Source organism: Lolium rigidum, chromosome 4 (genome assembly GCF_022539505.1).
Source record: "Lolium rigidum isolate FL_2022 chromosome 4, APGP_CSIRO_Lrig_0.1, whole genome shotgun sequence".
Lineage (NCBI taxonomy): Eukaryota > Viridiplantae > Streptophyta > Magnoliopsida > Poales > Poaceae > Lolium > Lolium rigidum.
This window is the reverse complement of record NC_061511.1, coordinates 228,517,735-228,587,977: the sequence shown is the minus strand read 5'-3', so window position 1 is coordinate 228,587,977 and position 70,243 is coordinate 228,517,735. Positions and strand designations below refer to the sequence as shown.

General features: G+C 46.2%; 6 protein-coding genes across 6 annotated transcripts; 3 read left to right on the top strand and 3 right to left on the bottom strand.

Annotated features, from left to right (window-relative positions):
• The first annotated feature begins 17,167 nt into the window (after positions 1-17,167).
• On the top strand, positions 17,168-19,696 carry LOC124649706 (probable polygalacturonase At1g80170). Its single transcript, XM_047189291.1, has 7 exons — positions 17,168-17,320; positions 17,456-17,587; positions 17,642-18,044; positions 18,128-18,209; positions 18,768-18,876; positions 18,998-19,120; positions 19,214-19,696. The coding sequence occupies exons 1-7, from the start codon at positions 17,171-17,173 to the stop codon at positions 19,514-19,516; spliced, it is 1,302 nt and encodes a 433-aa protein (XP_047045247.1). The 5' UTR covers positions 17,168-17,170; the 3' UTR covers positions 19,517-19,696.
• A 5,769-nt stretch (positions 19,697-25,465) lies between these two features.
• Positions 25,466-26,262, top strand: LOC124650487. Its single transcript, XM_047190005.1, has one exon. The coding sequence runs from the start codon at positions 25,500-25,502 to the stop codon at positions 26,058-26,060; it is 561 nt and encodes a 186-aa protein (XP_047045961.1). The 5' UTR covers positions 25,466-25,499; the 3' UTR covers positions 26,061-26,262.
• Positions 26,263-28,030: 1,768 nt separating this feature from the next.
• Positions 28,031-31,898, bottom strand: LOC124707207 (AP-1 complex subunit mu-2-like). Its single transcript, XM_047238868.1, has 11 exons — positions 31,770-31,898; positions 31,528-31,677; positions 31,362-31,424; positions 31,093-31,269; positions 30,896-30,999; positions 29,384-29,491; positions 29,213-29,309; positions 29,002-29,099; positions 28,784-28,925; positions 28,581-28,703; positions 28,031-28,491 (listed from the first exon to the last, which is right to left on the bottom strand). The coding sequence occupies exons 1-11, from the start codon at positions 31,896-31,898 to the stop codon at positions 28,393-28,395; spliced, it is 1,290 nt and encodes a 429-aa protein (XP_047094824.1). The 3' UTR covers positions 28,031-28,392.
• Positions 31,899-34,812: 2,914 nt separating this feature from the next.
• LOC124649705 (protein ANTHESIS POMOTING FACTOR 1) lies at positions 34,813-38,361 on the top strand. The gene is made up of 9 exons (XM_047189290.1): positions 34,813-34,901; positions 34,990-35,090; positions 35,863-36,036; positions 36,125-36,224; positions 36,337-36,453; positions 36,544-36,681; positions 36,819-36,900; positions 37,899-37,948; positions 38,022-38,361. Exons 1-9 carry the CDS (start codon positions 34,827-34,829, stop codon positions 38,145-38,147), a joined length of 963 nt encoding a protein of 320 aa, XP_047045246.1. The 5' UTR covers positions 34,813-34,826; the 3' UTR covers positions 38,148-38,361.
• Positions 38,362-38,874: 513 nt separating this feature from the next.
• LOC124707206 (farnesyl pyrophosphate synthase) lies at positions 38,875-42,273 on the bottom strand. Its single transcript, XM_047238867.1, has 12 exons — positions 42,144-42,273; positions 41,425-41,449; positions 41,217-41,332; positions 41,041-41,127; positions 40,787-40,903; positions 40,610-40,698; positions 40,405-40,456; positions 40,211-40,306; positions 40,068-40,112; positions 39,866-39,955; positions 39,725-39,796; positions 38,875-39,393 (listed from the first exon to the last, which is right to left on the bottom strand). Exons 2-12 carry the CDS (start codon positions 41,447-41,449, stop codon positions 39,265-39,267), a joined length of 918 nt encoding a protein of 305 aa, XP_047094823.1. The 5' UTR covers positions 42,144-42,273; the 3' UTR covers positions 38,875-39,264.
• Positions 42,274-50,773: 8,500 nt separating this feature from the next.
• Positions 50,774-52,163, bottom strand: LOC124649704 (myb-related protein Hv33-like). Its single transcript, XM_047189289.1, has 2 exons — positions 51,792-52,163; positions 50,774-51,641 (listed from the first exon to the last, which is right to left on the bottom strand). The coding sequence occupies exons 1-2, from the start codon at positions 52,064-52,066 to the stop codon at positions 51,032-51,034; spliced, it is 885 nt and encodes a 294-aa protein (XP_047045245.1). The 5' UTR covers positions 52,067-52,163; the 3' UTR covers positions 50,774-51,031.
• Between the last annotated feature and the right edge of the window lie 18,080 nt (positions 52,164-70,243).

The following is a 70,243-nucleotide window of genomic DNA, read 5'->3' as shown; positions in this document are numbered from 1 at the left end:
GCGCGCCGAGTCCCCAAGCGTGGTGAATGGCGAGGTCGGGCGACCGGCGAGAAGCGATGTCCGTAGCGCGCCGAGTCCCCGAGCGTGGAGAGTGACGAGGTCGGGCGACCGGCGAGGAGCGCTGTCTTTAGCGCGCCGAGTCCCCGAGCGTGGCGGATGGCGAGCTCGGGCGACCGGCGTTGTCTGGAGCGCGCCGAGTCCCCGAGCGTGGCGAGTGGCGAGAAAGACACCAGGCCGTTTTTCTGAGAAGGAGAAACAAGTACAACTGCAATAAGGTGTATTTATGAAATATAATGAACACTTGTAAATATGTGCGACTTGTAAACGTGCATTGTTAAATGGATTAGTTAACAGTATGAAAGGTTTATGCGTATCTTTTCATGAGTAGGCAGACCTCCAGCATCAAACGCTTGCCGGGTAACAGGGACGCGATGCCAGCCGTTGAACCCGGAGACAAGGTCGGCCTTTTGGTACCCAGCCTCACTACTTCGACGGACGCGAATAAACATCAGACAAACTGAAACTTATACCAATTATGGTTCTGTAGTTCCTTAGAGGGTTGTATGCGACTGCGTGGTTGGCTTTGGAGATCAAACTAACAGGCGAATACGTTTCGAACTTATAGCACGTAAGAATATAAAGAAACTTAGCTGTTGAATGCTGGTAGAGTCGGCGTGGCGGGCGAGTCGCCAAGCGTGACGACTCCATGAAGGGCGAGTCGTCGAGCATGGCGAGCCGGTGGTGACAAGTCCGCGGCCGGCGAGTCCCCGAGCGCGGCGAATATGCGGCGGGTGAGTCGCCAATCATGGCGAGTCCGTGCTAGGCGAGTTGGCGACTGGCGAGCCGGCGGCGGGCGAGTCCCCGAGCGCGGCGAATATGCGGCGGGTGAGTCGCCAATCATGGCGAGTCCGCGCTAGGCGAGTTGGCGACTGGCGAGCCGATGGCGGGCGAGTCGGTGGCGGGCGGAGTCCCCGAGCACGCCGAGTCCGCCTAGGCGAGCCGACGGCGGACAGAGTCCCCGGGTATGGCGAGTCCACGCTAGGCGAGCCGGCGATAGGCGAGCCGACGGCGGGCGGAGTCCCCGAGTATGACGAGTATCCAACGGGCGAGTCCGCGCTAGGCGCGTCTGCGCTGAGCGAGTCCATTTTCGGCGTGTCCCCGGGTGAGGCGAGTCCACAACGAGCGCGCCACGAGCGAGGCGGGTCCGCGCCGAGCGAGTCGGTGGCGTCTCGTCGACTTTCTGAGTTACGGGCGACATTGTGAGCGGCATCTATGCATCAAGCCAAAGCAGTTAGTACTGTATACAAAATAATTAATTCCAGGCTAGATAGATTTGATGGGAACGAGGATCTGAAAAACCAATCTGCATATGCGGCCTTGATCGTGCCGCCCAACAATAAGCTGCACATGCGTTGGGAGAGTCGCCTGAAACTTCCGGCCATCTACTCAGGCAGATTTGATTGCTCAAGACATGCACAGCAAATAAACGTATATACGTACGTATGAATCAATAAGAGAGAGAAGAATCAATAGATTAATAAACAGAATAGAAGAAACCAATCAGCCTGTGGCTGCTTTCATGTAGACGAAGTCCCGATCTTTTCTTGGACGCGCCGCGGGAGCGCGTATTGAGACGCGGCGCCAAGATCCAGCACAGAAAGAGCCGATCTCGTCCAAGAGACTAGCGACTGGATTTGGGCAACGCGGCCAATCCTGAACTGGCTGCCGCCAACAGTCGATCTCCTCGATCACACGCAGATGTCGATGAAGAATTGAGGGATCCCGCCTGGATCACCACTCCAAGCGCCGCATGCCCCACGGTGGGCGCCACTGTCGAGGTTTTGGCCACGGCAGATGCTACGGGGTAGCACATGAGAGATGTAGAGCAAGGCGGCGTTGGAGATTCCGGAAACGAGTCGGCACACGATGTACCCAGGTTCACGTCCCCTCGGTGGAGGATCGCTACGTCCTGCTAGAAATCTACTATGATCATAGTGTCGCCAGCGTTAGGCGACTTGCTTTGGGGTAGCCGCCGGAGGCGGAGGGGGAGATTGTATCTAAAGAGAGATGCCCCTATGTGGGGTGCCCCTGGTGGCTTTATATAGGCAGCCACCTAGGGTTTACAGGTATAAGGCCTCTTGGGCTTGCTACGCTTCCTTCATGGGCCTGCATGGTCCAGTCGCTCCTAGGCTTCTGTCGCCAGGGCGCTTGGTCGAGTCGCCCGCCGACTGGAGCTATCCTGGGCTGTCTTCAACTGGCGGGTGAGCTGGGTGATGGACCCCCTAGGGAGTATCCCCATCAATGCATGAGGCTTGCAACTTATAAGATGTTTTATACGTAACACATATGCTTTATTACTACCGTTGACAAAATTGTTTCTTGTTTTCAAAATGAAAAGCTCTAGCACAAATATAGTAATCAATGCTTCCCTCTGCGAAGGGCCTTTCTTCTACTTTATTGTTGAGTCAGTTTACCTATTCCTTCTATCTTAGAAGCAAACACTTGTGTAAACTGTGTGCATTGATTCTTACATGTTTACTTATTGCACTTGTTATATTGCTTTATGTTGACAATTATCCATGAGATATACATGTTGAAGTTGAAAGCAACCGCTGAAACTTATATCTTCCTTTGTGTTGCTTCAATGCCTTTACTTTGAATTTATTGCTTTACGAGTAACTCTTATGCAAGTCTTATTGATGCTTGTCTTGAAAGTATTATTCATGAAAAGTCTTTGCTATATGATTCATTTGTTTACTCATTGTCTTTACCATTGCTTTGAATCGCTGCATTCATCTCATATACTTTACAATAGTATTGATCAAGATTATGATAGCATGTCACTTCAGAAATTATCCTTGTTATCGTTTACCTACTCGAGGGCGAGTAGGAACTAAGCTTGGGGATGCTTGATACGTCTCAAACGTATCTATAATTTCTTATGTTCCATGCTACTTTTATGATGATACTCACATGTTTTATACACATTATATGTCATTATTATGCGTTTTCCGGAACTAACCTATTGACGAGATGCCGAAGGGCCAGTTGTTGTTTTCTGCTGTTTTTGGTTCCAGAAATCCTAGTAAGGAAATATTCTCGGAATCGGACGAAATCAATGCTCAGCATCCTATTTTTCCACGAAGCTTCCAGAACACCCGAGAGCCACCAGAGGGGAGCCCTGGTGGGCCCAGATGATAGGGCGGCGCGGCCAGGGCCTGGGCCGCGCCCCCCTATTGTGTCACCGCCTCGTCAGCCTTCCGACTCCGCCTCTTCGCCTATTTAAAGGTCCCTGACCTAAAACCTCGATATGGGAAAAGCCACAGTACAAGAAACCTTCCAGAGCCGCCGCCATCGCGAAGCCAAGATCTGGGGGACAGGAGTCTCTGTTCCGGCACGCCGCCGGGACGGGGAAGTGCCCCCGGAAAGCTCCTCCATCGACACCACCGCCATCTTCATCAACGCTGCTGTCTCCCATGAGGAGGGACTAGCTCTCCATCGAGGCTCGGGGCTGTACCGGTAGCTATGTGGTTCATCTCTCTCCTATGTACTTCAATACAATAATCTCATGAGCTGCCTTACATGATTGAGATTCATATGATGATGCTTGTAATCTAGATGTCATTATGCTAGTCAAGTGGGTTTTACTTATGTGATCTCCGGAGACTCCTTGTCCCACGTGTGTAAAGGTGACAGTGTGTGCACCGTGTGGGTCTCTTAGGCTATATTTCACAGAATACTTATTCTACTGTTATGAATGGCATAGTGAAGTGCTTATTTATATCCCTTTATGATTGCAATGTGTTTTGTATCACAATTTATCTGTGTGCTACTCTAGTGATGTTATTAAAGTAGTTTATTCCTCCTGCACGGTGTAATGGTGACAGTGTGTGCATCGTGTAGTACTTGGCGTAGGCTATGATTGTGATCTCTTGTAGATTATGAAGTTAACTATTACTATGATGGTATTGATGTGATCTATGCCTCCTTTCGTAGCGTGAAGGTGACAGTGTGCATGCTATGTTAGTACTTGGTTTGGTTATGTTGATATGTCGTGCACTCTAAGGTTATTTAAATATTAACATCGAATATTGTGGAGCTTGTTAACTCCGGCATTGAGGGTTCGTGTAATCCTACACAGTTAGTGGTGTTCATCATCCAACAAGAGAGTGTAGAGTCTAGCATCTATCTATTTATTCTGTTATGTGATCAATGTTGAGAGTGTCCACTAGTGAAAGTATGATCCCTAGGCCTTGTTCCTAAATACTGCTACCGCTGCTTGTTTACTGTTTTACTGCATATGTACTTCCTGCAATATTACCACCATCAACCACACGCCAGCAAGCACTTTTCTGGCGTCGTTACTACTGCTCATATATATTCATACCACTTGTATTTCACTATCTCTTCGCCGAACTAGTGCACCTATTAGGTGTGTTGGGGACACAAGAGACTTCTTGCTCTGTGGTTGCAGGGTTGCATGAGAGGGATATCTTTGACCTCTTCCTCCCTGATTTCGATAAACCTTGGGTGATCCACTTAAGGGAAACTTGTTGCTGTTCTACAAACCTCTGCTCTTGGAGGCCCAACACTGTCTACAAGAATAGAAGCACCCGTAGACATCAAGCACTTTTCTGGCGCCGTTGCCGGGGAGGAAAGGTAAAACGTACTCACACTCCGGATCTCGGCTACTAAGCACTTTTCCGGCACCGTTGTAAGCACTCGAAGCTATTTCCTTTAGATCCTGCAATTGCATCTTTTTGTTTCTTGTTTACACTAGTTTGGCATAATGGACAACAATGAGCTTCTTATTCTATTTCCTGATTTAAGACATGGATGGTTTGATGCGAAAATTAAAAAACCCATGGAACATATTAGTATGAACACTTTGAATACCATTGTTGCTAATGATATAGAAAGTTCTAAGCTTGGGGAAGCTGGTTCTGATGAGCATGATCTTTTTAGTCCCCCAAGCATTGAGGAGAAAAATTTACTTTGATGATACTTTGCCTCCTATTTATGATGATTATAATGATAGTAGTCTTTTAGTACCGCCTGTTATGGAGGATAAATTTGATTATGATTACAATATGCCTCCTATATTTGATGATGAGAATAATAATGATAGCTACTTTGTTGAATTTGCTCCCACTATTACCAATAAAATTGACTATGCTTATGTGGAGGGTAATGATACTTTTATGCATGTGAATAAAGATGTTTTATGTGATACTTATATTGTTGAGTTTGCTCATGATGCTACTGGATATTATTATGAGAGAGGAAAATATGGTTGTAGAAATTTTCATGTTACTAAAACACCTCTCTATATGCTGAAATTTTTGAAGTTACACTTGTTTTATCTTTCTATGCTTGTTGCATCATGCTTCATGAATTTGTTTATTTACAAGATTCCTTTTCATAGGAAGCATGTTAGGCTTAAATGTGTTTTGAATTTGCCTCTTGATGCTCTCTTTTGCTTCAAATACTATCTCTTACGAGTGCATCATTAAAACTGCTGAGCCCATCTTAATGGCTATAAAGAAAGAACTTCTTGGGAGATAACCCATGTGTTTATTTTGCTACAGTAACTTTGTTTTATATTTGAGTCTTGGAAGTTGTTACTACTGTAGCAACCTCTCCTTATCTTAGTTTTGTGCATTGTTGTGCCAAGTAAAAGTCTTTGATAGTAAGGTTCATACTAGATTTGGATTACTGTGCAGAAACAGATTTCTTGCTGTCACGAATCTGGGCCTAATTCTCTGTAGGTAACTCAGAAAATTATGCCAATTTACGTGAGTGATCCTCAGATATGTACGAAACTTTCATTCAATTTGAGCATTTTCATTTGAGCAAGTCTGGTGCCTCAATAAAATTCGTCTTTACGGACTGTTCTGTTTTGACAGATTCTGCCTTTTATTTCGCATTGCTTCTTTTGCTATGTTGGATGGATTTCTTTGTTCCATTAACTTCCAGTAGCTTTGGGCAATGTCCAGAAGTGTTAAGAATGATTGTGTCACCTCTGAACATGTGAATTTTGATTATGCACTAATCCTCTAATGAGTTTGCTTTGAGTTTGGTGTGGAGGAAGTTTTCAAGGGTCGAGAGAGGAGGATGATATACTATGATCAAGAAGAGTGAAAGCTCTAAGCTTGGGGATGCCCCGGTGGTTCACCCCTGCATATTTCAAGAAGACTCAAGCGTCTAAGCTTGGGGATGCCCAAGGCATCCCCTTCTTCATCGACAACTTATCAGGTTTCTTCTCTTGAAACTATATTTTTATTCGGTCACATCTTATGTACTTTACTTGGAGCATCTGTGTGCTTTTATTTTTGTTTTGTTATTTTCATTCTCTGAATAAATACATGCTTGTGTGGGAGAGAGACACGCTCCGCTGTTTCATATGAACACATGTGTTCTTAGCTCATAATGTTCATGGCGAAGGTTGAAACCGCTTCGTTAATTGTTATATGGTTGAAAACAGAAAATGATGCATGTGGTAATTGGTATAATGTCTTGAATAATTTGATACTTGGCAATTGTTGTGCTCATGTTTAAGCTCTTGCATCATATACTTTGCACCTATTAATGAAGAAATACATAGAGCTTGCTAAAATTTGGTTTGCATAATTGGTCTCTCTAAGGTCTAGATAATTTCTAGTAAAGAGTTTGAACAACAAGGAAGACGGTGTAGAGTCTTATAATGTTTACAATATGTCTTTTATGTGAGTTTTGCTGCACCGGTTCATCCTTGTGTTTGTTTCAAATAACCTTGCTAGCCTAAGCCTTGTATCGAGAGGGAATACTTCTCATGCATCCAAAATCCTTGAGCCAACCACTATGCCATTTGTGTCCACCATACCTACCTACTACATGGTATTTCTCCGCCATTTCAAAGTAAATTACTTGAGTGCTACCTTTAAAATTCTATTCTTTGTCTTTGCAATATATAGCTCATGGGACAAATAGCTTAAAAACTATTGTGGTGAAGAATATGTACTTATGTGTCTTATTTCTTAATAAGTTGCTCGTTGAGCGGTAACCATGTTTTCTGGGGACGCCATCAACTATTATACCTTTGTTGAATATCATGTGAGTTGCTATGCATGTTCGTCTTGTCTGAAGTAAGGGCGGTTCTCACAATCAAATGGTTTGAGTATGCATACTGTTAGAGAAGAACATTGGGCCGCTAATTAAAGCCATGATTCATGGTGGAAGTTTCAGTGTGGACAACTAATCCTCAATCTCTTATGAGAATATTAATTGTTTTTGAATGCTTATGCATTAAAGAGGAGTCCATTATCTGTTGTCTATGTTGTCCCGGTATGGATGTCTAAGTTGAGAATAATCAAAAGCGAGAAATCCAATGCGAGCTTTCTCCTTAGACCTTTGTACAGGCGGCATAGAGGTACCCCTTTGTGACACTTGGTTGAAACATATGCTATGCAATGATAATCGGTGTTAATCCAAGCTAATTAGGACAAGGTGCGAGCACTATTAGTATACTATGCATGAGGCTTGCAACTTATAAGATGTTTTATACATAACACATATGCTTTATTACTACCGTTGACAAAATTGTTTCTTGTTTTCAAAATGAAAAGCTCTAGCACAAATATAGTAATCCCTCTGCGAAGGGCCTTTCTTCTACTTTATTGTTGAGTCAGTTTACCAATTCCTTCTATCTTAGAAGCAAACACTTGTGTAAACTGTGTGCATTGATTCTTACATGTTTACTTATTGCACTTGTTATATTGCTTTATGTTGACAATTATCCATGAGATATACATGTTGAAGTTGAAAGCAACCGCTGAAACGTATATCTTCCTTTGTGTTGTTTCAATGCCTTTACTTTGAATTTATTGCTTTACGAGTAACTCTTATGCAAGTCTTATTGATGCTTGTCTTGAAAGTATTATTCATGAAAAGTCTTTGCTATATGATTCATTTGTTTACTCATTGTCTTTACCATTGCTTTGAATCGCTGCATTCATCTCATATACTTTACAATAGTATTGATCAAGATTATGATAGCATGTCACTTCAGAAATTATCCTTGTTATCGTTTACCTACTCGAGGGCGAGTAGGAACTAAGCTTGGGGATGCTTGATACGTCTCAAACGTATCTATAATTTCTTATGTTCCATGCTACTTTTATGATGATACTCACATGTTTTATACACATTATATGTCATTATTATGCGTTTTCCGGAACTAACCTATTGACGAGATGCCGAAGGGCCAGTTGCTGTTTTCTCGCTGTTTTTGGTTCCGAAATCCTAGTAAGGAAATATTCTCGGAATCGGACGAAATCAATGCCCGAGCATCCTATTTTTCCACGAAGCTTCCAGAACACCCGAGAGCCACCAGAGGGGAGCCCTGGTGGGCCCAGATGATAGGGCGGTGCGGCCAGGGCCTGGGCCGCGCCCCCCTATTGTGTCACCGCCTCGTTAGCCTTCCGACTCCGCCTCTTCGCCTATTTAAAGGTCCCTGACCTAAAACCTCGATACGGGAAAAGCCACGGTACGAGAAACCTTCCAGAGCCGCCGCCATCGCGAAGCCAAGATCTGGGGGACAGGAGTCTCTGTTCCGGCACGCCGCCGGGACGGGGAAGTGCCCCCGGAAGGCTCCTCCATCGACACCACCGCCATCTTCATCAACGCTGCTGTCTCCCATGAGGAGGGAGTAGCTCTCCATCGAGGCTCGGGGCTGTACCGGTAGCTATGTGGTTCATCTCTCTCCTATGTACTTCAATACAATAATCTTATGAGCTGCCTTACATGATTGAGATTCATATGATGATGCTTGTAATCTAGATGTCATTATGCTAGTCAAGTGGGTTTTACTTATGTGATCTCCGGAGAATCCTTGTCCCACGTGTGTAAAGGTGACAGTGTGTGCACCGTGTGGGTCTCTTAGGCTATATTTCACAGAATACTTATTCACTGTTATGAATGGCATAATGAAGTGCTTATTTATATCCCTTTATGATTGCAATGTGTTTTGTATCACAATTTATCTGTGTGCTACTCTAGTGATGTTATTAAAGTAGTTTATTCCTCCTGCACGGTGTAATGGTGACAGTGTGTGCATCGTGTAGTACTTGGCGTAGGCTATGATTGTGATCTCTTGTAGATTATGAAGTTAACTATTTCTATGATGGTATTGATGTGATCTATGCCTCCTTTCGTAGCGTGAAGGTGACAGTGTGCATGCTATGTTAGTACTTGGTTTGGTTATGTTGATCTGTTGTGCACTCTAAGGTTATTTAAATATGAACATCGAATATTGTGGAGCTTGTTAACTCCGGCATTGAGGGTTCGTGTAATCCTACACAGTTAGTGGTGTTCATCCTCCAACAAGAGAGTGTAGAGTCTAGCATCTATCTATTTATTCTGTTATGTGATCAATGTTGAGAGTGTCCACTAGTGAAAGTATGATCCCTAGGCCTTGTTCCTAAATACTGCTACCGCTGCTTGTTTACTGTTTTACTGCATCTGTACTTCCTGCAATATTACCACCATCAACCACACGCCAGCAAGCACTTTTCTGGCGCCGTTACTACTGCTCATATATATTCATACCACTTGTATTTCACTATCTCTTCGCCGAACTAGTGCACCTATTAGGTGTGTTGGGGACACAAGAGACTTCTTGCTTTGTGGTTGCAGGGTTGCATGAGAGGGATATCTTTGACCTCTTCCTCCCTGAGTTCGATAAACCTTGGGTGATCCACTTAAGAGAAACTTGCTGCTGTTCTACAAACCTCTGCTCTTGGAGGCCCAACACTGTCTACAAGAATAGAAGCACCCGTAGACATCAGGCGAAAGAGCAACGGGAGGGGGGAGGGATTTGCGTGGACAAAGTGGTGGGGTTCGTCTGTTCTCTTGCCGACAGAGCGGGCCCGTCCCCGCTTTTCTCTCGTCCGGAGTCCCCGAGCGCACCCCGAGGGGGAGGGGGCGGGGATGGCCTGGGCTCTTCGGACTGATGAAATGTCTAATCCGAACGAAAACGAGGAGTCGGGGGAGCGACTGGGCCGTTTTCGTCCATCCGGATGAAAAAAATGCGTCCTAAGGACCTCATCGGGGAGACGGCTGGAGATGCTCTTAGAGCATCTCCAACAGGCGCTCTATCCCGCGTTTTATCCAAAAAAGTGACTGGTTTAGCGCGCAGCTCGCGCCATCGTTGTTCGCCCATGGCCCCCTGTTGTCTCTTGTGAACCCGTATCGCAGCTCCAGTGGCCGAGCAGTGATAGTGTGGCACCGACACCGAGCTAGCCAGAGTGCGTGTGCGTGCATGGCGCTTCGTGCAAGGACGCCGCTCCTGCTCGCATCTCTCGCCGGCGTCGTGGTCGCGCTCCGCCTACCAGGCGCCGCCGAGGCACGCGTCCTGCTCACGCTCGACGACTTCGGTGCCGTCGGCGACGGCATTGCCAGCGACACCAAGGTACGCAGCCGTATTGTCGCTCTCTGCACAAGCTATTTCGCCTTCGCTTTAGCCACGCCGGTCATCGCGGGAGTCAGAGGTCGGATCGATGCCGCGTGCTCTTCCGGCCTGCATTCCCTCAACACTCTGCTCTGCTCCTTGTGGATTCACGCATTGGTCGACGCGTGGAAGGCGGCGTGCGGCACCGACGACAAAACCTACCTCAATGTCCCCGCCGGCAAGTCCTACCAGATCTGGCCCGTCACGCTCGCCGGCCCCTGCCGCGACGAGATCAAACTCCTGGTACAACCTCCCTCCCTGCCAAGTTCCTCCTCACCTGCCATTATTCTGATCTTTTCCTTCCTCTGTCACGCACTCACGTCACGCTTCACTTAAAGCTGTGCCTGGTGATGAATTTGCCAGATTTTTTTTTACCCTGGCTACGGCGGGCTTACGCCAGCCTGAACAGTTTTATAAACGACCGCAAGATCGCAAAGGAGCTGTTACAACATATTAGAGGAGGTAGGGAGGAGAGGGGGGAGAAGAAGGGAGAGGGACCTCAAGGGGGTCATATCCATTACACCAATTTTTTAGAGTGGAGGAGGAGGAGGGGGTAGTACATCGATGATCCCATAGCCTAATATCTTCCAGGCATCTCCTGGAAACGAGGGTGAGGTCTTCATTCACGCCGTTGGAGGTGCGAGCATTCCGCCGTTTCCAGATGTTCCAGTGAATGGTAGTGGTAGTGGTGGCTTCCTCAAAGTTTCGGCACAGCGAAGTCCAGATGTCCGGGGCCCGGGAGAGCCCCCTACTTGCAGAGTCGGGGTAGAAGGATCCCCACACATCCTGGGCCCGGGGGCACAGAAGGAGCAGGTGGTCAACGTCTTCATCTTGGCCGCATGAGAGGCACGCGGCAGTGGTGCTGAGTTGGTGCCTGAACCGTCGTTCGTTGGTGGGGAGGCGCTTCTTCCTAGCCAGCCAACAGAAGATCTTGCACTTGAGGGGGGCAGCGGTTCTCCAGACCTTGTCCGCCAGATCATCAGCCTGCAGATGCCTTAAATAATTGGAATATAAACTTTTGTTCCACAGCTTGGTGTTAGTGAGGCGGCACGAGCGAATATCCGGGGCGTCGTGGCGCAGAACCACCGAACTAAACTCGTTGGACAGGTCGCGGAGGTCAGCCTCAGCAGCTTGCGAAAGGCGCGGTCCCAGAGTGCCGCGAAAGTCAGAAACAATGGCCATGGCCACGTTAATATGGGCGCGGGTAGAATGGGAGAAGAGGTTGGGGAAGCAATTTTGAAGCGTGGAGTCTCCAATCCAAAGATCGAACCAGAAGGAAGTGGAGGCACTATAAGGAACAAGTACGTGATTATAATGAGTTTTTTTGTTTTGCTCCAAGGGTTTCCAGGATCTAGCTTATAAAGGCTCCGGATCTAGGGTTTAAAAAGGTAGGGATCCTACCGGATACGACTAAGTCTATACTATGCAGTGTTCTGTGTCGTGCATGTCACGGATCCGACCGGCCTTCGTCATGGCCGGATCCGATAGCTTGTCTCCGGAATGGATCCCCCCTTCACATTTTTCCAGCTACTGGACCACTCGGTTGGCCATAGGCCTCACCACCATCTGTTGGGCCACCCGGTCTTAACGGAATCAAGTGCCCATCACGGTATACCTTGTTAGCATATTCACGACAGATAGCTATGGGAGTTGCGGCTGCAAGCTAGCCTAGTGAATACTTCAATCCAGTTTTTGTTAACAAATCCGTTTCCGATTATTAATCGAATAAACCCAAGGGATAATGTTAGCATTATAATTGTAACCATAAACATAAACAAAATAGACCTAAATTTGGTTTTGGTTTCAGTTCGGTTATGCACAACCCTAATCGTTGATACATACATTGAGCATCGACGAATGTCTGAGGAAAGAAAGCAACAACAAAGCATATCACAGGCTTTCAATATTATATCTTAGGTATTAACCCCTTGATGTACCATCTTGCAGCGAGAGAGAACGTCTATCAGGTTGTCGTTGGCAGAAACGTATAAGGATGGCACGTGTGTTGACAACGCTCGACACGAAAAGCTCCACACCGCAAGACAGCTATAATTCAATGGTATGCCTAAACGAAGCGCCACACTACACCAATCATAGAATGTCACAATTTTAATTAGGTGAGCGAGGAACAATGTGGATATGGAGGGGAGAAGAAAGTCAGAGGTTGAGAGTTGAGACATAATAGGAGCGAAGAACATACATGAAGATAAGGCAATTATGTTTGTGAATATAGTCTGAATAGATTGACAAAGTATCTTAATTACTAACATCCAAAGCCTGGCAACTTTTCAGCGACAAAACTTCCAGCTCGAACGCACAACTATTTTACTAAGCTATATATAAAGATGCTGAGAAAAGGTTCCTAAAATTTATCATCCTCATGGAAAAAACCACACGCTTTTTAAGTTCCAGAGCTCACGGCTAAAAATAAAAGATGCAAGGCCCAAAGTAGCAGCCGACTTCCTTTTGTTGCGTCAGTAGCATGGCTGTACATCAAGTATTTCTCATTTCATTTTACAGAATAAAAATGTGTCTTTCTACAAGTTCACAGGTTACAATTCATGACTAAGTAACTAGTTATTTCTATAGATTGAGATACTCTTGTAAATTTCTTTGATTCACTTAACCTTTGTTCACTTTAGGTGACACCATATTTTTTTGCCTTCCATGCAAATTGTAAGTTGTTTCATAAATTTTAATTTTTTTCAAAATGTTACAAATTATTTTGTGGAATCTTTCGGTTTTGAGAAATAAACTAAAATTTTGTATAAATCCTTTCATTAAACTGGTTTAGATGTCTCATTCTATGATATTTATCATAGCTGAGTTAATGACCCTTGAAACTTATCTTCTATGAAATGAATTGTGCATTTCTAATATTATAATATTGGGTATGTAAACGTGCAATATTTTCTAATAAATTTCTCTACAACAGAAACAAACTTAACAACTAGGATAAAAGAACATGTAGAGTTTCAATAGTCGATGAAGATAATTTGCAACAATATAAGGTCATTTTATTTATAATCCATTGGAGCACTTATCTGACCTACTACACTTATGACTTGCTTATTTATATAACTATTATTGCCTAGGTGGCACCTAACCTATACAAATTTATTGAGATATTTCTTTGATACTCGTGCATTTGATAAACCACTCTTATTTAACCATGCTGACACTCCCACCCGCTACTAACCTATCTCTGACAACTAATTTTTCCCTTAATATTTCGAACTTCCCATATGATTTCTATCGTCTAGCTACAATGACAAAGCCTAAGTACATCCAAGTGCCCTGACGTAAACAGGCCTTGGTTGTCCATTTTGGTCAGAGGATAGGAGGACAGGGAAAACCTAGTCTAGAGGTCCGACACAAACAAACCGAGGCGTTCGTGGTGGATTATTTCCAACCCAAATCCACGTACAACAATTGTATCTGCGCTCGTCCGCCTCTTCTTTTCCGAGGCCTCGCCCGCTAGTGGCACACAAAGCCACTCCCTAGCATACCGCCCCCGCCTCTTCAGTGGAGGACGTCGTCACCATGGACCTTGTCCCTACCGCCCTCACCACCACACATACCACCGGCTGGAAGATCAAAGCCAAGGCCGAAAAGAGAGATCTAACGCTGGTGAAGAGGGCACTTGAGACCAAGAAGTGTGGTGCCCGACATGTCTCCTTGAGGGAAAAGAAGGCCGAGGCAGTAGCCGTCGTCGCAGCAAACTAACAGGTCGAGCTTGTTATGGCCATTTAGGACAAGGCCAACCCCCAACTCTTTACCTCCCAAGTTGTCGCACATGTCGTCATGATGATCAAGGGCAAGGAGCTCACTGACGCCAGGGTGCAGGTCGCTGGAGCATCCTCAGTAAGCTTGGTCATGTCTGCAGCCACAAGGCCAACTCTACTTCCAGGGGGTGAATCATGTCCCATCCAACATGTCCAAGCACCATTCTGGCTCTGTGCCACAATCGTTGTTGTTGGAGACCATGTTCTTGTAGGGAGGCCTTGTAGTGCCCATCCTTGACCTCAGCCGCACTCATGTGCCCAGCAATTCAGGCCCGACAACTGGGAAGAGGCCACGGGGGACCCCGTCGATGAACATGCACGTGCCCCACAAGTTGTTCGACTGAATCGCCCGACGCTGGCCAACTCAGTATATTTGAAACCTCTATGTTCTTCATTCATTTGCATTTAAGAACATCTTGTGATGTCCAATCATGTGTAGGCGTACTATGCCGAGGAGGACGAGGCCTTGCATGGCCTCATCAATGGCGACGACCAAATAGGCAATGATCTAGGGACCGATTAGGAGACCCAACAAAATGGGTTGGATATCGATGAGGAGCAATTGTTTGGCCTAAATGACCATGGAATGGGTGAAGCCACTGTCGTGAATGATGATGCCAATGTTGAGGGCGCTGCGGCCATGATTGAGGCATGCGCTAGCACAGGTACCGAAAAAATCCAATGGACTGGAGGATAAACGGCCAAGGAGGACCGTTGCAATTGTCAGTCTTTTATGGAAATTAGTCAAGATCTAATTTGTGGTGCCGAGAAAAGAGGAAAGTCATATTGAAGGAAGGTAACCCAAGAGTTCCATGAGCGTAGGTACCTTGCTCCCTCAAAATTCATAGTGATCATGACCGAGTGTCAATCCAAAAGAGATGGGAGTTCATCCAACTTGAGATCATTTTTTTGCGGTGCAATCGATCATGTCCTTTAGCGCCCCGTGAGCGGCCTCAACGTCGCAAAAATGGTAGGGCTTTGGATATTTGTAATGTGGCCATGTACATTACCATACATGAATACATCTAACGGTTTGCATGTGTGTAGGTGCCCCTTTGAAAGAATCATATGCCGCACCTAGAGGGGATGAATAGGTGCTACCAATTTTTTTATTCTTTTTCAAATTAGGCTTGACACAAAAGGTAAATTATCTAGATATGTAACTAAGTGAATTTAGCTAGATGAAGAGCTACACAACTAAGCAAGATAACACAAAGCAAGATACACATGGCAATAAAGTATAGAGGTGACCGAGAGTGGAGCACTCGGAGACACAATGGATGATTTCCGTAGTTTCTTCCTTTTGAGGGGAAGTGTACATTATGTTTGAGGGGTGTAGTTGCCACGAGGCCTAACCAATACCACAAAGGCCTCACCCTACTCTCTGGTGAGCATCGCCACAAAGGCCTAGCTCATTTGTCCACTAAGAGATTTCCTCAAGGCGGAAATCGAGTTTCTACAAGGTTCTTGGGGTACGCATCCACAACCGAATTGGAGGGTCTCAGGGCTGTTACAACACAAAAACAAGTTATCAATGGTGAAAACAACAACTAAGTTTTCCAAAGGACACACTAGCCAAAGGGGCCCTCAGGAGAATGAGGGGGAAATTCAAATCTCTTTGGTGAAATTGTAGGTCTAGGTCTTCTCCTTCACTTCTCCAAAGATCAACACTTTTGATTCGCTAATGGAGGAGATGTAGTGGAAATTGATGTTCTTGTTCTTGGAGGAGCGAGAGTGTGTGGTCTTGAGGTACAAGGAGTGAGGGGGCATTTATACCCCCTCTCCAAAAAGATCCATTAGCCCCTGCATGGGTCTAGATAATCTGGACTCCCCCAAATAATCCGTTCCTCCATGGACGGATAACCCGGACCAAGGGGCGGATTATCCGACCCTTGGGGTCGGATAATCTGGTGTGGGAAAACTTTCGCCGCGCAGAATGACCAACGAACACTTCTTGGTGTTCCTTCTACTTTTGCAGTGCCAACTCCTCTTTTCACTGTTTTTAGTGTTCAACCATCTTGTGCTATTTGTTTGAATAAACCCTACACATCTTAGCACACGGTTAAACCCTCACACGTGTTGTTATCAAACACACAAAACTAAGTAGGAGACAAAATAAATTATTTTTTAAAGGCGTTTTGAATAGTATCTTAAAAAATTATGTTTTTGGGGCACTTTTAAATACTGCCTTAAATGTACACCATTTGATACAACACTTTGTTTATTGCACTCAAAGATTTATAAAGGCACTTTTGCTATTTTCTAATGTATTTGCCCCTAATAATGAACAGTGGTGTAGTGTCAGGAGGAGACTGCCATCTACATCGATCTCAAACAGAACATAGAGATTTAAAGGTTTGACGCCGAGACCAAATCTCGTGCGGAGTACTTCACTGCTCCACGTCGGCATCTATCGCCATCTATCGGTATATTATGATCGGGAAAGTTGCTCCCTACCTTGCTTACGAAGTTGTCAGGTCGTGGTGTTGCACATGCAATGATCCGTGGATCATGATGCGCGCTTCGGGAAGATCCTTTCCTCATCCAGATGGAACTTCATACCAAGATCGTGTACAAAGCTAAATGGATCACCCGAAGAAGAAACCAAGCGTGCCCGTGTACCAGCATGTGATTCAGGCTTTGTTGGTCTTCGGCTTCACGCAGAAAATTCAAGATTGCAAGTGCAACGGCGAGAGATCGATCGGGCCAGAGCCACGTAGCAGCAGCTCGCGCCATCGTTGTCCGCCCATGGCCCCACGTTGTTTCCTTATCCTCCATCAAAGCTGCCCTCGATCACTCACCGAAGTGAACCACTGAACCAGTACCGCAGCTCCGTGGCCGAGCAGTGGTAGTGTGACATCGATACCGACATCGAGCTTGCCAGAGTGCGTGTGCGTGCATGGCGCTTCGTGCAAGGACGCCACTCCTGCTCGCGGCTCTCGCCGGCGTCGTGGTCGCGCTCCGCCTATCAGGGGCCGCCGAGGCACGCGTCCTCCTCACGCTCGACGACTTTGGCGCCGTCGGCGACGGCATTGCCAACGACACCCAGGTACGCAGCCGTGTTGTCGCTCGCTGCACTAGTGATCTCGCCGGCCATCGCGGGATTCAGGGCTCGGATCGAGGCCGCGTGCTCTTCTCCGGCCGGCATTCCGTCAACACTCTGCTCCGCTCCTTGTTGATTCAGGCATTGGTCGACGCGTGGAACGCGGCGTGCGGCACCGACGACAACACCTACCTCAACGTCCCCGCCGGCAAGTCCTACCAGATCTGGCCCGTCACGCTCGCCGGCCCCTGCCGCGACGAGATCAAGCTACTGGTACACCCTCCCTCCCTGCCAAGTTCTTTTCTTGCCTGCTGATGAACTCGTCAGATATCCGGGAACATCATCGCGCCAGAGAGCCCGGACGAGTGGCGGGGCGGCGACCAGGGCAGGTGGCTCCACTTCTCCGGCGTGAGCGACCTGGCGGTGAGCGGCGGCGGCATCATCGACGGCAGGGGCCAGCAGTGGTGGGCACTGGCCGAGAACTCCACCTCCGGCCAAGAAGCCGCCGCCGCTGCCCCCAAGGCGCTGCACTTCGCGGACTGCCAGGACGTCGCCGTGAACGGCCTCACGCTGCAGAACAGCCAGCGGGAGCACCTGGTCTTCACGCGCTGCTCCAGCGTCGAGGCCAACTACCTGCGGGTGACCTCGCCGGAGCACAGCCCCGGCACCGTCGGCGTCCTCCTCGTCAGCTCCACCAATGTGCATGTCATGGATGACTTGTTCTCCGTGGGTACGTTTCTGAGCTGAAATTTCCTCTGTCAGGCAGAATTCTAATGTTGTTTTAAATCTTCATTTTTATCCGGGCATTTTCAGGTGGCGATTGTGTGTCGATTGTGGGGAATTGCACGGATGTCCGGCTGAGAGCCATCTCGTGCGGACCTGGCCATGGCATCAGGTAAATTTATTGACTTGCCAGTAGAATTCTCCTCAAAACATTGGTGAGTGGACACTTGTTTGGTTGCGTGGCAACCAAACAGCCCACCTATGAAATTCTAAAATGAATTTCAGGATTCCAGGTCCAAATGATGGATACCAAACGATAGCTTAAATGACAGGAAATCTCCATTTCCATCAAAAATCCACATGAACTAATAGAAGTCGTTTGGAAGCCAGGTTTTCATTTCATTTGTAGCATTTTGAAATGAATACATGTATTCATTTCATTTATATTGTAATTTCAGAAATGGACACTTGTTTGGTTGCCACAGGAATTGTAAATGATAGTAGAATTCAATATTGAATTTGTTTGGTTGCCACAGGAATTGTGAATGACAGGTTTCAGCTCGGAATTGTGATTACACATGGCATCATTTTGCTGGATTTCCCAAATGAAATGATGGCCCAATTCTGTGGCAACCAAACAGCCCACCTATGGAATTTTAAAATGAATTCTAGGATTCCAGGCTTAAATGATGGATACCAAACGACCTCTAACAGTGCGTGTGTTTGCCAGCATTGGAGGTTTAGGAGAGAACGGAAGTCTTCACAAGGCAGAGAAGATCAAGATGGACACCATGTTCATCTCCAACACTAAATACGGTGTGCGCGTCAAGACGTATGAGGTAGAAAAGCAATGCCCAGTTCTTCATCTGCATCTCTGAACAGCCATGGTAACAACTCACCATGAGGTCCATGACACACACACACACACACACTGAACCCAAGCCCTGTGTTATTGTTCAGGGCGGGTGCGGTACCGCGCGCAAGGTGAAGTTCGCGCAGATCGTGATGAAGAACGTGTCCAACCCCATCATCATCGACCAGAACTACTCCGCCTCCAACCGGGGCACTCCCTGCGGAACACCGGTACACAATGAACTCGCCAACGATCTGACGAGGCTTTTCCCTAGCAGCAGAAAACCTCGTCTCTGAATCTGTTCGGAAATTATTCTTGTACAGAACGCGAGTGCGGTGGCGGTAGGGGAGATCGACTACATCGACATCACCGGCACGTCGGCGACGGAGCGGGCGATGACGTTCGCGTGCAGCGACGCCATGCCGTGCAGCCGCCTGTCGCTGACGCGGGTGAACCTGACAAGGGTCGGCGGCGGGAGCGCGTCCGCCTACTGCCACCGGGCGTTCGGGAAGAACGTCGGGGACGTCGTCCCGGCGTCGTGTCTCTGCAAGGAGGATTTCGTGCGGCGGCAGGCCCCGACCGCCGGAGCGCTGCAGGGAGACACAGAAGGAGATGCAGACTGGTGAAGCTGTTCCAAGAATTTCGCACGTGGGCAAGCCTGTGAATCTGTGATTGATTGATCCCGTGATGTGATGCAGCAGTAGACGGAATGCACAGTTTGTATGGGAGTATTCAATGTGAATCTGTCAATTTTACCTTCCTTGTTTCCTATGAATCCTATGTGTAGTGTAGCTAGTTGTGCCTGCCGACTGAATCATAATGTCGATGCATTGTGTTATTTATTATGTTGTAGACTCATTTTGCCTTGGGGTGTGTGATGTTATGGTAACATAGCTAGTTACCACTTCACTCTCTTTCTTCATTTATTCACATGTCATGTCACCAAAATGCCTTGAGATGTGTGATGTTACTAGCTATGTTACTCCCACTATGAGCAGTCTTAGGCTGTGTTCCATGTGTAAGTCAGCAAGGTTTGAATAACGCTGCACTACGGAACCAGTCAAGGTGCTGACGGCCAGATCCTGTGTCGATGGTAAAATATCGAGACCGTCGGCACAGGACTCGTTCTGGCCAGGCCAGCAGGTCAGCCGTCTGCACAGGTAAACCGTCGGCACATGAAGGTCTGTGCCGATGGCAACTGTCGGCACAGTTTCGGCCATCGGCACAGTCTCTCCGCCAGGACGGCGAGCTAACAGCGTCAGGCCTGTGCCGACGGCAAAGCCGTCGGCATAGCTATTTTCCATTTTACCACGTTAATCTTCAAAAAATCATAACTAAATCATTATAATTCAGAAAAATACAAATAATATATCAAAATTTTCAGAAAAATAAGTTCTATCTTGGAAAAATATCAAACTTGGAATATTTAAAATATCTCAAAGAACCTTCTCAAAAATGAGCTATCAGATTTGATGTTTTATTGCTTTCACACAGAACAACCAATGTTATGGATATAATTGCGGCATAGTTTGTGATAATGTGCCCATATTGTGCACACACGTGCATCTTGGGATGTATTACGATGTTGCAGGAGGAAGTTTTCCATTTCATCGCACGAAAAAACCATTTTCCATTTTTGAGGTGTCGAAAACGGGTGTTTTGTGAAGCAACCACCAAATTAAAGTTTCACGTTGGTAGCAACACATTTTTCAAAAATACTAGACCACATAAGATGGACAATTTCTTAACCGGTGTATCTGGAACCTTTTCGTCCACCCCTCATGAAAAAAAACAAATTCCTGCCGTATCGGTAGGAGGCCGACCAGATTTGAACTACATGTACATGATATAATGCTTAATATTTTTTGTAAAAATCATTTTTAGATTCATAACATGCTATTTCATCAGAGATCCAGTGCAAGTTTGGCGAGCCTCAGCCCCAGGCAAAGGATCTTCATGCCCGCCGTTTTGAATATAATTTGAAACGAGCATAAAATTCGAAAACGATCCAAACAATGTGAAACCTTCGCGTGGTGTCATATTATGTGTCATAGTCGCAAGGAAAAATATTAAAGTTAGAAAATTGCGAACATCACAAAAAATCCTTCACAAAATGAGCTATCATGTTCGAGGTTTCATGACATTTAGGTCAAACGACCAATGTTATGGATAGAATCGCGGCATAGTTTGTGATAATGTGCTCATATTATGCACACATGTGCATATTTGGATGTCTTACGATATTGTAGGAGGAAGTTTTCCATTTCATCGCACGAAAAAACCATTTTCCATTTTTGAGGTGCCGAAAAATGGGTGTTTTTTGAAGCAACCACCAAATTAAAGATTCACATTGGTACCAACACACTTTTCAAAAATACTAGACCAAATAAGATAGAAAATTTCTCAACCTATGTATCTGGAACCTTTCTGTTCGCCCCTCATGAAAAAGACAAATTCCTGCCGAATCGATAGGACGCCGACCAGATTTGAACTACAGGTACATGATATATTGCTCAAAAAAATTTGTAAAAATTATTTCTAGATTCACAACATGCTATTTCATCGGAGATTCGGTGCAAGTTTAGCGAGCCTCAGCCCCGGGCAAAGGATCTTCATGCCCACTGTTTTGAATATAGTTTGAAACGGGCATAAAAAATTCAAAAATAATCCAAACAATGTGAAGCCTTCGCGTGCTTTCATATTATATGTCATAGTTGCAAGGAAAAATATTAAAGTTGGAAAATTGCGAACATCACAAAAAGTCCTTCACAAAATGAGCTATCATGTTCGAGGTTTCATGATATTTAGGTCAAACGACCAATGTTATGGATAGAATCGCGGCATAGTTTGTGATAATGTTCCTATATTATGCATACATGTATATCTTGAGATGTCTTACGATGTTGCAGGAGGAAATTTTCCTTTTCATCACGAAAAAGCCATTTTCCATTTTTGAGGTGCCGAAAACGGGATGTTTTGTGAAGCAACCACCAAATTAAAGTTTCACATTGGTAGCAACACATTTTTTCAAAATACTAGCCCACCTAAGATGGAAATTTTCTCAACCGGTGTATCTGGAACTTTTCCGTCCATCCCTCATGAAAAAGACAAAAATCCTGCCGAATCAGTAGGAGGCCGGTCAGATTTGAAATACTGGTACATGATCTAATGCTCATGAATTTTTGGAAAAATTATTTTTGGATTCAAAATATGATATAGATGTCATATTTGGATTCCTCTCATATTTCTAATCGATTTAGACATATTATTTGTCAAATTTTGATTTATAGATTTAAAGATATTAATTATTCCATAGTAAATAAAAAAGAAAAAATCATTTTATTGTCCATTTGAATTCAAGATTAATATAATTATTCTTGTAGTTTATGTAGGTAATTGTTTGGAATTGAAAAATAATAATGTGCAACATCAAGGGTTAATAGTATTGATATGGTATTATTGTCAACAAGGTGTCATTTCTTTCATGGAATCTAGTCTAAAAGGAACCGAGAAGTTAAGCGTGCTAGGGGTGGAGTAGTGTGAGGATGGGTGACTGATTGGGAAGTTTGACCATGAGTGGAATTTGACCTAATATTAAGTGTAGTTACAGTTAAAATGGTGCATGTGAGAGATTAAAAAAATTGGGGAAAATTTGAATTTTTTTTTGAAAACATTCGAGCCAGGATTACCAAACGGCGTTATTTCTATGCCGACGGCTTTGCCATCGGCACAGGATGCTGTGCCGACGGCAACTTTGCATGTGCCGAGGCGTTATTGTGCCGACGGCAAGGTGCCAACGGCTGCCGTCGGCACAAGCCTGTGCCGAAGACAAGGCAAGCTGTGCCGACGGCCGTCGGTTGTCGGCACCTTGACTGGTTCCCGTAGTGTTGTATCCTTTTCTTCGATAGCACAAATCTGTTATATCCGCTTTCTTTCCTTTTGTTGGCTTGGGACTGCAGTACGAGTCGTCCAGCTTGAGTTTTCCCATATGTGGTTCAATTTATTGTCTAGGTTAGCTGCATGGAGGGAGACATACGGAGTTTGTCAAACCAACCATAAACACAAGCTTGCTCCCCATTTTTTAAGAAGTCGAGGAGCGGAGTCCCGTGTGTTGGGCGGCTTGGGCGGAAACCCTAAACGTCACCACCTCCCCCCCCCCACCACCATCCCTCTCCTCCCTCTCGTGTCGCGCGCGCTGAGGGGCGTGGATCGGGGATGATGATCACCGGCTGGTAGTGAGCTGGTCAGGGGTCGGCGTGGTGGGGTCCTGGGAGGGATCCGAGGTGGCGGCCTCGGGCGGTGGTTCTGCGGCGTGTCGCGCCTAGCTGCCCTCGCAAGGGTTGCAGTGGCTGGGTGATGCTTTGGCGATGCGGTCGGCGGCAGGGGTGACCCTGACGGTTGTGCATTCGGCGTCTATAGCAGCGTGATCCTGCATAGTGTTGGCCAGCGCGTCCTCTGCGCCTCTCCCCTCACGGTGGTGGCCTACTTCGGTGTTAGGGGTGGCGGCAGATGACTCGTCGAATGGTTTGTGGTCGGCGGCGTCCTCCTCTTCCGCCGATGAGGTCGACCAGCAGGCAGCGGCGTGGGGCCCTAACGATCTTCTTAATAAAGGTGGTTGTCCTAGGTTTCCTCTTCTGCGAAGATGGTGACCTTCCCGAGGCCAGTCCTTTTTCATCTGGCCAGAGTGGTGAGTTCTGGAAGGCTCCGCTGGCGAATCTAACAGTGCATATTATGCCTGGAGTTTGCTGGATTAGGTGGTATTCGATCGTGCGCACCCATATTTTTATTCTGACCGTTTGGTTCTGGAGGGAGCGACGCGGAGCTCTGTTCTTTCTTGCCATCATGTGATATTTTTATCCATGGTGATGTCAGAGGCGGAGAATATCATGACGGCCGGTTGGAGGACTAGCAATGGAGGTTCAAGTCTCTACGATGTTGAGGGACTTGCTTGGTGTTCTGGGTTTCGCAGCGGCAGTATGCAAGTGGGAGCGGTAGCACATGTGAAATTCAGAGTCTTACCTTTAAGGGTGAAAGTTCAAGGTCTTGCCTTAATTGGTTGTGCCTCGCAATGGCCTTGTTGAAGGCATTGTTTTGAGAGCTGGGACAATCTTCAGGGTGAAAATCTAAGATCTTTTGAGCGGTCGACGATGGCGCTTGTGCACAATTTCCTTATTGAAGGTGTCGCTTTTGGAGAGCCTGGAGTGTAGGTGTTGTCTTGGTGGTGGATGTATTGTTGCTGCTAGGGCTGGAATACCGTAGAGGGGATTTTTTTTCTTAGTTTTCTTTTTCTTTTTTTGTTGTGTGCATCCGTAGTGACATTAGGGTATTGCGATGTTGCATAGGTTGGATATAGTTGTTATCTCTCGATATTAATATATTTCCTTTATCGAAAAAAATAAACACAACCTTAGGACATGTACAATAAAGTGATGTTAGCCTTGTGTTATATAGCCGTAAGATTTTTGCTGAGCTGGAAGAGAGAATAGAGTAAGAAAAGGGTCTTTTCTTTGGTAAGGGACTTAGAAAATAAGATAAGGCAATCACATGTCTTTTCTTACCAACAAAATGTTTAACTAAATTTTAATTAATTGTAAGACATGACAATAAGAGATAATGTATTCTACACTTTATAGCTACCTCTTCTCTAGATGATGTGAAGGGTTAAGAGAAGATGTCTTATCTACCATTGAACGTGCCCATATGCTCTGTAGTAGGAAATGCAGACGTGGAGACGGAGAAAATGTAAGGAGGTCATGGACAAGAGAAGGAACTATTTAGGAAAAAAATCTATTCAAATTAAGGGATCAAATTTCATGTCGAAATTTGTTATAGTTAAGGAAAATAAAATGCGAGCAATGGTAATTGTTTTTCTGTGAATTCCCATCACCATACCTGCATTTTTTGCGCATTGAATTAAGAATTTCATTGTTATTCATTCTATGCCTAGCTTTAATTTCTTCTGCTAGCCTATCATTTCTATGGATTTTCCAAATAAGGTAATCTCATCAATGTTATTTCATTTTGTTCAAATGAAATGAAAATTACAGAAAGATCGCAAAATAGTCACAAAACTAACACAATTAGCTAGCAAATTAAGCATGTTTAGGTGATTTTCTCAGACCAAAGAGGAGTCCCCTTCACACCAAGCAATTCCCCAGAGGCTAAAAAACCACCGCTAAGCTAAGTTCGGACCTCCTAAAACGAAGGCAAGCCATGGCGCGCAACCAACCAACCACCAAACCTAAGAAAAGCCATGCCCCCTAGCTGGCCATGGACGCCGAGCTCTCAGGTTAAATTCCCTCCACTTGTTCTATATAACCCGATCCGGCACAGGATGCAAAGGCCATCAACCTGCAGCAAGAACCTCGGAGCCGTCGCCTCCCTCCTGCTCTCTCTCGTTCTTCACCTGGCCTGCCCTCCGCACACCCTCACCCACCAATAAAAACACCTCACCGGGGGCGGTCGAGAAGAGATCGAAGCAGAGCACGAACCATGGCACGGCTCACCATCACCGCCACCGCCTTCTTCGCCGTCGCGTTCTTCCTGGCCGTCGCCGGCGCCGGCGCCACCGAGGCCCGCGTCCCGCACCACAACGGCGCCAACACCAACATGTACATCTTCTCGCAGGGTCGCAAGGTCTCCGCCGGCACCACCGTCAGCGTCCCGCAGCACAAGGGCGTGAACACCGACGAGTACATCCTGGCCCGCAAGCTCGCCGGCACAGTGACCCCGACGCAGGCGTGCGATCAGCTGGAAGGGAACAAGAAGGTGTGCTACACCATCGCGAAGCTTGCCGGCGTGACGACGCCGCGGACGCTGCTGGAGACGGCGGTACGGGTGGCGCTGGGGCGGGCGAGGGCGCTGAAGGCGACGTTCGACGTGGCCAAGGCGACGGCCAAGACGGGGAACCCGATGGAGTCCATCCTGGGGTCCTGCGACAAGAACTACGACGACCTGGTGGGCGCCCTGGAGGAGGTCACCCGGTCCCTGCAGAAGGGCAAGACCGGCGACCTCGTCAGCAAGATGACGGCCGCCAGCACCTACGCCACCGACTGCGACAACTGGTACAGCGAGCGGAGCCTCACCTCGCCGTACGAGGCCGTGCAGCGCCACACCGCGCAGGCCGTCTCCGTCGCCCTCGGCGTCGCCGCCACCAGCAAGAACCTCTGAATTAACGGACACATGCAAAACGTACGTGCAAAACGATAGCACGCGCGCGTACGTACGTACGTGTTAGTGACCTCTTCTTGCGATTGTAAAGGGTGGTGTACGTGCTGTATGCCGCACTTGAGACCATATATGTCAACAATTATCAAGGCTCGATCGAGGAAGTTTGTAGTGCTAGTATATGTACTGCTAACACGGCAAGCAGGTTGACCTCGTTAATATTATCAGATGAAATATCATACTATCAGCTTCGGCGACTGATTTCGTTCTGTTTCTTGCCAAGGCGGTCCATCCATAATCCATGGCTTGTTTCTTTATGGCGTACTCCCTCTATTTTTTTAATACTAAAATATAGTGCATATAATATTTTTTGGAAGACAAACCGTGTGAATTTTGACTAATTTTGTATCAAAAAACATTAACATCTAGAGTATCGTACTCCCTCTATTTTTTTAATACTAAAATATAGTGCCTATAAGATTTTTTGGAAGACAAACCGTGTGAACTTTGACTAATTTTGTATCAAAAAACATTAACATCTAGAGTATCAAACCAATGTCATTTGATTCATCATGAAGTAGATTTTAGTATGGTATACATTTGATATTGGGATATCAATACTTTTCTCAATAAATTTGGTCAAAGTTAGTGAAGTTTCACTTTCGCGCAAACCAATGTGCACTATACGAGGGGGAGTAGTATTTTCTACGTGGGTGTTCTTCTACTATGCATAAAGCGCCACATTATTTGCCAGATAAAATGTGCATCCTAGTAAAGTTTTCATTGAGCCAACATCTAATTCTAGTCATAAAAAAAGTTGAGAGCGACATATCATCATCATTGCATGCATCTCCTTTTTTTGCGCTCGTACTGTCAATTTTGGATGCATGATGATGAATGTCGCTCTCAATTTTGATTTGTGACCGGTAAGGCAACCCCCATGTGCCATCCTGCCTCCAGGCATTTATATCATATGATGTACTGTTTAGGTTATCAAACTTGGAGACTCGGTTTACATCATTTTGTGCTAGAAGTTATTTGTCATGAAGACATGCATGATGAGGTGGTCAAGTGTAGATACTGTTTTGTTATAGGCTCTCCAAACAAGCATACCTATAACAATGGCACTGCATATTTTGGATCGGGTACAGAATGACGATATACGGGAGAGAGTTGTGGTAGCACCGATTGAAGAGAAGCTGGTCCAACATCGTCTCAGATGGTTTGGACATATCCAACGGAGGCCTCCGGAAGCGTCAGTGCATAGCGGACAGATAAAGCGTGCTGAGAATGTTAAGAGGGGTCGTGGTAGACCAAACTTGACATGGGAGGAGTCCGTTAAGAGAGACCTGAAAGTTTGGAATATCGACAAAGATTTAGCCATGGACAGAAGTGCGTGGAAGTTAGCTATCCACGTTCCGGAACCATGACTTGGCTTCGAGATCTTATGGGTTTTAACTCTAGCCTACCCCAACTTGTTTAGAACTGAAAGGCTTGGTTGTCGTTGGTGGTGGTGCTGCTAACATGTGCCACCCTGCGTCCCATTTATATGATGTTCGGTTTTGGATATCACACCGTCCTAGATCATCAAACTTGGCAGAATCGACTTACACCATTTTGTGTTAGGATTTATTCGTCATGAAGACATGCATTATGAGGCGGAGATATTGTTATCGGCAAAGAAGCATAGCGATAACAATCAACATCGATGGCACTACATATTTTGCAGTTTCTCCAAACAGAAATAAACGTGATTGCTGACTCACCAGCTAACAGTTCAAGGACAGGCAAGTGGCATGTTCTCTTCTTGTTTAACTTAACTACAACAGTTTTAGAAAAAAAAACTTTCAATGCTCATCAAACTCGATATTGTCTGCACCATAGATCCAAAGATCATCACATTGGTACTGGTAGTTTCAGATGCTTTACATGCAATACAGAGGGAGCAGGGATCCAATTAGTTTATACTGATGTAAGACAGGAGAGGTTCATATAATGTACCTTCCCTTAAAGTTATGTTGAAAGGAGAATAGGAACATAGTTCAACTTGCGGCATCAATGGAGAAAATCAATAAATATGATACAAGTGATATCAACCAAGAAAGAAACAGAAAATACGATTCCAATTAGGGAACTGTACTCATGTACAGCTTACAGCAAACATGGGTAAAAACACTGACAGAACTCTGCATGATGGAAGGTTGGAGCTTTAGGGGAAAGATCCTCCAACCAGCTTGTAAATGTTACATGCACAGCCGGTATAGATCTGGTGCAGGACTACATGCCGTTCTCGGAACCTAGCAAACTGTTCAATTCTTAATGGCCAGATCAGCGATCAAATAAGCCTCAGCTCATATTCACCAGCCATTGTGATGTACCTAACCCAAGGAAGGGCCTGATATCCACTCTTCTCAATGACTTTCAGATAGCGTACCTGAAAAGTATAAGATGGCATTTGAGCAGGATGCCAGTAAAAGTCCGGAGCAAAGCTAAACAGATCTACAACAAAAGCTAATAGGGTACCTGAATGCCTGAAACAGTGAAATATGGTATCTCAAATTTCACACGTATTGGAGCTTTCTTTTCAGGGGTTGCTTCTTCTGAGGTTATGCTGGGAAGACTAAATTCTGCTCTGCACATATATTCCTGATAGAGTAATAATTCCAGGATTAGAGCGCTTCAGCATGCAAGCCAAATTATTTATATCAAACTGGATCAGGACATACCTTGCCACCAGGAAATGATTTTATTTTCCAGACCATTGCATCTCTTTCAGGTGCGTATGATGCAGAACCCATTGAAGTCCTTATATTTGGGTTTGTGGCATCATAAGGCACAGGTACTTCGATTTCTACATTTGTTCCGGTGCTGGAAATGAGAGAAAAAATACTATGATAGCTGTCCATCAATACCACTAGAGGCACATAATTGATAGAAAAGGCACCTTCTTTCCTTGTACTGGCTCCTTGCCTTCACCGTGATCTCTATCCGGCTTCTTGAATGTTTCTCAACTTGTGCTTCTACCCAGATCAGAGGCTTCACCTGCAGGAGGTGACAAAGGAAGATGGGTCATGCACTAAAGTCAGGCGCGTGTCAGGACTTAGTATTTGATATGTCACCAAATGATTTCTGGTTATAAGACACAAAGGACAAACCTGTGTGGTAAGTCTGTAGGTCATTAGATCAAAAGCTCCATCTGGAGGAACGAATGATATAGTCCTATCATTCTCAAATCTGGTCAACCGTACACACCTATAAAAAGATTGGTCAATATAGAATACTGTGATTAATATGATCAAAAAATTATAGTAATCGTGCAAACTTACTGATGAAATTTGATATCATCAAGATCTATAGCTTTTCCTTTAGTTGCTCGGCCTTGAGCCTCCAAAAGAACTCTATCGTTCAACCCAAGTTTACACTCGGGCATTCCACTGTTACAAATGCATGCATATTAGTATGATGAACAAATTCCGCAGGGTATACTGGAAAAACATACTCAGATTATATTAAGATTTAAGAATGTTAACCAAAAGACTACAAGTTGAAATGAGTTGTCAGTCCTTGATGGATTTAGTGCAAAAGATTTATATATCAGACCAGCAACATAGAATTAGATGGGGTTTTGAGAAAAAGAGGAGTATTCTGTTAAGTTGATGTACAGAAGGTTAGGGGAGTTTCAGATCCTGTTTTACAGAAGATATGGAAGCTGAAAGTTACTATGAATAATAAGTTCTTTTTGTGGCAGGTGGTTCATGTCGACTCCCAACTAGAGAACAAATCCTGACAAGCCATGGCCAACTGATGGTAAATGCCAATTATGTGTGTAGTTCGAAACTTTAGATCATCCTCTGTTTCAGTGTCCGCTGGCTATCTTCATCTGCACTGTGATAAGAGATATTTTAAATTGGCCTGCAAGCTCAATCTGTTCTTGAGATTTTAACATTGACAAAACATTGGGCGTGGGGATACTTTTCTTTTGCATTTGATGGGCATTGCTGCTACGTTGTGGTTTATCTGGACCCTTGAAGGCAAAGTCCTTGACAGCCAGCTGATGCTATGTTTCGCGAGATAACCCTTTTGCAGAACTGGTGACCTCTATTGGATCTCAAATTCAGGACATGCTTGGCTGGATGATTAGCAAAGGCAAGAGGAAGATACGTCATCTCCTTCTTCATCCCTGAATGATGTTGTTTGTGGTTTTGGGAGTTCTGCTTCAGTTTCTTGGAAATTTTTAATCTGGTGTATCATTGTGCTGGCGGTGGCATAATTCTTGTTGTGTATCTGGACCTGGTTGTAGTTAGTGTTTGGTGTTCAGTCAGGGAGTGTTTTGTTTCTGAGATTTTTTGGCATGCTAATAGGGGTGGTTTTCTTAGATGTGGTTGCTTTTACTGTAAACTGGATGAAACCCCAGGTCTTGCAACAAAACCAGACCAGTTGCTTTCAATATAGAGCAGAGCCTAAGTGGCTTTATTCTAAAAAAGGAAGTTGAAATGAGTTACCTCGAGGCAAAACTCAATGAGCGTTCGTAGCATACTTAATCCAGTTCATTTATCAGGTACTACATGATGCTATTATCTACAAGAGAACTAAGTGAACTGTACTCGTTCAAGACACACTTGCGGCACTTTACTCATCACTCTCAATATGTTCCAACTGTGTCATACACACTTAATTTCTAAAGGGTACAGGGATGTATTGGATACATAATCAAGCTATATCTATACAGAGCTGCATGAATGTGATTCAACAAAATTTATCACTAAAAGCAGCTGAGTTATAGGCACAGGTGTAAATTTGTGGTACAACCATATTAGAACTATCATGGAGTTAGTTACCTCAGAAACGTCCGCATCTTGAGCGCACCAATGATGTCAGATCTGACGATCTGCCCATTGCTGTTAACAAGAATGTTAACACTCTCAACCACATCCAAGAACACCTGCCAAGACACACAAAGCCAACAATTGTTCCCATCACATAACCATCCAAGTGAACCAGAGTAAACAATGGCAGAGGTGTGTAATGTTGGCACCTCATTCTTCTTGTAGCGAATGCCCTCGCTCCGCCACGACACGGCGTTGGTGACGGCCATGGGCGGCCTCTGCGTGACCTCCATCCTGTACGCGTCCGTCTTGATGAACTCGCTGAGGATGGTCGCCTCCGTGTACTGCGGGTACCCGAAGTCCATCATCTCGTCGAGCAGCTCGTACTGCACGCAACGCGACAGAGGGCAGTATCAGTGCCAGTGATTCCCGCTCGGCCAAACCCAACTCATGTACAACGCAGAAACGCACCACGTACCACGACGACGAAGTTGTCCCTCAGAGACTCCTCCTCCAATTCCTCGAAGTAGTGCTTGAACACCTGCGCCGGCCCGGAAGCAAAACACGTGAGCAGAATATTCCTGTTTGCTACTCGCTTGCAATGTTAAAAGGCAGTGTGTGGTTCAAAGAAAGTGGTGACTGACGTCGACGAGGCGGTGGAGGAAGAGGAGGATGCTGGCGGCATTGCAGTTCTGCCTGGAGGCTGTGAGGAGGAAGACGTTGTTGTGCTGGATGAAGGTGTAGGAGACGCCGGCGCCGTCGTGGACGACGGGCGAGTGGACCTCGGCGTCGCCCTGATCACGCGAAGGAAAAGAGCGCCAAGTTGTTAACGTTGTAAGTCGCAGTTGCGCAGATCTAAGATGGGGGCTGAAACAGACAGACAGACCTCCTTGTCGAGCAGCTTGGTGAAGAAGCGCTCGGCCTGGAGCGCGGTGACGTCGCCGCGGTAGTCGCGCCAGACGAGGACGCGGCCCTTGATGTCGAGCAGGAACAGCGCCGACACCGCCCCCGCCATGCGCGCGCCCTGCCGCCGGCACGCGGCCTGCTGGTGGATCTGGATCTGCCGACACGCGCACCTAACCGTGGGGGTTGTCGGCGGCGAGCGGCGCTGCGGGCGGGCGGGCGGCTTAGCCTCGGCCGCTGGGGCCGCCGGAGACGCGGAGCTGCTGCGCGCGCGCGGCGTGTTCCAGTGCGGGAAGGATGTGGGCGGAGAGATCGGAGCCGGCAGCCGGGACTGAAGACGGCGGTGGGTTGTGTTGTGTTGGATTGGCTGGATCGGATCGGATCGCGGGCGGTTCTGTGCCGTGCTGTCTGTCCCACTGGCCACTGGGCTCGGTTCAACCCGCTCGTCGGCTTCGAGTTAGTCCCACGTGTAAAGTGCCTCGACGTCTAATGGCAAAGTAGTGTGATGTTAAAAACATTTTTGGAGCAATTCAAAACTTAACTGCTAGGAAAAGTGATTATCGATGCAGATAAAACACAATACTTGTACTATCAATGTCAAACGAAGAATATATGTGAACAAACTTGACATAAATATCACATAGTATTAGAATTCATATAAATGTAGGAGATGCAACCATCATCGTCGCACCAAGAGATATTGTTCACCCAAACTCTTATTGTGCATAGGAGTCTCCGATACATCTTCGATATACATCACTCATTTTCTTTTAGCGTCTACGACGGGGAGGATATAGTCACCGATGTATAGCAACTTAGCATCGCCAGAATTTCGAATGGGGAGAGGCAAAAGGAAGAAAAAGTATTAAAATCTAGGCATAATCGAGCTCATGATTGAAAGAAAACAACATTATTGTATGCATGAAATCAAATTGGCATGTACTATTTCAAGGTAAACACATGGGAGCCCTTTTCTAGATCTGTCATCGTGTTGCCATCATGTGTAACTGTCAAGGTGAAATCATGCTCACACCACTCCTACTTTGCGAAAGTGGAGGTAAGTCTGCCCTTGGGTATTCACATCCATTCCCCATGGTCATACCAATGCAAAAAGGGTAGGTGTGGGGAACGATTTTTTTGCCCATCACAATTATGTAGGGTATAACAAATTCTAGTTTTACCCAATCTCTTGCCCCCTCTTCGCGCAAGCAACCTAACAGATATGGAGATGGAAGGGCGACGGGGAGGGCGACTGCCTAGGTAGGCATCTTCCTCTGTGCCACCACCGCCATCATGCCTTCCTTTGGTGGCACACTCCACTAGCCCCCATCGTGGCCTAACTCACATATCAACCCATGTAGGTGACTCCTTCCAGTGTGCTTGAGATGTGGAGCAATCTGTAGTTGGTGGCCGTGAGGGCAGGCGTTGACGAATCCATACAACCTGCTACCCTCTTTTTTACCGGAAAAAACAGTTTCGTTTTCTTCTAGTTAGTACACACATTATTCCGTGGATATGTGTAAATTAGATTGCAGATGGGTAATGGAGAAACGGGGAGGGTGAGAACGGGTGGAGAGCTTGGTGGTTTGGGTGTGGGAAGGCGTGGGTATGTCCACACCTACCCAACGGCAGGCTTGATCGAAGGCCCTAGTTTATATTGCAGGATTGAGTCCCCTAGTTGAATAGGTTCATATGTCTGACGAGTAGCATATGAACTTGCAAATTTTGCAAAATATATATGCATTGATCGTGGTAAAGAAAATCAGGAATACTCAAAGGCCCAGTGACCCCTAACCATGTTTGGATTTATTTTTACACTAAGTTTGGTTGCGTTGAATTGGACTAAAATTCTAAATTCAACATGAAAATGAATTGGCTTCTAATTCGATTATGTTGTTTGGATGTGTTTGAAAATTGTTGTTGGAATCAAATGGTGTTCCTATTTCCAAATCATGTTTGGATTGCAACAACCATGGAAATGAACTGGAGGCAGTGGAGGGGCCATCGGTTGCCAGAGTCTGCCGGAAAGAAGGGAGATGGGGAGATGTGATGCCGCCATTTCCCCCCACGAGCGCTGCCGTTTCCACCCACCGCCATCGCTGCCACGTTTCAAACCCAGTGGAAACTAGGGTTAGGGCGAGCGCACGGAGCAGCCGACGGAGCTGCGGATGGGGGCGAGGAGGACAGGGAAGGGGAGAGGAAGACGATGGAAGGGCAGGGACGCGGAGCTCGGAGAACGGCGGGGATGCGGAGCTCTGAGGACGACGCGCATGGATGGGGAGCGGCAGCGGAGGAACCTGCCGGTGGGGCCACGCGGCGGCAAGGGGGAACGACGGTGGGCGGCGGTGGAGGCATGCGGTGGAGGGCCCATGCGCCAGGGAGGGAGGCGGGAAGGGTGATGGGGGAGGACGAAGGCTCGAAGCGGTACGCTCGTTCTCGAGGGAGCGAGCTCGAAAAGTTTGGCTGGCTGTTTGCATAGGAGGATTCAGAGCACGGATTTTAGTTAGGTTTCCATGCAAAGATTTCAAGCGCATGCCAAAAAGTAGAATTGTTCCACTTGACCCAAATTCCAATTCCACGCTTTTTCATGGAAAAAAATAGCGCGCCATTTCAGCGCTAATAGCACGCTATAGCGTTTCTGAATATATCATGCTACATTATTTCGATGTATAGCGTGCTAATAACGTATATTTCGACCGACACTATTTTTTTATAGGGCGCTATTTTCTTCCTTGCTCTTTTCTCGTTTCGGAGAGGAACCATGTTCCGGCTCGGGGTCATGTTTCGGCTCGACTAGACCAGACCACCCCATCAGCCCTTCCTCTCCACGAGACTTGTGAGTTGCTCTGGACTCGGCCTGGGTTCTTCTTCCTTCGACCTCCGAGAGCGCGCAGCTCCATAACCCCTCCGCCTCCTCTCCCAGCCGCCGCGCCGACCCCCACCACCCCCACCCACACCGGCGCAGGCCACGGCTCCACTACCCGGAGCAGTAGATCCAAAAGTCGTGCGGGCGGGCGGCGGCGGCGCGGTCGAGCAGAAGATGGCGGCCACGCTGTCGCAGCTGGACGACGGCACCGTCCGCGGCATGTCCATCGGCGCGGTCTTCACCGACTACGTGAGTCCCGTCGCGTAAACCCCCAATTTATTACCACGCCTAATTCTGTTGTGTTATTATTAGTCTCTCACTCGAAAATCGATGGCAGGCCGGGAAGATAAACTGCCTGGATTTCCACCGCAAGGACGACCTCCTCGTCACCTCCAGCGACGACGACTCCATTCGGCTCTACAACACCACCACCGCCACGTGAGTACTCCGAGCCCGCTCGTTTTTTTACATCTGTTCTGTATTGCTTCTGTAGTACAGTAATTAATTTAGACCTCGGTGTGTTAGAGAGGCACATCGTCTAGATGGGAAGAGTCTGAGATATACTGCATTTTAGGTTGTTGGCCTACAGATATGAGTGACATTTTAGCGATCAGCTTCGTGTTGGGTATGCAATTTTTGTGGATTCTGCTGTTAGGGACCAGAATTCAGACTTTGGTCTTCAGTGGTAACTTGTGCTGATGTTTGTTTGGTTGTGTTAATGTCGTGGCGATTTACTTGATAAGTGCAATGCAATTACTCATTGGTGATGCCTGCCCCTAGTAACCTCATCTTGGGTGTTGCTTGGTAATCCCTCCGATCCCTTTTAATTGACTCGGATTTACTACAAAGTTGTACTAAATTTGAGTCAAGTAAAAGGGAAGGGAGTAATTGGTACTATTCACTTTGTGGATCCTTTTAAATGGTCTGTTTGTTTTTCTATTTATTAACCATTAGCCACAATTTTGGTCTTGTACTGACAGTATTTTCTCTTGGTTATGCTGTATATTACGGTCTACTCCCCCCCCCCCCCCCCCCTTACTCAAGTCTTTCCTCTTTATTTTTTTATTTAAGTCATTGTAAAATAAAGCCCAGCATGAATGCCGGAATTTTGCATTGTTTCATGTAATTGAGGTACTGAATATGAAGTATCCATCGTGTAAGTTTTCTGCTCTTTAACTTACGGAATGCTATGACATGACCTTTGTTTTAGGTTATTGAAGACAACATATCATAAGAAACATGGCGCTGACCGGATTTGTTTTACTCATCATCCGAGCTCCATATTATGTTCATCAAAGTTCAATCTAGAGCCAGCAGAATCACTCCGTTATCTGTCATTGTACGACAACCGTTGCTTGAGATATTTCAAAGGACACAAAGACAGGTTCAATACAATTTTCATTGCCTCCCTGTTGTAGTAACAGTTTTAAGGCACAGATGCTTAATGTTGCTTTCTTCTTATCTCATTCCAGGGTTGTTTCGCTATGTATGTCACCTGCCATTGATAGCTTTATGTCTGGTTCACTTGATCACAGTGTCAGAATATGGGATCTTCGTGTAAATGCTTGTCAGGTTGGCTCACCAATCCCCTGCAATACTCTGTTTATTCAATAATAAAGCAACTAAATCTGCACAGTTTATATTTATCCTCTGAGGCTTCCATGCTTACACGTTTTGCATTCAGGGTATACTACGTTTGCGTGGTAGGCCTTCTGTTGCATATGATCAACAGGGCCTTGTTTTTGCCGTAGCAATGGAGGGAGGCGCTATTAAGCTATTTGATTCTCGGTCATATGACAAGGTCTGTATTGAACATAAATCTGGACATCATATATTACTATAAAGCAAAAGCATGGGGAATTCTTATCTTGGAAAACAAAACCACTTTCAGGGTCCATTCGACACTTTCTTGGTCGGTGGAGATACTGCTGAAGTGTCTGACATTAAATTCAGTAACGATGGCAAGTCTGTGCTTTTGACGACAACTAACAACCATATATATGTTCTGGATGCATATGGAGGGGAGAAGGTCAGTTTGCGGTATCATTTCAAAAGTTTGCTTCAGATTATTGTATTTTATTAATTATTACATACTTTTGTACTTGCTGTTAACAGCATCACACTTGCTCCCTAATCTTTACTAACTCACCTTTTGTTATTTTGCAGAAGTGTGGTTTCAGTTTGGAGCCATCTCGCAACATAGCAACTGAAGCTGCTTTCACTCCAGATGGTCAATATGTAATTTCAGGTAATATCTTCGTTTTTTACTTTTCATGCAACTTTCTTAGGATATTCTGATGCATAGTAGCTCTTAAAAAATTACCAACATGTTTCTCTGTAACTAAACCTTAGCATCTTACATTATCTCAAACATTTGCCTTTTCTATTTTTCGCCTCTACTGTGAGAAGAGAACTTGCAAGAATTCATCAATATGTTCATTACCTTCAACTTGCGTATGGCTATTTTATCAACGTGAGTGACAGGGCTACAAGACTGCACTGTGAGAGTTTAAGAGAGCAATAAGAACTTTACTGTATTAATTACACATGTACATGGCCGCCGTTGCGTCCGTTCTCTCAAATGGTGTTCGTCACATCCACAATCCACGCATGGGTTGCTGGACACAATGCGGGTGCTCAAATGGCTTTCTTCCGTGCACCCATGGCGGAGAAGCCACAGTTCGGCTGTCACACGGTCAGGCAATGCCTCCGAGGGGAACGCCAAACGCATGCTGGCCAACGACAGAATCATGTCTGCCATGATCGTGGCACTGGAGGGCGTGGACACGGCATGACCTGAATGAGAATCGATAGTACGGGCATGACTACTTTGACGCAATGGACATAAGAATGTCCATGCCTGGGACATCTATGTCGGGCATGCCCACAAAAGGGATGTGCACGAACGACTGGACCACAAAGAATACGTTGGGCTGCGGCGACGGGCATGCCGACTTTGACATCACCGGACATGATAATGTCTTTGGGCGTGCATTTTTTCCACTTTGTACGGGCACTTAGCTAGTAGTCTTATAATGCTTTCACATCCAATAAAACCATAGCATGTGGTATGTCTGATATGCTGGTATGCTTCCTATTCAGAATTCTGGAGCGCTTATATATGCATGCACATGTAAAGATAGACTGGAACTTCAAATTTTTGTTAGAATGTTTTTTTGTAAAACAGCGACCCAGGTTTTGTGACGAAAGCTAATGCTGAAAAATATGTCTGCGTTGATGTTGCAGGATCTGGTGATGGTAACTTGCATGCTTGGAACATCAATACAGTACAAGAGGTACCTCTTTCTCAAATTTTGCTTATAATGGCGTGTGGTGTTATTTGTCTTACTTTTATTTTTTGGGTTGCAGATTGCTTGTTGGAACAGTCATATTGGGCCAATCACTGCTTTGAAATGGGCCCCTCGTCGAGCCATGTTTGCAACTGCATCAACTGCACTGACTTTCTGGATTCCCAACGAATCCAATTCGAGTTAGGTCCCTGAGAAAGTAGGATGGAACACCGGATATGCTAACTTAACAGACCTGTAACCTGTTCTTTTCTTTCCAGAACAGGCATAATGCATCAAGTATGACTTGTGGAAATAGTGTTGGGAACTTGTGATTCCCTTGTAGTGCCCATTTTAATTTTTTATGTATAACGTTGCGCACTTGCCCTTATGATATCGCACGGAATATTTCCTGTGGGCTCTTTCTCCAGTACATTTATCTGCATAAGTTGTACGTAGTACAGTACTATAAGTTGGTCAATTATTACAGTTTATTTTGGTCTACAGTATAAGTTGTACGTAGTACAGTACTATAGTACTTTATAGCTAAAGGTCTCAGATCTCCGATATTGTTTATCATGTGTTCCTGCCTCCCGACCACTGCATTTTGTTCTATCCAAAGATGTAAGTGGAGGCACACGAGTGTAGTATTCAGACTCTGATTTCTTGAGATGGTGCAGGATTTAGCTGTTCAATAACTTATTATTTGTCTCCGAAAGCCCAATGAATGAAACCGTTCTGTTTGTAACAAACATTTACAGCAACTTGCGTATTCTTCTATAAGAGTCTATAAGCATCCCGGGGGTTTATGACATGATTTTGCGTTCAGATATGGAATGCCTTCGTGTGATGCGTGGCATTCAGTTCTATGAAAGAAAGAAAAAAAGACTGTACAAATTCTTCATGAATCCAAAATTTTCTAGTTGATCAAGTCCATTCAAGCACTACTCCTTCACAATAACCTCTGAAACACACCAGTTGATCATTTCAGCACTAATTTTCCTTCACAATAACCTTGTGAAATACAATGGAAATACACCTTCAATTCATTTCTGTGAAATACAATGAAAATACAACTTCGATTCATTTCTCTACGGCAACTAAGAAAAAACATCAAAGAAAAGGGTAGGATGCAAATTACAGAACTATTGATGTATCTCTACATCAAGCGGTTCATCAAACCCGAAATAGCGCCTTGCATCATTATTATCGGGAGCAAGCAAGGCGCAGCATACATCATGAACCACTGAATCATGAATAGACATCACTTGGGGAATCTATCGAGCATGCAAACAGTGGAACAGCTCCCTGGTTCAAGAGGCAAACTACTTCTGCCTCTTGTAGATCTTGTGCAAGAAGGACTTCAGAACCTTTTGGACAGCAACGCTTGGCTGAGCTTCAATTTCCGTGATCAGCTTCTTGTAACTTTCGCTCTCATACTCATGGAACACCGCCTGTGATCAACAATATTTAAAATTGTGATTAGATGTGCCATATTTTGCAGACAAGGAGAATCCAGTAGTTCTTATCATAAGAGACACAAGTACTCCGTAGATTATTTTGATGAAGAGCAATAAATTCTCCAGAATAAGTGATTGTTCATAGGGAATGCACATGAAAAACTTAACAAGTTAAGTTTTGGTCGAAATATTGACACAAGGGTTAAATGGAAGGGTTTGATGTGTCATATTAATATGTATCCTGAAAATTACATTCATGGTAATCCTACTAAAGCATTACGGTCCACGTATAAAATGTACTAACATCATAAGAGTGAAGACAAACCTCTAGGTCAAGTTCTCTGTATAGAGTCTTTACTTTTGCCACACTGGCTGCATCTTTCTTTCCATAATTTTCCTGTAGGAGCATAAACTGTTTAGACAACAACCTCCATATCATTGGAAAGTAAAAGTAGAGGGGACTTACAAATAGAACACTCTTTTGGCTCTCATTAGCACGCTCAAGAGCTTGGACAACTAGCCAGGAGCACTTGTAATCTTCAATGTCAGTCCCAATCTATGATAAGACTTAACATTGATCAAATCGCAAGAGCTACAGAAAATCTATCAATGTAACAAATGATATTCCCGCAAGCTGCTACAACAGGTAAATGCAGTTATGTACTAACCTTGCCAATAAATTCAGGTTCACCATAACAATCTAGATAATCATCCTGTTAGAAAAAGCATATTAGTGCTAAATAGAATAATTGTTGCTGTAGCAAAAGACTCGTATTTATTGTAATGTGTAGCAACAAAAAAGAGAGGTTACCTGGACTTGAAAGTATGTTCCCATCTCAACAAGGATGTTCTCTACAGCACTGTAGTTTTCCAAATTCTCACCAGAGAGCAGCAGTGCACATGCAACCTTTCATAAAGCGGCATATCAGCATCCCTTGAATCCAGTATCAATTGCAAAAAGAGGAAATATAATATATGATTAAAAAGATAGAATGTAGCTTTTACCGGCAGATAAAATGAATAGTAGGCTGTCTTGTATTGAACAATCCGGCGGTGACTGCAAGAATATTAGATTTTTTTAATCGACAATAAACAAAGGGTACAACTCAAATCGATTACTGCGAAGGACTATTATTAGACAGAAGAATAAAAATAGACACAATAAAGCATGGCAAAGAAGTTTATCTGAAAGTTATCACAATTAACTTACACTCCTATGTTATATTTCGTTAGATCCTTTTCTCCCTCGTGAGTTGTGATAAGGTCCAGCATTTGACCTGAAGCTGTTTTGAACTCAACCTAGAAAAACAAGAGAGGGCGGTGATTACCTGTAATGATCCACAAGTTGAGGCTGAACATTTTTGCTGAACATAGCATATATGATTACCTCGTTGAATAAGTCAAGGAGATCAGCGTAGTAAGGTTTCTTCTTAAAGTGAAGCCGAAGCATCCTCGAAATATGGTTCCGAAGGATAATCCCGTCATTGACAGCAATGAAGCCAACCTATTTTGTTACAAAAGGGCGGCGTTAGGGATAATCTGTACTGGTAACAGGTGGAAATAAGGTATACTAAAGAATGTTGTCACACAAAGTTTTCAAACACCATCACTGGAAATAACAACAATCTCGTTTTCACCAACCTGAGGCACTCTAAACCAGCAAGGCTGGCCACGTCGAGTGACAGAGTCATCCATGATATCATCAAGCACGAGAAAGAAGGCTTGAAGCTGCACAACAGATAGCGGCAAGCTTAAGGGAGCAATCTTTAAATTCATTCACGGGAGTAACGCTGAGAAGAAGAAGAAGAAGGAATTACCCATTCGATGCACCAGCCGAGAGTGCTGGCGAGGAACATCTCCTCCTCACTCAGATCATCGGCACCTTTCAACAGCTTATAGCTATCGACCACGGAGAGCCCACGGTTGAGCTTTCCTGTAATTAGCAGAAACAATAGATTAGAAACTCGGTAGCTTCTTGAATGAATACTTGAAAAGAGAACAAATAGGTCAGATTCATCTCCTCACCTCCAAGAACATTGTAGTCCAGCATCTGCTCCAAGCAACAAAAAAGAATGCAAGTTAAAATAGCAGAACTGAACTAATAAGATTATTGCTATTATTGTGCATCGAGTGTTGGGAGTACTTTAACAAGAGTTATAACATATAGAAAAATAAAAACAACATGTAGGTCAGTCAACCATCTAAGATCCAACTTAATGCCTACTCAGTCAGCGAATTTACAGAAGTTAATAATGAATGAGTAGCTTTGCTCAGTTCGGAGTGTGCTCCCCTTGGAAGAAATTTACTTCACCTCAACGATCACATATAGAGTATTTCAAATTTCGACTATAGTAAATCTCTCGGCATCATCTTTAACTCGGCCAACTTAGGCAGAGTACAAAATTGGAAAGCATTTAATAAGTAAAACTAAGTGTGCAGGAGCTTAAGCAGGTTTATTCATTCCAAAACGCGTACAACTAAATAGGCTGTGTTAATTAAGAGACTCCCGTTAACGACGACGATTATAATCACAGAGCACGCACGTACTAAACCCAAATTAATGGCGCTTCCGCCCATCAAGGAAACCCCCGATCTCGCACGCGCCCTCTGATTCAGCATCAAATCTACCCAGCCAAAAACTAAACCCCAGCAAAAGAAGGAAGCGTGCGCGCTGCGTTTCCAGCAGGATCAATCGAACAAGGAAAGCAGAGGAGGAGGAAGAGAGATGGGCAGGGGAGCATTACGCGGTCGATCCACTGGTGCGACTCGTTGGTGAAGTCGAAGGCGGGGTCCTTGAGCAGCTCCCCCTTGAGCGCGTCGTAGATCCGCGCGAACGCCGCCTTGGTGTCTCCGCCCGCCGCGCCGTTCGCCGCCGCCGCCATTGCGCCCGCCTCAACAGCTGGGGACGCGAGGTGGGGACTAAGCAGAGATCGAAATCGGCAGAGAGCGACCAGTATGGACCGAACTGAGGAGGAATTTGGGTTTGGGGGGCGACGGCTACGTGGGACGGAGGACTATTTTAGGGGATGGAGATCGCGATGGCATCCAGCTTCAGAGGGGGACCCGCCGCGGCAACTGGCGGTAGCCAGCAGCAGTATTCTATACGGACTACTGCTGCTATGGTGGATTGGTGGTGGAGTCCTCGTCCGAGTATGAGTATGAGTCCAAAAAGATCGGGAGATCGCGAGGAGGAAGACGATGCGGATCCAGATCTGCGCTGGAATTATGCGTGCGTGCGCGCCTGGGTTTTGCCTGTTCGATTCCACGCTGATTTATATTCTTCTCCAGCGCGTTCGTCGCTAGCTGGCGGTTGGTTTGCTTAGCGTACTGAACGTCCAACTGTCGACTCGGATGTAGGGGCATATCATTCACCGGCTGCCTGCCTGCCATCTACTACTACCGACGAGTAGCTTAATTGCCAGTGATTACGAAGAGATTTGCCTGCCGCGTCACTGGCATCGTGAATTATGAAGCTTCCGCGAGGGAGCGCATAGTAGAATTCAAAATCGACAAACGCGGCTGGGATCCATCCCAACATGCATGCCACCCTCCGCTTCCTGCGATCGTCAAGATCAGGTGGTCCAGATCGTGCCCAACCGAAACACGCCAAACAAATCCTAGAGGGTTGACCCACGCAAACCTCGCGCGATCCCCATCCTCCATCTCCATCTTCAGTGATCTCCCTAGCTTTTTTTAAGGGCATCTCCAGCGGGCGCCACGCATTTTAGCGTCTGCGCGCGTCCATTTGCGTTGGTCGAAATCGATCGCGCGTCCGTTTGCGTCGTGGGTGGCTCCAGCGGCACGACGCATTTTTTGGCCGAATCATTTTTTTTAAACATGAAACATAATTTACATAGTTAAAACATGAAAAAAAAAACCTAACGCCTACTACCGCTCCTCGTCGCTGTCGAGCACGATGAGCTCCGGTATCACCCACGCCCAGTTGCCATCCGGGGGAGCGTACGCCGGGCGCGCCGGCGGTGCTGGAGGTGGAGGCGCCCAGGGCTGCGGTTGTGGCAGCGATGGAGGCGCCCAGGGCTGCGGCTGTGGAGGAGGAGCCTAGGGGTTGTACGGCGGCGGTTGTGGCACCGCCGAGTCCTGTAGCGCCTGTCGAAGGGCTTCATCCTCCGACAGGCCCGGCGGCATGACGCTGGTGGCGTAGCGGGGCAACGGCGGCTGCACAGACGTGTCGTTCTCGGAGACGAGGACGCCGAGATTCGCCATCTCGTCGTCTGTCATGTTCTCCAGGAACTCGAAATTGCGGCCCTCCGCCATGGCCTGCTGCCATTCGTGGAAGACGGCCGCGACGTAGTCGTCGCTGTCGTCCCTCACCTCCTCGTTATGGTACGCGAGCGCCTCGATGTAGTCGTCCTCGTCGTCGTGGTCGTCGTCGTCGTTGTGCTGCGCGCGTGTCGGCGCCTGCTGACGACGAGTCGGCGCCTCCTGTCTTCGTGGACGAGTCGGGGGTGCAGCCGCGAAGGGAAAATCCATGTCGCCCATGAAGCCCGCCCTTCTTCACTTATCCGTCTCGGTCGACAGATACGTACGCCAACTGTCGGAGTCGATGGCGTACGTCGGATCGGCGCGGAGGTCCGGCGGCAGGTACCGCCTCTTTCGCCGGATCTCCGTGGTCCGATCAGACTCGCGCGCAGGGACTGGAGGGATGGGCACCCGGCGGCAGCTGAGCCGCCAGCCGCCAGGCAGTTGCACGCCGGACCAGGCCTCGCATGGCAACCATTTGCCGTGCATTAGCCTCCCCAGCGTGACGGGGAGCGGCACCCTCTTGCTGCCGCTGCCGGAGGCCTCGAAGTCGTTCTTCTTCCCCATGGCGATGCGTAGGTGGTGGTGCGAGTGGAGGTGTGGGCGAAGGAGGAACGCGGCCGGTGGACTTTTAAGGGCGGTCGCGCGCGGGATACGATGTCATTGAAGGCGGCGCAGAAGCCCAGCTGCCGCCCGCCAGTGCGCGCGCAGAACAGGCAGCCGCGCCATTGATGGCGAAGGCTGCGGCGCAGACGCGGAAGCGCTGACCGCCGAAGCGATGCCCTCGATGCAGACTCGCTGCCAGGCGGGCCCGGTGGAGACGCGAGCGGACACTTTGCGCGTCCGCAGAGACGTCCCGGTCACTTTGCGTCGTGCCGCTGGAGAGGGTGCCAGACGCATTTTACGGACGCAAACGGTCGCTCACGCCACGCCGCTGGAGATTCCCTAAGGGCAAAATATAATCCTAGCATCTCCGGACAACAAAAATGTCTATTGTGGTCTCTTTGGGTTGAACCGTGGATCATCCGTTTGGGTCGGGCAGCCCAGCGGCCCGGCGCATTTTTTGGCCGTCCAGTGTAATTTTCATTTTCGAACCAAATTCACCATGTGGCCATACAAACTAATTTTCATTTTCGAACCAAATTCACCATGTGGCCATACAAACAACGAAATAGTGGTTCGAAACTCGGCCAATCACATAGTGAAAATCTAAGTTTGAATGAAATGAAACGAAGTAGATAGATGGTGGCGAACCATGCACTTTGCTCGGGATCCATAATGCTCAAGTCGACGAACATGATCATGTTCTCCTTCGCAAGCAGCTTGGCCGCGGCCTCCATCCTTGGACCTTTCCTGCCTGCTTGGTGAGGTCGATGAAGGTGGCGGCATTCTTCTCTCGGCGCCATTCTTGAGGCTGACCAAGGAGGCTGGGTTGTGCCCTTACCACGTCGACAATGCCAAGGCCACTCACTTTACGCGAAACGACATGATCAATCATCGTGAAAAAATTATTTGTCTCTTGTTGGATGCATGCCCACCTCTTTTGGAGAGACATCTACCCACAGATACTACGAATCCGGAACGGAGCTAGTTGGTGGCGTTGATGGAATTCTTGGGGAACCTTCCTCCGATACGCTTGGCCTTTTTGCTCAGCACCACATATAGGATCTTAATTCATGAAGAGCCAAGAATGGAAGAGCACGAGGTCCTCTTTGTTGTTATATCCGGAAGTCTGTTGGATCGTTCCCTTCTTCTTTCAATCGTCGGTGTTCTCGACCCTCGCACCGGAGTTCGCCTCAGCCTCCTCGTAGCCCTTGCACTTGCCATCCATCATCAAGCACGGGAGTGTCTTGGTCCATTTGTCTGCCAAATTGGGCGAACAATGGCTCCTCGCCGATGTCGTACCCTCTAGGTTTCGGTCCAAATGCCATCTGCCAGGATGAAGCCACCATCATGGATCATCGCTTCCATGCAGGCCTCGTGTGGTTAGCGTAGTAGGCCTACGGATCGCCGGGAATGAGAGGGATATAACACTTTATAAAGGGGAATATGGTGGGATGAGCATACCGGGTCTGTTGGCGTTAGGAGAGGCCATGACATTTCGTCGAACAGGTTGCGAGGAGCGGGCATTTTCTCCGGCGTGATCGCTCGAGTCTTCCCGATGGGCCCGCCTCCCGGATCACCCCCTTTCATGCAGTCCAGGTCCATGCGAGGGGTCCCAAGGAACCGCTCGTTGTACGGGTCATACGGCGACGACGACCGCGAGCCACCTAGGCGGGAAAGCGACGTCTAGACCTGCATTGCGGGACATGATGTAGCCGACAACAATGTGAAAGATGTGGATGTAGGGGTGGCTGTGCGGTCTGGGAATTACAAAGCTCGTCGACGAGGCCTAGGCGTGGTCGATGATTGCCTCCCGCTTCAACATGAGCATGGGATTGGGCAATACAGCTCCCCCACGAGATCGGCTTGTACAACTACCTCTCCTCGTTAGAGAGAGAGGTGCCTTCCGACGCAGATGTAGAGGATACAGGGAAGGGATGGAGCGGCAGTGCGATCCGACGCAGAAGTAGAGGATATGGGGAAGGGATCGAGCGGCAGTGCACTTGCATGGTGACGAACGAATGCATTCGATGCATACAAAGAGAGATGGATGAAGATACAAAGGCCTCAACGGTCAAAGAAAAATATAGTTGGTGCGGGAAGCTGGGCATCACGGGAGCGATACGTCGCGGTAGAGGCCTTAGCTGGGGGCTGCTATATGCCGAACGGGTCGGCGTGGACGGGTGCCGCACACCCCTCCGCCCCGGAGGTTGTTAATTGGGCCGTGGCCCATAGTTAAACACGTTTTTTCCTTTTTTTTCCCTTTTTTCTGTTTACATTTCTGTTTTTTAAAACTAACATTATATTGTTTCTTTTTATGTTTTCAAAATTTGTTCGACTTTTTTTTCTTTATATAGATTTTATAAATGTATGATTTTAAAAAAATTAAAAATTCTTAAATCGTTCAAAATTCAATTTTTAAAATTCGAAATTCATTTAAAAATTCAAAATATGTTCAAAAATTCGAAAATCATTCGAATTTTGAAATTCCTTCAAACTTGAAATCCGTAAAAACGGAAATTTTGTTCAAAATTCGTTCAAAGTTTTAAAACGTTAAATTTGAAAATTCGTTCAAATTTCAAATATGAACATTTTTCAATTTTAAAATTTTCGAAAATTGTTTTTAAACAGGAAAATAAAAGAAAAGAAAAGAAAAAATAGAAATGAAAAGAAAAGCCGAAAGAAACAACAGAACACTAAAAAGTACGGAGAAACCAACCGCAAACAACGGAAAAACCCAAAGACAGAGATATATGGGCTAGTGCTGCACACCGACTGGTCGGTGTATACGATCCGTTCGCCTGAGCCTCACAGCTTCCCATCCAAAAAAAAAAGCTACCTTGCAGCCCACCAAAATTACATCGAGGTATTAGGACGAAATGTACTATGGGCCGCGTGTTAGAGCTGAGAACGAAGAAGGCTAAGGCCAGTACAGTACCTATAGTGCGGTTACACTTATCTGCATGAGCTTCGCCAAGTTAGACAAAAGGCCAATATTCTTTACGAGATCTCTACCACAGAGCTGGGCTAGAACAGTGGTCCGTCAATTAGTGGATCAAGAATGTGCAGGCTCTGCGTGCATCTTCCAGATCCCTATCAGCCCAAGCCTGCATGTTAAAAAAGATTAAGAAAAACAGTGATATAGTTTACTTCAGTTACGAAGAAAAATAGCTCTCTCTAATTAGGAATAGTACTCCCTTTGTCTTAAAATTTAAGACCTATAGATTATGTCCGAAACAAATATTTATAAAGCAAACTATATAAAAATTGGTCATATCCATAAATAATATCAACATACAAAATACTGAATAAATGCAAAAAATATATCTCATATACGGAATTTACTAATATTGATGTGGTACTATAAATGTTGATATTTCCCTATAAAATTGAAAAGATGAAGTGTGTTTAATTGTAGTAAAGGAAATTTTCCATGAGATATGACCTCATGTTTTTTTCTATAGGATTTATAGTACAAGATTCCTATAGGATTTGTTCCTATAAGATATGTTTTTTTGAAAGGAATACGGTAGGAGAAGCCCCTACAGTGGTTTTTTTGTGAAATAATAAGAACCCAAATCTGCATCCATGGGGACTTGAACCTAGGTGGCTGGGTTGTACATCCACTTTCCTAACCAAGTGAGCTAGGCTCACTTCTTTCCTATGAATCAAACAACATGTGTAATTTTTTTTCCTATAGGATTCAAATCCTACACAATTCCTATGAATCAAAGGAGCCCTTAGTCCGTGCAGCCACTCCTAAGCAGTGGCGATGCTAGGAATTCACAGCTTGATATTCATCTTGGAAAAATCGTCGATGTCTTTCTAAAATTGTCACTGTTTTGCTAAAATGTCGTGTGTTTGCCAAAAATTGTTTGTATTCACATGAATACCTAGGAATACACCTAGCTCCTACCCTGCTCCTAAGCCGTTATAACGATCAGGCTTTAACACTAGAGTTTCGTGGAGATTAATGGGGACAATACTCTAGATTATGGGTGAAACCGCTACCTTCATCCAATCCCCACATAACTCCATCCTAATCAACTATGTAGGGGTAGAGTATTGGAGATTAAGAAAAATACACTAAGATTTGGAAAAAGTGGGTATTAAACTCGCTCAATACTCTAGTAGTACCAAACATGAAGAAAGTGATTTACGTTGGTTAAGATTATCTCCACTAATCTCCACAAAAACTCTAGTACCAAATAAGACCTTAGCGGTGGAAATATATCCTTTTAGTCGATGCTCTTCTCGATCAAGGCCATCGTGGATATGATGTTCATTAGGTATTTTCTCATGTTTTTTTTTTTTTTTTTTTTTTGCGGGTAGGTATTTCTCATGTTGATGAAGTCAGTTGTTTTCTCTCTGTATGTGTCTATGTTTAGCGGACGCGTGCCAGAGCTACACCATAGATCATGGATGCACCTCCACACCCTGCCGGCTGGCCAAGCTGGCGCTGCCACTTATTGTTAGTGGTCGATGCCCAGCTAAAGCTCTTAATCCATCCGCGCTTAACTACGCACATGCACGGCAGCATATCAGCATCACTGGATCAGGCGCCCCCCTCTCGCTGTGAGCTGAGCTGGACGAAAGAATGCGGAAGCAAGAGGCCAGCTCCGAGGAATCAATTCCTCAATCAATCTGATGATCCCTCTCAAAACAGTGAGTGCTCTCGGCGTCCCCGACGTACGCTGTCCGGCCGCCCTTCAAACACGTCGTCCCCAGTGCCGGGCAGCCAATGATCGCCACCCGGCCGGCCGGCCGGCCCCGCCTCCGATCGGCTTAACTCGAGTGGCGATGCGATGCGATCGCGTGGGGGCCGTCTCTCATCGCTGCTACAGAATGCCTTATTGGTCCGTTCGTCGTACATGCATGTAACATGCTCGGGCCCTGCAGCGAGAATGCGAGATCATCTCGGCATCACGGCTCGCCGCCCCTCGCCGCCGACAGAACCGACGTGATCGAATCACTTCTATTGCCTTATCACGTTATAACCTACGGCTGCGAAGCGCTAATCGACAATGTTTCCCTTCAGAGAACTACTCGACGCAGCTCCCCATCTCAACTTGTGCATGCAGCACACACGGAGCTCAGCGCTTGAGCAATGGCGTCTCTTGTCTTTTGTCTCTCTCCGGCCGATCCGGGCACTGGTCTCCACGATCCTTCACCATCCCGTGGTGGTACTACGGCGGACCACGTTATGTACGTGGTGACCTGGTCGAAAGAGACCTTGCCGGGAGGAATTTCCAACGCCCAGTTTTTTTTTTCCGTTCTGCAATTTTCAACGGCGGGAGACGTGTGCTAATACTATGTTTTCGGGGAAACTTGTATTCTGAATTTAGTTGATGCAGCCTTTTTTTTTCTTTATAATAAGACATAATGACTAGAGCCAGTGCAGATATGAAGGATATACATTTTTTTTGAAGGTAATGAAGGATATACATAGCCAAACAAATTTAAAATAAATAAAAAGACCTCTCTAAAAAAATCAGATACTCCCAGCAGCAATAGCACCACTAGCGCTGATCACACCTCGAATCCAAACGAAAGCTTCTCCGAACCAACGCCTAGAGGAAGGTAATAGTGCACAAACACCATCGTTATCCCGTCGAAAAAATATGGTCAGATTCTGGGTTTCCCCTAAAGAAGGTCCGATCGCTAGACAATGCCTTCACGAAGGAGATGATTAGGGAGGCACCATTGCCAATGCTAGGTACAACTAGTTAAGGTCAAAGCTAGGAATCCAACTGACCAGCAGATCCTAGGCGAGCAGCAGGGCCACGTCCGCCGGAGAAGCGTTTGGAGGTCCACGAACTTCTCTAGCAGGGAAAGCCACGGTAGACATCCATGATCCCATATCTCCTCTCCTGAGATGGAGAGGAAGAAAGCTAGGGCCAAAAACAAACACGGGTAGGGTTACCACGACGTCCACCGACGGAGAGCCTTCTCTAGAAGCGACGGGGCGGCTGGAGGGAGGTCTTCTAAGCGGCGGCTTAGGGGCCTTCAGAGTCGCTAGACCTCGGCGACGCCGGGAGGCAGAGAACAAGAAAGCCTGGTCCTCAAATATAAATCTAAATCTAAATTCACGTCCATGAGAATATGAACCCACGTGTTGGATTTTTTACCCCGCTCCTCCAACAAGTTGAGTTAGCCTTACTTTCTAAAAAAATCTAAACAAATTGGAGTCAGTTAATTTAGAACGCAGGTGTAATAGCAGGCAACTATCGTTAAGTGGCGCCTACAGATATCATTGATTAGCCAGCATGGATGGCGTGGCTGGACTAGCACTAATTATTTGTCAACAGCGCCGTACGTACCGCTGCTTTCTGTGATTAAATTTCCTCGCTTTCGTGAAGCACAAATTTGGAAAAAGGCTAAAGCGCGACAGAGATGCAGCATGCAAACATGTGTAACGCAAGCAACACTCGTTTCTTCCTTCAGCTTGACTGCTTCAGAGATGATCAGAAACTTCAGACAAGTACACTGGGTTGGTTATATTCATCAGTAGTACGATGCAAAGTACAAAATCTTTATTTCTTACAAGTGTTTTACTACAATTACATAACGGTAACGATCGACCGCATTGTCTATACGGCTGTATCTTCTCTTATCTTAGAGAGTAACACAGAATAGTCTACGTATTACATACAGTCTCTATATAATTAACCTTTTGAATGGTTCTGTACTGTCACTGTCCTGCCGTGTAAGCATATGCGGGAATCGGGGTGACTTAATAAGGTAAAAATGGAGGGAAGAAAAATGTAGATCAGAAGTACTCCAAGTTGAAATCGAAATTTGCCAGGCTCTGTTCGTGGCATGGCGGCAGCGATCCTCCTCCGTACCCGCCGTGCTGCTGCAGCTTATCCATGTCCGCGAATGGCTCCGTCTTGGCCCAGTGCAGCGCGTCGCCGGCGTCCAGCACGCTGCCCACCTCGTTCCAGTTGCTGCTGTTGCTTGAGCTCTCCCCGCCGTAGCCCAGGTTCTCCGACACGTCCAGCACGCTGCTGTAGTCGGCGGCGCCGAACCCGGCATCTTCGTCCTCCTTGCCGCTGCCGCCGATAAACTGGCTGTACAATGCCGCAGCGTTCGCCGCGCCGAGGCCGTCGGCTCCGAACCCGGCGTCGAAGTCGGCGCACGCCGGGAACGGGTCGAACAGCGCCGACTGCTTCAAAACTGCTGGGCAGTCCGCGGCAACAAGCGGCTTGCGGTCTTCGTCTTCGGTGGTGTCCGGCAGTGCCCCCGTGTCGAGGGCGATGGGCTTGTGGGTGGCGGGGTCGATGCCCTGCTGCCGGAGCTTCTTCTTGACGCAGCTGTTCCAGAAGTTCTTGATCTCGTTGTCCGTCCGCCCCGGCAAATGCGACGCGATCTGCGACCACCTGCACGCACGCATCAGTTGTCAGGAATGTTTCAGCACGAATAATCAGCCGCTGATCACTCGCCAACTTGTCGTCCACTCTGCTCGATTGATTATCTCTGCGCTAGGACGAAACTGATCTGAAGTTCTGAACTGGATGCATTGTAATTACCTGTTGCCTAGTATCTCGTGGAGCGCGACGATGTGGTCCTCCTCCTGCGCCGAGAAGCTGCCGCGCTTGAGGTCGGGGCGGAGGTAGTTGATCCAGCGCAGGCGGCAGCTCTTGCCGCACCGGTGCAGCCCGGCCAGCCTGGGCACGGAGCTCCAGCAGCCGACGCCGTGCCGGATGATGTGGTTGTACAGCTTCTCGTCCTCCTCCGGCGACCACAGCCCCTTGCGGAGCTTGGGCTGCTGAGCACCGCCGCCGCCGCTAGACAGACGTCCCATTGCCTTTCGTCCGACGAGGCGCGCGGCTGCCTAGGACTAGGAGTTGCTGGCCGGTCTCGTAGCTACTCCGACGAGGCGACGCCGATTGATCGTTGTAATAACTGACCGACGGTTGCTTCCTGCCGATCGCTGCCGGGTGGTGGTTATATATTCGGGGAAGCGTGGGTAGCAAGAACGGCAGGGTCACTCAGGCGAGAGAGAGCTCGGTGAGTGAGTGAGGTGAGGCAGCGATCAAGTAGGTTCGAAGCAAGCAAGGGCGCGCGCGGGCTGTGGATTGAAGCTTAAGACACCTCCGGCCTGTGGCACGCGGCGGGATAAAATAGTCGCCGGCCGTGCGATCGAGAGGTCTCTCCTTGCCAAGGGACACACAGAGAGACAGAGAGAGAGAGAGGAGAAGCACTTTCTTTCTGTTTGTCCTACAAGAAAAAAGAAGCTCTTTTTTTCCTAAAGACTCCACTGTTAATTAGCAGCGACTTAACACGACAGCGCTAATTAAAACGCAACCGTAAGCCATGAATGCGTCCGGGACCTGCGAATCCCAGCTGGTACGGAGGCAATTAAGAATCTCGTCATGGTACTAATTAGATTGTCTGTCCAACACCATCTGGCCTGGGAGATTACTGCTCATCATCTTGCCAAGGAAAACTTCTACTACAGTGGCTTAATATATAGTTGATGTTCTAGGTGTCGTCAGTTCACCGTTAATTAATTGACTGGCGGGTGATAACAAGAGATAAATGGGATTCTTGGCTGAATTTAGTGGAACGGTTGTTGATTGTCAACCTAGTTGATGAACCGGATAGGTTCTCTTGTCCCTTAACATCTTCAGGGTACGTATTTTCAGTTAAATCTATTTATGCATATCTTATAAATGAACATACTAGAATTCTTCTAAAATTCCTTTGGAAGCTAAAGGTATGATTAAAGATAAAAGTCTTCATGTGTGGTTTCTTTATACAATGGTTTTACTCATAAAAGATAATCTAGCAAAACAACGCTGGACAGGTTATACAAAATGTGTTTTCTGTGATGCTTAGGAGTCTATAGATCATCTTTTTTATTTCATGTCCATTTGTTAAAGACCACTAGCTAATATTACCAGTATGTTTAAAAATTGTTTTAACGGTATGAAAACAATGATAAAGGCTAAAATCAGCGCACGAATTTGTGCCTTAATTTGGGCAATTTGGAATTGCCAAAACCATGTGGTCTTTAACAAAACAAGTGTTTCAATTTTTTTGCAGGTCATCTACAAGGCTACTGATTGGTGAATGGGACAAGTGCAAGTTGAAACTGATTGTGCCAATCTTGTACATGCCATTCAGACCAATGATTTCGATCTAGCTCCTGAGGGAGTCATCTTTAGGGATATTCCGTCGTTTGTTCGTCTGAATTTTATTTCTTTCGCTATTAGTTTTCGTCCTCGTGAATAGCCCATGCCTTAGCTGCACTTGGTGCTAATCAGAATGATTACCGGCTACTTTGGCCGGAATCAGTTACCAGAGATGTACATGTAATGGTGCCCAGTGAGTTAGCTGAGCCTATATAAATGGAATAGATTGTTCCAGTTCAAACAAAAAAATACAAGGCTACTTACATGATCCATATGTGGTCCTTGCTTCTTGCTGCGGAGCTGCGAAACATATATATGTACTCTTGATGTACTCGGTTGATAACAGTCGTACGGGCTATCTTCTATCCAGGTAAATGGCAGCAATCTAATAGGATTTCAGTATGATGTTTAGAGACCATATGTTTTTTTTAATATCTTTGGCAGGTTTGATTCATGTTGCAACTTTGTGCGACCATGAGATATAAACTTATGGTACTAACTTTGCAATAAAGGCCACTTTGATGCAGAGGCGGGTCTATGATACCCTTTTCGAAAAAAACTGAGCATCGCTTCTAAATTAATAGATTGGGGCAAAACATTATCTTCGTATATTTTTTTAAAAGATTAATGCTCATCATCCTGCTCATTCATCAGCAGGACAGCAGCTAATCGATGATCAAATCACCAATTAATCAATTCAGCCACCGATCACGTCGCACGAATTAGCGGACTGGCTTCCTCTGCCGACCTTGACGTTCCATCAGGTTCGCATCCGTATCCGTACGTGCATGGGGGCCAAGGAACGTCTCGTCTATCTCTGCCGTTTGCGTCCAAATACAGAGATGGACGAACTCTGCACCGTCCTTCGGAAATCAGAACCAGCAACTAATCAAATCAAATGAAGGCCAAGCAAATGCGGTAAAAAATCGGGTCGTTGATGTCAGTCTGTCTGCCGGGCGTCACTTCCGGCGACAGCGGCCGGCGACGGTTGGGGCTGCACTGTCGTTCCAGAAGCAGGAAGAACAGGCACTGAATAATCAGTGTTCTAGCAGCTTAGTTCGACGCTGAGGTATCGATCGATGGATCGTTTTCGTGTTTGCTTCGTGGAGGCAGTGATGGAGCCAGCGACAGGGCTGTCTCGGCTTTGATTAACGCTCTGCTGGCTGCTCGCCATCGCAGTCCGTATCTTAATTAGCAGAGCGACCAGAGGAAAACCCACGGGCGAATTCGCCGGATGATCGATTCCCAGTTTTCAGACGTACGTCTCGTGTCGGTGAAAGGGCCAAAGCTGACGGTGAATTCGTCGTTGCCTATCGTTACGACGCTGCAGTCGTCGAGATTACAGGAAGAAAATCCATGAAAAAGGGTACGTAGGTGAGTTTTTGTCGACAACCGGCTGTAGTGCAAAATCATTTTGGCGTCAGAAAATCACCGGCGTCGACAGCAGTGTTAGTAAACGTCCCAAGTACTTTTAATTCTTTTCACATGCTACTTGCTCACCGACGGTGGGCAGTGGGTACAGCTCAATTTTGACCTTACCGCCTATCGCGAGAAATTACATTGTACAACTGTCGATCAGACTAGTAAACAACATCATCATATTTTTTCCGATAAAGGGAATATATTAATATCAAGAAGATACCAATTACACCCAGGCTCTGCAACAACGCACCACCCTAATGGCACTACGGATGCACACAGCCAAAAACAAGAAAAAAAAACTAAGAAACAAAAGTCCCGCTACAGTATCTCGGGCCTAACAACAGCAATACATCCACCGCCAAGACAACACCTGAATTACAGACTCTCCAAAAACGATGCCTCCAAGAAGGTAACAGTGCTCAAACACCGTCGGCGTTCGATCAAAGATCTTAGGTTTTCACCCTGAAGATAGTCCCCGCTCTCAAAAACAACATCATCATATAAGGTTGCTGATTGCTGAAAAGTTATCAGAGGTAATTTGCCGTCACCCTGCTAGCTTCGGTGATAGTGGAGATGAGGAAAAAAAGGTGAAGCCTGAAAGTCACCGCTGAAAAGTGAAAATTACATAATAGATTACTTTGGTTGGAGGCTTGGAGCAAAGACCCTACAACAGGGTCGTCAGAGGGCCCAGGTACAGAAACGCAGAGAGAAGAAAGCACAAAGCACCTGATCCTTGTACTTGAAGGGAAGACGAGGTTTTTATACAGATGTTGCACGAGCCCTGGGCCAGCTGATACAGTTGCAAAAGGACAGAAAAAAAGGGTCAGTTTGAGTCGCCCGCACGTAGCTTCAAATGTGGTCGATTCTCCAATCATTCCTGCTCTCGAATCTCCACGACGATCCACGCACGGACATACCAAAAGTAAGACCGAAGGCTGTCCGGCCCCAAATTAAACATGGCGAACAAGCACTCCATCGAGCAGCATTGACTGCATTGTCACGTCGAGCATGTTTTGCATATTTTTTTGTCTGTTTTGTTTCTGCAGCCGTAGGGTAGCACTGTTGTGATCATATCTGCCTTTCAAGTTTCAACGGTGCAATCAAAAGTGGCAGGAAATTAAAACCAAACACGAACATGCATGCTTGCCAGTGTTGATTCAACCGTGCAATGAAAACCTGTAGAGAGAAAAAACCAACATGCAGTACGGGACTCGTTTCTGAATTTTGACCGCACGAGTTACATGCATGCTTGATGCTTGCACTGCGGTTTTTTGCACCTTACGTGTCAGTTAACCGGATTTTGTGTTATTGTCTGGCCAGTTGGTGAGATGGGAAGGACACACGCCAATTAAAATTGAACAACGTACATCGGTCCACAGTATGAACGGTAGTACAATTTCTGTTCAAAAGTAAGTGACTCGGTTTTGTTTAGATATCGATGTACCTACTTTTTTTTTTAACACGCCCGATGTACCTACATTACACACCCTTACGGCATGGAGTACTTAATTATGAACGAATCATCGTATTTGGTGAGTTGAGTGCAATTACTCCCGGCCAGATGATAGTGCCATGGGTAGTGGCGGAGCCAGGGCCTAACCAGCCTGGGAAGGTGCCTAGGCTTCCGATGCATTTTTTCTGAAAAGAAAGGATAGCCCCCGGTCTCTGCATCGATTGATGCATACAAATTTTATTTAAAAAGTTAGGCATACCCGATAAAAGTGGCCAAACCAAAAGGAAAAAAGAAAAGAAGCATATGGCCTCATGTCTCGCGATAGTATCTCCACTAGAAAAATACACAACATCTAGGCAAAACCTTTAAGAAGAAAATTGTCGCACGATTTTCATCCCCAAACCCAAGCTTCGAGCCACCACCTTCAACAAGCACATGACGCATGCGCGCGTCAATGTTGCAGATCGTAATTAATTGTTTGCACTCGAGTGGGCAATGTCGATGTTTTGCTTGTACCATTATCAATTGTGTGGCTAGCGACTTCTCGCTAACTGGATGCCAGTGGAGGAGAAACTAGAAGGACTCCCTGGATGTATGTGCTTATAGATATTTTGTTGCAAAAATTACATCATTCCATTAATAACATCAACATTATTATAAATAGCCCAATGAACAATAAAAATTATAAATAGTAGAGAGAGTAAATTGAAGTAGTGCTTTTGCTTGGGGAAAAACTGCTAAGCTTGACTGCACTAACATATTGCCCAGGCTCCAATCCTAAGCTAGCTCTGCCACTGGCCACGGGCTCATGGGACTAAGTTGAGCGTACATAGTACGTGGCTTGCGGTCTAATGGCCATGATGGCGCTCTACTCGCAACACCGAGCTGAGGTGACGTGCAAACGCCACAATTAACCACCACAACTCCACAAGGAACTTGCGTGAGTTGGAGAAAGGCCGGCCGGTGACCACACGGCGCGTTTGGTTGCCGGTCACGGTCGCCGGCGGAGTTCAGCTAGGAGGCCGGAGTTCGACGCGCGAGCACAGGCACCGGCCGGCCGGCATGTCGCTTCGAGCGTGGTGCAAGCAAGGCACTAACGGTTTCGTAGCTAGCTAGGCAGTGTACGTAGCTGACAACTGTTGCTGCACTCTGCATGGCTGGTTATGTTAACGAACCACCCGGCCGTTATTACCCATCCATGCCATGCGTACGTGCATATTCTTTTGGCGCGATGCATGCTTGCAGTGTGGGCTTGTCCTGTTCCTTTGGCCAAATTCGAAGCTACTTCACCGGAGGTAGGCAGCCTCTCCTTTTCAAATCAAGTCTTAGCTATAGATAACACACTGGCATTTTCAAACCGAACATGCATATCCCCCAGATTTGCAAGTTGTCGGTTACTGTTTCTACGCGTTCTCACTAGAGAAACAATACATGACGACACAAATGGCTTAGTGTCTTTCAGATAACTATGAGGGTTATCGTAAGTACCACTAAGCTAATTGGAGATTAGTGTTTCAGGAAAGGAATATGGAGGCCTTGGAATCTCAGATTTAGCTGAGTTGAACCTGTGCCTATTTTTTCCCTTCGAAATGGGAGCATAGCCCCGACCTCTGCATCAAGTGATAAGAACATGTGCCTTGTAGCATGCTGGATCAATAGATATCATTTGGATGACAGTAAACTAGAAGGCACATCAAATCATTTGGATGATCATAAGTACCAATGAATGAGATGTGTTTGCTATAGTGTTTTATCAGGACGGAGCCAGGAGAGGGCTGGCTGGGGCCATGGCCCCCCTCATGATGGAAAATTTTCTGAAAACCCTCTTTTTAATATGCTGCTTTGACCTGCAATTTTACCTAAATTTAGCTATATGGCCCCTCCAAGAATTTTTGCATGTAATTGGCCCCCTTATCTTACTTTTCTGGCTCCGTCCCTGTGTTTTGTGATCCTCATGCGGGGGTATGCTGAACTAAATATATTTGGGGTGTGTTTCTTCTGCATGTGTGGTGTGTTGTGTATCTGGGAGTTTTGTCACTTGATTCACTAGACTTGAAAAATAGTAGGCTATCATCAACAAAAAGAAGATGGTTCACTGCCAGAGCAGTGGGAGCCACCACAATACCTTGTAAGTTAGATGATTCACTTCTAAGTTTTAGGAGACACGACAGGCCCTCCGCTGCTAACAAGAATAAGTACGCAGAGATTGGATCTCCCTGGCAGTCCCTGAGAAGGTTTGAATCCTCAAGATGCCCCTGTTGAAAAGAACCGAGAAGGTAACTGAAGTCACTAACCTCATCACCATATAAATCCCACCTTCGTTGAAAAAAGTGGGTTGGATTGCCGTCTGGGCCAGGGGCCTTTCTGGGTACATCTGAAAAAGGCAACACTTCATCACCAGTAAAGGGCGCAGTCAATTGCTCATTCATTGCTTGAGATACTTTTCAAGGAACTAACATCCTCCATTCTTTCAGTACCTTCAACATTCCAAGGGGTTCCACAGGGTTCATAACCACCCCTCTTACTACAGGGCGTTTACCTAGCCAACACATAGATCCGGCTCTACCCATTTTTTTGACCGTGGAACCGTAGGGGAAGCCCCTACGATATATATTTTTCCATTAAAATAAAAATGTACAAAGGGAGAAGTCTAATTATTTTTTGGTTGGGGTGAACCAATTTTTTTTTGGTTCACCCCAACATTACCCACTTGTCTAACTGTTGTTAAGCAGTTTTGGGATACTAAACGGACCTCCACAGATGGTAATCTTAAAGTGGCCAATTTACCTTCTTTTGCAATAAGTTTCGCTACAACACCTGATGCTCTAGATAATTGCCCACCCCTTCCACCCCTAGCACATGTTTCTCGACGCTGAGGGCATCCTTTAAGAGCGTCCGCTTTTCTAGCATTTTGTACTGGCTGTCTTGTGTTTCTAATAAGCCCGGAAGATCGGGTCACAATGGCTAAAGCTACCTTGAATCAATCAATGAATGAATGATTCGTAACCCCCATGGGTTCGAGGACCCGTTGGTCAAAGGAAAAGGGGGGGGGTCCAGATTCCAGGACGGAGCCGTATGAGGCGAGAGTATCACGTACGGTTCCTTTGAGAAGGGTGTGATACCACCACCTATCAGGCCCGACGAGCGGAGCTGGGGAGAGGCCCTTTTCCTCTAAATATAAATACTATATGATGAAATGACTCCGATCCCCTTCCCGCATCTGCAGATTGTACACCAGTAGTCGGCCTAATTTTGGATATTAACTAAACATGACACCCCTAATGCCAAGCTGAGTTTCCCTCATGGATGAATCAAAATATCAGTCAAAATCCGAAGGTTTTGATGATTCTAAGTTGCTTACAAAAATCATACTTTTTAGACCTTGAAAACCACATATTCTTGTTTGAGATATGTGGAAGATTTCATAACTTTTCTAGCAGTTTTAGAAAATATCGTACTTGTTTATGTTAAATGAACAAAGCATTGTGAAATGCCCTGTGGTTTTTTACTAGATTAACATTTCAATCTTCGAAGATTCAGTGCCTTGAGTCAAGAAGAAGACCAGAAGGAAGCCGGGTTACCGTTGCCAATGGTGACCCTAGTTGCTCTTGTTGGTCTCGTCATTTGGTGAATGGTGTTTCCGTTATTACCAGGCTTTTCGGGATCCACCCATTCGTACCATAGTCACCTTTGCCTGAAAGCTCGAGCGAATTTGTTAGGGTTCAGGGTTCTTAGACCACTCAGGTATTTCGAGTCTAATACACTCAGCATTATCCACTGTACAGATATCCTTACCGACAGGCTCGTTATAAGCTTATGAGAGCATCTCCAGCCGCGTCCCCCAAACCGTCCCCCAAAGCGCGCCGGATCGAGCGTTTGGGGGACGTGTTTTGTTCGTGCCGCGTTTGGGGGACGTCGCTCCCCAGCCGCGTCCCCCAAACGCCGCCCCCAAACATTAAAAGTACTTTTTTTGGCTAGAAAAAACTATTTACTAATATTCAAATCGGTTGAACATAAACAAATTATATATAAAACTTCGGAAAAATATAATTAAATACATATAAACCATCTACTTCTTCTTCTTCGCTGATGGCCCCGCCTCGTCGTCGTCATCGCGGTGGCGCTTCCTGCTCGCCACCTCTTCCGAAGAGGCGGTGTCGGCGCCCGACGCGTCGGAGTCCTCCTCGTCGTCGGCGGTGAACGTCGGCTGCGCCTTTGCCTTGGCCTTGGCCTTGGCCTTGGCCGCCTTGGCCTTGGCCGCCTTCGCCTTCGCACGGGCCACCGCCGCCGCCGCGTCCTCGCTCTCTTCTTCCTCCGCGTCCTCCTCCCAGCCCAGCCATTCCTCCTCGCTGTCAACTGGCGGCGGGGAATCGTCGCCGCTGCTCGGCGTCCTGGCTCTCTCCCACCAATGGCGCCAGCCAGCGAGGCTTTCCCTCGGCTGGAGGTGTCGGACGGGAGCCGGGAGATGTAGCTCATCGTCGCTGGAGGTGTCGGATGGAGGCTTGGATGAATGGTGGCGTACGTACGGCGTACGTACGGGTCTTATTGAGCGCGGATGAACGGCGGCGCAGAAGTCGAAGAGAGCAGCGGTTGCTCTTCCGAGGAGTCGGCGCTCCATTCCGGCGGGGTTGGCGCGCCGTCGACGCGGTTGCCAATGCGACGGTTCCGCTTCCTGGCAACTGCACCGTCGCTACGTATGTGGCGGTTGAGCGTCCGAGCCGCTGACGGGTCGGGCCCGCGCCTCCTCGCCTCTCATTTCGTTGTGTCCGGCGTGCCCGGTGCGTCCCCTGTGGGACGGGGACGGGCTCGGGACGCCGGACACCGTATCGGGCCGCGCCGGACAAAAAAGGCATTTGGGGCGCGCGGCTGGGAACGTTTTTTTGTCCGGCGCGCCCCAAATCGCTTTGGGGGACGGTTTGGGGGACGCGACTGGAGATGCTCTAATTGTTGCTGGAGAGTGACTAGAACGTAATTATATGCAGAACCATGTAACACGTAGAGCCACCAAATTAATTGATCAGCGTCTCTACAAGTATTGCACATCCCTGTTGTGGACCACAAGTCCACAATCCTGCTAGAAACTTTACATGAACCCTGATATTGACTTGCCTCCTCCAGAAAGGAAAGCAGAAAATAAGACCAGTTAGGTAGCATATGCATCATGCTGGCCATGTCCCCTCTTTGAAGTTATGCTACCCAAAGCTAAATTAATCACGCACAAATTATATAGAGGTCGCAAAATCATAGTCACATCCCGTACAAAATTCTATTTAACTTTTATCATATAAAACTACACTATATATAAATTCGAGTGGCCACATGTGGATCTTTGTTTATGGAGAGAGGTTGTTGCCTGTACAGTGCTACTGAGTGCTAGGACGCCGTTACAGTCGCAGCAGATAGCGTGATGCGCACTTGCCTTGAATGAGTAACCTCCATGATTAAGTTGCTCGGGCTAGTACTGTCTCTTCGTACTATTTTTGTTGCTTGGTTGCATGATATTGATAAAGTAGGTTGCAGTGGTTGATTAAGGTAGGTAATGATAGCATTCCAGTGTATGGATATTGTGATGTCATGTGGAGGTTTGGGAAAGGGGTCAACAAAACTGAAGAACACCGTGAAAGGTACTCTCATGAGAATTGTTGATTTGTTTTCTTCTGCCTCTAAACCCTCTAGCTAGATCACATGTTTGGTCCTCGGGGAAAAAAAGATCAGACATTTGGCATGGAAAAAAAAACACATGTTGTTTTGTTTCATTTAGAAGTTGTTTTTATTTCTGCGATATATCTAATCACAAGGTTGTCATCCCATAATCATGGGTTTTATTCAACAACCATGCAATCTAGAAAGGGAATCAGTCGAGCAGTGGCGAGTGAACTTTACTGACTACTCCTGTACTCAGAAGTTAGAATCTAACCAATAAGCGGTATGTGTTGATTTCATATAATGCATACAGAATATATATGCAATATAGTGTCACTAGCTTTTGGCTCAAGCGATTAGTTTTACTTTCTCGGTGATCCAAATGGTGCCACCTCAAATCGAAGGTTCCCATCACATATCACTCGGAGCCATTACTACTCCAGCGAAAAGGCCGATACCAGTCGCGCCCATCTTTAAAATCTACCATAAATAACTCTATGTGAGTAGCCCACACACGCGACAAAAGAACCGGCAATATTCTGGCGTTGCAAAAGGTGCGTGAAAATCATATATGCATGCCGGTTGCTTCCCATGAAATCCTTCCTGGGATGTGATGCCGACCCCTTGAAAATTTGAGTTTCTTAATGCATGGGAAACGACTGCTGAAGCATCGTCAATCTCCCAGCAGTTGTCGATCGGCTACTCGGAGCTGATGACAAGCTGGGTACACACTGTAGCTCGTCCGGCAAATCAGACAGAGATGGAGATTGACCCGCCAAGTGTTGGCACGAGCAGGCAGCTAGCCATGCATCGTTGCGTAAAGCTTTGCTACAAGGGGAGTTCATTGTCAAACGGGATCAAACTTTGCACGCACGAATGATCGACAGCCCCTGAACTGTAAAAGGAGAGAGATCAGATAAGTCGGATAATATTACCATCACTAACAGTTTCCGATGGATTAATCTTTCCTGCAGGAGGAATCTGGAACAGCAGAGTGATTAAAAGGTCCTATTTTAGGTTGGCTCTGGATTGTACCTGCCCGTTGCTTACATTCCTGGTGCTCGCCTGTTCCAACGTTCAGAACGACTCTAGAAGCCGACTATGTACCAAACATTAACACGCGTGTTGCCACCTACACACACCCAGCCAGTGCACCGACCAAAAAGATAGTATTGCACAAGACCACTTTAAAACTCGAGTCACGAGGCAGAGCGTGGTGTGATGAGGCGAAGTGCGTGTGCGGCGGTCGGCGGTGAAGGAGTGCCCGTGAGGTTCTTCTCTTTTCACTTACTTGGTGTACCGTTAGCTCATCTTATGAACCACCCAACTCTTTTCCAACTAGCAACGTTGGATTAGCTATCCCTAGGATGCCACCATACATCGGCTTTGAGATATAAAAAACCGTAGGCTACAATGTCACATGGCCTGCAATCCATCTACATCTAACAAAAAGTATATTTAATTAGTGAAGGAATCATGGTATTTGTTTTTTTTTGAAAGGGATTGGGTCGAAAGGACCTAGAAGCTTCTATTAAACTGCGGTGGGTACACACATTAAAGAGGATCCCATACAATACATAAAATACAGCATGGTCCTCAATCTTGCAAAAAGGACCTCAATTGAAAAAAAATGAAAAGCCATCTAGTTCTTCTCCACCGCCGTTGCAGTTGCTCCTCAAAGTTGCGGCTGTTGACCTTGCTGCCAGGGACGAAACCACTTGGGACGTGGTTGACGTGGAACGCCGCGCTGAAGTAGATAATCCTCCGAGATGGCATGCTGGCTTGGAGGAAGAAACGCCCCTGAAGCACTAAGCACCGAGGTACGGAGTGGCCACTTTGGCCAAGAGTAACGGCGGCGCTAGATCGCCGTCGTTGATGCACTCCGCGAAGAGAAGCTTCAAGACCATCCCTGGAATCTCCGAAACACGGTTTCTCAACCCTCTATCCGCCTCCATAGCGACCAGATCTGGCCAAAACAACATGAAACAGAAGTCGGACGAGCTTATTGACGCAGGCCTCGGATCCACGGCCAGCAACACAGCTCCACCATGGAGCGCCACATGCACATGAAGCTAGTTGGTGGACGACGCCTTTCCATAGCACAACCGCGTAGAACCTACACGGCATCAAGCCAGACTCCACATGGGACACACTACACCTAATCTTACTCATGTTCCTAGATCTATTGTACACTACGAGAACCTCTGGCTCCCTCTGCCTGGCTCACTCGCGACGGCAGCACCGCCGGAGGAGGGGCCTGAGGAGCCGGGCGACGAGGCTCTCAGTGGACTCTCAAGGGAGGCAAGGGAGATGTCCTTTGGTATTTGGTCAGTTGTGTGCAACTACTACCGGTCGGGTGATAGTGGCACGACTTCACGGGAGACGGGACGATCAAAGAAGAGCGTACATAGTACGTGGTTTGCGGTGTAATGGCCATGATCTACTCGCAAGCACCGAGCTGTGAGGTGACTTGCAAACACCACAATGGACGGAGGAGAGGTAGTGAGAGAGCTTGCGTGAGTTGAAGATCAAGCCCGCCCGGCGACCACACGGCCCGTTTGGTTAGCGGTCGCGGTTGCGCGTGCTGCATGCGGGCCATGCATTGCCGGCGGTCGTGTGTGCATGGCCAGCCGGGTGGTCGCTTCGAGCTAGGCTAACAACTGTTGCTGCAGTCTGCATGGCTGGTGTGTTAGTGGTACGTGGAGCCACCATCCGTTTCGCCGGTTTGGAGCCACCCGGCCGTTATCCATCGAACCATGTGTATGTCCATATTCTTTTGGCGCGATGCATGCTTGCAGTGTGGGTTTGTCCTCTTCCTTTGACCAAAATTCGAAGCTATATCATCCAAGGTAGGCAGCATCTCCTTTTCAAATCGAGTTTCCATCGAGCTACAACTAGCGGTTACATACAGACACTGCCAATTTCAAACCAAACAGAAGGGCATGGGGATCGATAGTCACAGTATCACTTTCGCGTAGCAACCACGCATGTCCTCCAAAGTGCAAGTTGTCGGTTAGGGTCATGGACACGAAAATTGACTGTTCGGTCACACGTGTACGTTCGTTTGGGTAGGGTAGCCTGATGTCTACGGGTGCTTCTATTCTTGTAGACAGTGTTGGACCTCCAAGAGCAGAGGTTTGTAGAACAGCAGCAAGTTTCCCTTAAGTGGATCACCCAAGGTTTATCGAACTCAGGGAGGAAGTGGTCAAAGATATCCCTCTCAAGCAACCCTGCAATCACGATACAAGAAGTCTCTTGTGTCCCCAACACACCTAATACACTTGTCGGATGTATAGGTGCACTAGTTCGGCGAAGAGATAGTGAAATACAAGTGGTATGAATGAATATGAGCAGTAGTAACGGCGCCGGAAAAGTGCTTGCTGGCGTGCAATTGATGGTAGTAATATTGCGGAAAGTAAAGATGCGATAAAACAGTAAACAAACGATGATTGCAGTATTTGGAAACAAGGCCTAGGGATCATACTTTCACTAGTGGACACTCTCAACATTGATCACATAAATAAATAAGTTCTCTTCCTTTGTGCTACATATACTCTTGTTTGATAATGAACACCATTCGTTGTGTAGGGCTACAAGAGCTCCCTCAATGCCGGAGTTAACAAGCTCCACAACATTCGGCATTCATATTTAAGTAACCTTTAGAGCATAATAGATCTTTGCAATTTAAACCGAGTACTAACATAGCATACACACTGTCACCTTTACACTATGAAGGGGGAATAAATCACATCAATACTATCATAGTAATAATTAACACCATAACCTACAAGAGATTATGATCATAACCTACGCCAAGTACTACACGATGCACACACTCGTCACCATTACACCGTGAAGGAGGAATAGACTACTTTAATAACATCACAAGAGTAGCACATAGACTAATAGTGATACAAAGCTCATATGAATCTCAATCATGTAAGGCAGCTCATGAGATCATTGTATTGAAGTACATAGGAGAGAGATTAACCACATAACTACCGGTACAGCCCTTAGCCTCGATGGAGAACTACTCCCTCCTCATGGGAGACAGCAGCGTTGATGAAGATGGCGGTGGTGTCGATGGAGAAGCCTTCCGGGGCACTTCCCCGTCCCGGCGGCGTGCCGGAACGGAGACTCCTGTCCCCCGGATCTTGGCTTCACGATGGCGGCGGCTCGGAAGGTTTCTCGTACCGTGGCTTTTTCGTATCGAAGATTTAGGTCAGGGACCTTTAAATAGGCGAAGAGGCGGAGTCGGAAGGCTGACGAGGCGGTGACACAATAGGGGGGCGCGGCCCAGGCCCTGGCCACGCCACCCTGTCATCTGGTGGCCCGGTGGCCCCCTCTGCTGGCTCTCGGGTGTTCTGGAAGCTTCGTGGAAAAATAGGATGCTGGACATTGATTTCGTCCAATTCCGAGAATATTTCCTTACTAGGATTTCTGAAACCAAAACCAGCAGAAAACAGGAACTGGCACTTCGGCATCTCGTCAATAGGTTAGTTCCGGAAAATGCATAAATATGACATAAAGTGTGAACAAAACATGTAGGTATTGTCATAAAACTAGCATGAAACATAAGAAATTATAGATACGTTTGAGACGTATCATAGCCCAGTGACCCGGAGTGTTTGGTCTAGCATGACCATTTAAAAAATTTCCCCCGGTTTTCACCAAATTGGCAGATATATGAGGGAAATAGGCCATAGAAACTGAAAATATTGCCCAAACCCCAAGCCATTTCAGGGAATCACATAGTTCACATAAATAATCAAATAAAGTTGCAAAAGGACGCAATTTCAATGAAAATACACAACGTAGGGTAGATATTGGCGATCACGCATCACGTTGGAGGATGATGGCTTGCTTCTTCTCAAACCAAACTCTTTGGTCTGACTCCATGAAGATCAAGTTAGCGATCATGATCCTCCTCTCCTACGCGAGTAACTTGGCCTCAACCCCAGTATTTTGGACTAGTATGGCTTGTTTTGTGAGGTCAATGGTGCTGGAACATGTGACCTCTTTGTCTCGTTGACACTTCTCCCCCTCTTGACAATGTCCTCCTCCTTCTTGTCCATCATCACCTGCAAGATCTTCTGTAATATCCTAGGTTTAGAGGCAACAAAATGAGAGAACACCAAAGTGTGCATTGCATTCATGCATAGAAAATCCGGGGAATTTTCGCGCTTTCAAATAAAACCTGTCACAGTAACTGAAGTTTCACTTGACTTGCTGGAATTGAAGTAGATCATCAAGTCAAGCGTTGTAAACTTCACTGTGATCTTTGGTAAAACTCTGTTTGGGTAGAGATGATTTGACATATCGACTATATCAAATGGAATTAACTTTACAACAAACAACACTTTAAGTAAGGATCAACTACAAGATCTTATAAAGAATCTCAACATGACATTTCTAACAACAACACATGAATAATTATTTAACCATAAATCAAAGAACACAATTAAACAAGAAACTATTCTTAACTTATCTTTTCCATGTCTTCTACTAAATAAATGTTCCTACCATGATTCACATGGTATATCTTTTCAACTACAATACTTGAGTCCATGTCTAGGAGATTCACATTAGTTCCTTATTAAACCTTGACTACTCCAACCTTGTTTCCTCTAATTCATTTCTAATAAACATCAGAGAAAGGAGAGGATCATCTATATATGTATACACCATCCATTGAGTAAAACCTAGGTTGACATTCAAATCTTATCCAAGTGAGGTAGTTGTGATACTAACTAATGCTATAAGAAATATAAGTCAAGTGCTAAACCCTACTTGACCTAGACAACACTTGATGGTAAGTAAGAACCTATTTTACTAGAGATCCAAGAGAAGCAAGTGTTGTGATCATTACACCTTGGTAATGATCATAAACTCTAGAGAGATTCTACCTATTCAAAAGAGCTCAAACTAAAGATGTATACCCAAGTATAAGATCAATATTTGATATTGGAGAGGAGAACCATGATTCATCAATAAGCCATTATGAGTTCAGTACCTTGATCATTACAACTTGGGTAATGATCATAAACCCTAAGACTCTAGATGAGTGTGATTAGAGGTATAATAAAAAAGTGATTAATGAGGAATAAGTGGATCATGTCTAATGCATGATCTTACCTTGTAAATTTAGATGATAAGTTAAACCTATATGACTAATAGATCTCATCTATCACATAAAATGATAGGTACACTAGTAGTAATAAACCCTGGACCAATCCTCATATATTGAGTGGAGGAGTAATGGCATAAACTCAACCCTTGTTTATCCAAACATTTGGGACAACCCTAGCATTGCCTTGATACAAGAATTCTAACTAAGTGAGGAGGAGTAACCATAGCCAATAAAACATGATCAAAGCTTATGCCCATATCCTAATCCTAGTTGTGTATCACATGGGTGATCACTACTAAAACCCTAGACCACCTTTGCATTTTAATCCAAGTATGACCTTGGGTTATAAGCAGAACCCTGCCATACCTCATGCCTATTTTTACTTCAATTTAGTGAGGCTTATGCAAAACCCTAAACCCTTTCGCATATGATCCACTCCACATAAAATATTATGTCCTAACTTGTGTATCATAGATCACAAGTATAAACCAAGCTAGTCATACTTAAACTTAAATGATATTTAAGTGAGTAGAGTTAAACCAATATCCAATTCTACTTTGACTTCCAATTACCTTGCTTAATTGCCTAAATGGAATAGTGTGTTATAGTTTGGACCATCACCTTAGCAAGTGAATTAACCATGATGAGCATAGGATCTATCTTAAATAATTTAAGCTAAAGTTTGATTAGAAATTATAGAGTTTATTCAACCATCTTATTAAACCTCAGAAATAATTATATACATAAAATCATGATTTAAACACCATCCTCATTACTATTTTTCTAAATCTCTAATGGCGCGTGATGCACACGTCCGTTGGGAACCCCAAGAGGAAGGTGTGATGCGCACAACAGTAAGTTTTCCCTCAGAAAGAAACCAAGGTTTATCGAACCAGTAGTAGTCAAGGGCCACGTGAAGGTCGTTGGTGACGGAGTGTAGTGCGGCGCTACACCAGGGATTCCGGCGCCAACGTGGAACCTGCACAACACAATCAAAGAACTTTGCCCCAACGTAACAGTGAGGTTGTCAATCTCACCGGCTTGCTGTAAACAAAGGATTAAACGTATGGTGTGGAAGATGATGTTTGTTTGCAAAGAACAGTAGAGAACAATGATTGCAGTAGATTGTATTCAGATGTAAAAGAATGGACCGGGGTCCACAGTTCACTAGTGGTGTCTCTCCAATAAGAAATAGCATGTTGGGTGAACAAATTACGGTTGGGCAATTGACAAATAGAGATGCATACATATCATGATGATTACTATGAGATTTAATCAGGGCATTACGACAAAGTACATAGACCGCTATCCAAGCATGCATCTATGCCTAAAAAGTCCACCTTCGGGTTAGCATCCGCACTCCTTCCAGTATTAAGTTGCAAACAACAGACAATTGCATTAAGTATGGTGCGTAATGTAATCAACACAAATATCCTTAAACAAAGCATTGATGTTTTATCCCTAGTGGCAACAGCACATCCACAATCTTAGAACTTTCTGTCACTTTCCCAGATTCAATGGAGGCATGAACCCACTATCGAGCATAAATACTCTCTCTTGGAGTCACAAGTATCAACTTGGCCAGAGCCTCTACTAGCAACGGAGAGCATGCAAGAACATAAACAACATATATATGATAGATTGATAATCAACTTGACATAGTATTCAATATTCATCGGATCTCAACGAACACAACATGTAGCATTACAAATAGATGATCTTGATCATGATAGGCAGCTCACAAGATCTAACATGATAGCACAATGAGGAGAAGACAACCATCTAGCTACTGCTATGGACCCATAGTCCAAGGATGAACTACTCACACATCAATCCAGAGGCAGGCATGGTGATGTAGAGCCCTCCGGTGATGATTCCCCTCTCCGGCAGGGTGCCAGAGGCGATCTCCTGAATCCTCCGAGATGGGATTGGCGGCGGCGGCGTCTCTGGAAGTATTTCCGTATCGTGGCTCTCGGTAATAGGGTTTTCGCGACGGAGAGTTTAAGTAGGCGGAAGGGCAGGGTCGGTGGAGGCACAGGGGCCCCACACCATAGGCCGGCGTGGGCCCCTCCCTGGCCGCGCCGCCCTATGGTCTGGCCACCTCGTGGCCCCACTTCGTATGCTCTTCGGTCTTCTGGAAGCTCCGTGGAAAAATAAGACCCTGGGCGTTGATTTCGTCCAATTCCGAGAATATTT

Bases quoted from the DNA above. Each gene is read 5' to 3' on its own strand.
- LOC124707207 (XM_047238868.1), bottom strand. From the start codon at position 31,898: ATGGCGGGGGCGGTGTCGGCGCTGTTCCTGCTCGACATCAAGGGCCGC. The intron at 31,000-31,092 runs GTGCCAACATTA...GTGTCTTGGCAG, and splicing joins TTCGCTACAAGAAGAATGAG to GTGTTCTTGGATGTGGTTGA. The intron at 28,704-28,783 runs GTATGTCCTGAT...TTACTCTATCAG, and splicing joins AATCATTTCCTGGTGGCAAG to GAATATATGTGCAGAGCAGA.
- LOC124649704 (XM_047189289.1), bottom strand. From the start codon at position 52,066: ATGGGACGTCTGTCTAGCGGCGGCGGCGGTGCTCAGCAGCCCAAGCTC. The intron at 51,642-51,791 runs GTAATTACAATG...GCGTGCGTGCAG, and splicing joins CACGAGATACTAGGCAACAG to GTGGTCGCAGATCGCGTCGC.
- LOC124649705 (XM_047189290.1), top strand. From the start codon at position 34,827: ATGGCGGCCACGCTGTCGCAGCTGGACGACGGCACCGTCCGCGGCATG. The intron at 36,037-36,124 runs GTTCAATACAAT...ATCTCATTCCAG, and splicing joins TTCAAAGGACACAAAGACAG to GGTTGTTTCGCTATGTATGT. The intron at 36,682-36,818 runs GTCAGTTTGCGG...GTTATTTTGCAG, and splicing joins ATGCATATGGAGGGGAGAAG to AAGTGTGGTTTCAGTTTGGA.
- LOC124650487 (XM_047190005.1), top strand. From the start codon at position 25,500: ATGTACATCTTCTCGCAGGGTCGCAAGGTCTCCGCCGGCACCACCGTC.
- LOC124707206 (XM_047238867.1), bottom strand. From the start codon at position 41,449: ATGCTGGACTACAATGTTCTTGGAG. The intron at 39,956-40,067 runs GTTAGTACATAA...GTCTTATCATAG, and splicing joins AACCTGAATTTATTGGCAAG to ATTGGGACTGACATTGAAGA. The intron at 39,797-39,865 runs GTAAGTCCCCTC...ATGCTCCTACAG, and splicing joins GCCAAAAGAGTGTTCTATTT to GAAAATTATGGAAAGAAAGA.
- LOC124649706 (XM_047189291.1), top strand. From the start codon at position 17,171: ATGGCGCTTCGTGCAAGGACGCCACTCCTGCTCGCGGCTCTCGCCGGC. The intron at 17,588-17,641 runs GTACACCCTCCC...TGAACTCGTCAG, and splicing joins GCGACGAGATCAAGCTACTG to ATATCCGGGAACATCATCGC. The intron at 18,210-18,767 runs GTAAATTTATTG...TGTGTTTGCCAG, and splicing joins GGACCTGGCCATGGCATCAG to CATTGGAGGTTTAGGAGAGA.